The sequence below is a fragment of the Euprymna scolopes genome, chromosome 26, assembly GCF_053919585.1.
Source record: "Euprymna scolopes isolate OS-2025 chromosome 26, ASM5391958v1, whole genome shotgun sequence".
NCBI classification, from domain to species: domain Eukaryota; kingdom Metazoa; phylum Mollusca; class Cephalopoda; order Sepiida; family Sepiolidae; genus Euprymna; species Euprymna scolopes.
In genome coordinates, this window is record NC_136507.1 from 42,402,681 (window position 1) to 42,471,550 (window position 68,870).

The window sequence follows — 68,870 nt, forward strand, 5'->3', positions numbered from 1 at the left end:
GTTTAATGATTAATAATATTATAGATATTTGTATATTAAACATGAAATACGGTTTTACTAAATATGTACGACTGTTCATTTGGTTAATTACCGGTTTCCATACTTTATTTGGTAGAATTGGTAAAAAGAGACAAAGTTTTGCTAGATTTATTAAACACTGGTATGTTTTCACGTTTGGAATGATTACTACATGGAAATAGTATTTTGAAGCGTCAATTTTGTAAATACAATTTTCGTCTCGCAATTTTATTAGTTTCGTACAATGAAAAAATTTTTTTTAATTATTACTGGTTTATTTTGCCCTTCTTCTTTTAAATGATACAAAAATTATAATGTTAATATTAAATTATAATAAAGTTACATTGTGTTACATATACGGGAGGGGGGTAAATCGCTGGCGAATTTTGAAGGTGCCTATTAACCACTGACTGTAACTATACTTTTTATTACTAAATAAACTATTTTTGATTCTACAAAATTTCTTCGTTTCTTATCTTTGTTTGTTCATTACTATGTGTTTGCGTGTTTGAAAAGTTGTAACTCCATACGTCGGCCTCTCTAACAAATGTACCAAACTTGTCTTTATAATGTTTAAATTTGGAAGTTCATATTAGACTTGTGTAACTCCTCGCGTAAATATGGTTTTACAAAGTTCATAAATATCTTATCTAAAATAAAGTATTGATGTCACATCGGGAGGTGGGGAGGGGGGGTCGGAGTATCCACTTTTGCTTCGACGGTGTTCAAAACTGGATTCGAAGCCCAATAAGTGATGTCCCTTTCTCCTCCCTGGAACCTCTTTTTCGTAGAAGAGACATTGCGAGTCTATATCTATATATCGTATTTTTTTATGGCAAGTACCCGACTAAGCCTCAATCTATGGTCCCCCCTGTAAGACTTTCGCAACAGGCACTCGTCTAGCTACAATTACTGCTAACAATTCCCCCCACTCTCTATCTGTGCCTTAATCTAAATATAAATTCCATAAATAAAATAAACACACACACACACACACACACACACACATATATATATATATATATATATATATATATATATATATATATATATATAAACTAATATAATAAAAACACACACACATTTAAGTACAGCTAGGTTAAAATAGGTCAAATCACTAGATATCTACGCTTCCGACTAAAAAAGCACACAAAAAGGAAGGGGTGGACCCAATGTCAACTGAGCCTTTGTCCTGTAAGTGCCTGCCCATTGGCTGATTAGAAAGGGAGCAGTGGAAACTAGGAATCTGATTGGCTAACAAAAAATTCAATCGAATATGCGTATATAAAAACGCGAGACAACCACAACTTTTGCATAAGCCTGACGAATCCGAGCGTGGATGAAACGCGGAATATTCTGTGTAGCTTAATTGCCATATATATTTTTATAACTTGCTACCTAGCTCTATGTATTGAGCACTGTTGAAGTAAATACTTAAAGTTTACGCATAAAATAATACTTTCGTATATTAATTTATGTGATTAAATGATATATATATATATATATATATATATATATATATATATATATATATATATATATATGGAGAGAGAGATAGATAGATAGATAGATAGAGAGAGAGAGAGAGAGAGAGAGAGAGAGAGAGAGAGATTAGACACGATCAATGGACGCCAATGAATAGCGATAAAGATTATTCTCTTGGGCACCAATCGTACTGCAAGCCGGATTTGGAACGCGGGCCATAGTTTGGCAACCCTCTGGAGAGGACGCGAATGTTACGACTGTTTAGGTAAAAGCGTAATAATTACGACTGAACTGGATTTGAACAGAATTCAATCTATCTTTATTATAATTTTCTTAGTCATTTTGTTTGTCTGTCCGTCCGTCTCACTTTTTTCTCAGAAGCTACTGAGCCGATATGGCTGAAATTTTGTTTTGTCCTTTGTTATAATAAGGTTCGGTGAACACATTATTATGGTATCCGTTTGATGCACAATTATGGTTTAATATGGATTAATAGAGATTAATAGAGATTAATAGGGATTTGTATTTAATGCAAAAGTGAACACAAATTTAACCCAATTCAACCATCAATATGGCAAAAAGCAATAGTATTAAATTAATGATTTTTGACCGGCTTAAAAAAATCTATTTTTTACTAGTGAGCAAACAGACATTGAGCAAAAGAGGGGTTCATTGACTGGGGATGTGGAAGGGTTGAGCTGAGATTGATTGAGATGGGGAGAAGATTGGGGTTGGAGAAACGAATCGGCCTAATTATCCGTTTTCTATTTGCTTTACGACCAATGAAAAATACCGGTTTCTCCGACTCTATCTTTATCGCACGCGCATGTGCCCGTGTGCACAAACACGCAGGTGTAAATGCTTTGTTTTTAGTTGTTGCTTTTATTTGTTTTGAATTCTTTCTGTCTTTGCAATCCGCAATGTGTATTTTCGTCCACGGCCTTGTGCGCCTTGGGGTTACTGTCAGAAAACCCGACATAGCCCGATCGGGCTGAACTAGAGACAATAACAGCAGTGTTATAGGTTTCGTTGCTTTCCTGTATTAAGAAATAGCAGATTCAACTTCTTTTTAACGTGTCTTCTCTCTCTCTCTCTCTCTCTCTCTCTCTCTCTCTCTCTCTCTCTCTCTCTCTCTCTCTCTCTCTCTCTCTCTCTGCATTCATTTTGATTTTCTGAAATTGGTTCTTCACATTGTAATTTGACATTTTTCATCTTTTATTTCTCGGTTTTATTTAATTATCCTTATCTTGTAAAGTTCAATTGGCGATTTTGTCAGTTATTCCTGTTTTTCCCCAACAATAACTAAAATGTCGGAAATGTTCTGGAGTTTAAAATGGTTAAATATCGTTGAAAAATATTTATTGCAAAGTGTTTCTTTTATTATTAAAACTTTCCTTGTGCATTTTAGTAATTATATAAAGTTTTATTTTGATAATGATTGGCATAAATTTATTTTTTATAATTCAATATTTCAAACGTCCAGCGTTCTTGGCAAATTTTTGTTTAGCGGTGTAAATTATTTGGCAGACATAAAATAATAAAAAAATATTTTCTATATAATTATAAAACTCATATCAGCTTAGTTTTTTGCTTGGGCGTTTAAAACGTTCATCCGGTTTGTGACTTCAGGTTTCTAAAAATTCGTCTGCCTACATAGTTCATGGCCGCCCTGTCTTAAGTCCGATATCAAAAGCCACTGCTGCTATTCAAAGAATACATAATGTCAACAATATTTTTTATTTTATCTTATTTTGACGTGTTTTCCTTACAAATAAATGTAATTTAACCGCGTTGAGTTTTAAAAAAATGATTTAAACATAAATATACAATACTAGCAATGGGTGCCCGGCGTTGCCCAGGTGTTTTGAGGTGTATGCTGAGCAAAACAAAAAAAACGGTCAATTTTTTAAACTTTGACCCCTATTATGACCTCTTAACATTTATTGTTTAGGGATCAAGTAAAGTTATTAAGTTATATCCATGTCCAAGGAATCTATATCTAAAATATCACGTGTTTAGACCCAAAATTGTAGGAGGAGTTTGGTAGAGTTCTCAAAGGTCAAATCGTTGAATATTGACCACTTAATCGCCAAATTTCTGTCGAAAACCTATCATATGGATTTTCCCAAATCTCAGTACCCTGTATATCAAATTTCGAATCTGTAGGCTTAAAATTGACAGAGTTATAGCGTAGGGAAATGTACACAGACACACACAGACACTTTCACTTATATATCTATAAACATAAACATCATATATATATAAGGATAATAGTACGCAATATATAACAAAAGACCATATATTTAAGGATAATATATAATAAAACACCATATATATATATTTAAGGATAATATTAAAGAACTGTACGTTGCGAAAATTCCATCGCACTGCGTCTATTATTATCATCGAACTATCGCCTAATCGAATCAACACAATAATATTGGTTTGTGGCTGTCAATGAATTTCAATATGAATCCCAAAGATATTTTTATTTAACACTTAAATGGATACTCGCTTATTTACTGAAGTGAAAGGAAAACCCGGGGGAACTTTACCCAAAAATAAATCTATATTTTTTGTGTGTATTGATATTCTTATTAACACCCCTTTTTTCTATTTATTTAAAAAGAAAATACAACTTTGTTATTTATGAGTCGTGGAATTGCATTCATCTACAAAAGATCTAGCTAATGTGCATATTTTTTATCGTTTTTAAGTAATTCCCTATTAGTTTTTTTTTCCGGTTCTCTTATTAGATGATCATCTTTATTTAACTATTACGTGTAATTATATTCATACAGATATTCTATATGATTTATATTTGCGTAATATTTGCGTAGAAAATGAAGAAAATCAGATTTACTGTGTGGGTTTATCGTGTGTAAGTCAGCGGGCTTGGTTGCCGTAACAACGTGACGTAGACAAGGACGGTAGTGAACGTGTGTGTGTGTGCGTGTGTGCGTGTGTGCGCATGTGCTGGAAATAGGACAGCGTTTGTTTTCGTGTTGTGTTTATATTATGCATATTGTTTCGTATCTTAAGGAATAAGAAGGCAGGCAGTATTTAACTATATGATTTATATTGGCGTAATATTTGCGTAGAAAATGAAGAAAATCAGATTTACTGTGTGGGTTTATCGTGTGTAAGTCAGCGGGCTTGGTTGCCATAACAACGTGACGTAGACAAGGACGGTAGTGAACGTGTGTGTGTGCGTGTGTGCGCGTGTGCTGGAAATAGGACAGCGTTTGTTTTCGTGTTGTGTTTATATTATGCATATTGTTTCGTATCTTAAGGAATAAGAAGGCAGGCAATACTTAATAAAGTGTGAATTAATTAATAATAATGAGAATCTTACTAATATAAATAAGGGAAGTAAGTAATTTGAAAAACAAAGGAAGCATGTTAGTAAATGGAAGTGTGTGTCGTAATGTTAGACGATAACGGCAGTGAGGATGGTGTAGGTGTAATGGCGGACGTGGTGTCGGAGGTTGGATTGTGATGGCTGGTGTAAGTTTCTTAATTTTGTAATTTGTAAATGGCAAGTTAGGGAAAAAATAGACACCCCCCAAGATGGAAAATAAATAACGGCATAATATTTTATGGTAAATTTAAGAACGTAGGAACCATAGTTTTTTAGGAGATGTGTTTATTGGATTAGCCAATCAGAACCCGTCTGTGGCACACACATCTCTGTTTTTATAGATATATAGATAGAAGATAGATATAGCAATAATTACCCTTATAACCATATTTACTGCTTTTAGTAGCGGATTCTAATGACTTTTTTTTTTTCAGGCTTTACTTAAAAAATATTTTCTCTTCAAGGAGGTGGGGTAGGAACTTGGTTTTAGTAGTGTTTCCTTAATTTTAATTAGTGCTTGCAATAGTGCTCTGGAGGCTTCCTGTGTTTTATTTTTTTCACTCATCATTTAAAAAAAATGTTTCTGAAGGCAATAAAATACAATATATTCTCAAAATAACTTTTTATTTTTAATATTTTTCATCTTATCCTTTAAGGGTCAACGGGTAAACTAAATAAAAGGAAATAATGATGGAGGGGAGAGCAGACCGAACTTTACTTAAAGTGAAAAATCGCAAAAAAAATGAAAACAAAATAATAATAATAATAATAATAATAATAATAATAATAATAATAATAATAATAATAATAATAATAATAATAATAATAATAATGGCCGGGGGAGGGCTAAAGAAGACGACGTTAATTCGGGGCTGTAAATCGGTACTACCAATGGGGAATTGATTTACTAAAATGGTGCATGTGAAACTGAACCCCCTTCTAAATCTTAAAATATTGATTGATCAATATTGATGTGTGACCTTTTTGCCATAGGAGGCATTGAAGTAGTGCTCAACCACCTAATAAATACTGTTGATCTGAAGATTGTGGACTTAATTGTACAGGGGAAGTAAATTTCAAGTCTGCCAAAGCCGTTTTGTTGTTTGTTTGTTTGTTTGTTTTGTTTTTTTTTTTGTTTTTTGGGGTTTTTTGCGTCTTGCAGTAGTCCAAAATAATTTTAAAAATACGAGTGGGTAACCACAAAGCTCATACTGGAAATGTTCTTGCTGCTGTTGAGTTAAGGGTTCATTGGTAAATAGCACACACAGTCTCTGGAATAGGAGTTGTGGATCTGTCTCAGCTGCTTCATCTTTGTTGAGTGAAACTTTTGATCTAAGTGTAATTGCCTGATCCTTTTTTTTAAAGTGTACTCGTGGGCATTTTCTCCAACCATTGAAACTATGATTGCCTCTCCTATGGAGTTTGCTCTGTTCACATTCACCTTTTTGTCTCCAGTTACTCCACTTGAAATGCTGTGAATGGACGGATCTTCCATGAAAAGGTCATATGTCTGGAGAAACGCAAGGAGCTTCCATGTACCCCTCACATCTCGCTCCTTTCTTGCTGAAGTAGCCTCCTGGTGCTGGTCACTAGTATCATAACTAATACCTGCTAGTTCTTGCATTATAACCTTCATTTCAGCGCACGCTGGCAGTGATAGCATCTAAACCAATTGTTGAATTTCGTCCACTCCTCTGCCATGAGTACGACCTCTAGACGTCTTCATGCTTCTCATTAGCACCTGCTCAATAACCAGATCTGTCAACAAGCCAGTCCAGTAGCAGTTACTCCATCTAATCTTATGGAATCCTTGAGATAATTTCTGGTACACTTCGGGATGGCTTTTTGGCAGCCCCTCCTTTTGCTGCAAGTATAAGTAGATTGACTTTGCATATAGGATGTGAAAAATGCTGCAGCAAATATTGCCTGCATTTTCCTTACAGCGTCAAGGTGCAATTCCCAGTTTCCGGTGATAAACAATTGCAAGATCTTCACCATATCAATATATTGAATCCACAATTTTACTGTTTGCTGGTCAACGATCTCATCCTTCATGGTTAATCCTCTGGGCAATCCTGGTCACAGACTCTGATAACAGAACATTATGCAATGTCTCAGTCTAATCAATAAAACCTTTCAATAGCCTCTGAGCTTCCTTCAGGTCGTCATTTTAGGGAAATGACTCTTCTGCATCAGTGTTGGGTTGATCATTGTCAGTGACATGCGAAACTGACAAATCATACACGTCCGCTAAAAATATAGCATTCAGAGCAGCATCAACTAAGAAGTGAGCACGAATGGCTCTTGCAATTGCTTTGCCACTTAGCATGTGATTGACTGTGTTTTCAGCATACGCAAGTTCAAAAAGTTCTTACAATCCAGAACCTGTCATCAAATTGACCCCAGTAAGCTCATCTGTGTATGGAATCCACCAAGTCGCAAGACAAATGATTTTAAGGGACTGGAACTAGGCTGTGACTCAACTAACATCATTACTGTGTACCAAAGTAGCTGATCGAATGTTAGAATTGGTGTAATGTTGCTTTTCCTGGCTAAATCACGAATGTAACGTTGAGTATCCACAGGTTGCATTATTAGGGTCCATGTTGATCATTGGCAAAAAAATTGTAGTTGATTTCCCAGGATATGCTCCTTTGTGCACTTACTGCATAAGGCTTGACCATGTGGGTCTGGACGGATGTAAAATTAGTGAAACCTCCCAAAGAATGTCAACATTAGCAGTGGAATTGACAACTTTCTTGGCCTGGATATTTGCTTGGCTATCATCAGAGATTGCTCACTGATAATAACCGGGGGATAACAATGCAGATTGATAACCTGAGTATGCTAAATTCAAATCTAGTTTGTTCCACAAAAATCTTTCATCAAACCAATATTTGACCTTGGATCTAACCTCCTGAAGAGAAAGTAAATAAAATAACCGGTGGTGTTCCCGGGAGTCTGGGTGACAACAAGTCTCCTCAGATTTCCAGTGCTCTCCACCTCTTTACAAATGATTTTGTGTTATCACAGTAGCCTCTTACCACTGATTTCTTGCTAACAACAACCATTCGTCTTCATTAAAATTTGAGTGGCAATAAGTCTTCCCAAAGTCCCAGTACTCTTTGCATGAATCCGGTGGAGGATTGGTTAGTATTCTCCCTCCTCAGCCCTTCTATCCTCCTTGACTCTACTTGACTACTTTGTGTGGGATCAGTCAAGGTTAATTTTTTGGGGCTGGGGAAGGACACCGTGTATGAGATTTCTTGCTATTTAATTATTATTATCATTTCATAGTAACTTTTGGGTGTTTTTAGTTGGATTTTTTTTTAACATCAGTTCAATTCGTTTAACTTTAGACATTCAAGTTGCACTGTTGACGTAAATATTGAATTTATGGCAGAGAGGGAAACTGGAACTTTGTTTTCAGTGATAACTACATGAACAAAACAAAACAGAATAACACAATAATTATTAAATAAAATAAATAGAATGCATTCCACAGTGCCGCAAAAGAATACAAAAAACATGTTAGTCTTTTTTGTCTAATGGAATGAATTGCCTGTTCATAAATAATTTTTATGAGACACAAGAATGTAGATAAAAATCCATCTGGAATGTGCGTGTATGCACACCTCCGTTTTTATCAGTGTTGCCCTAGTATAATATCCAACACTAATAGACAAGTCTTTTGTGGAAATGGAAGAGAAATTTTCTCATCAATCTGTTCAATCCATATATGTAACGTTGTTGTTAATCTTTATAAACGGTGTCATTACATTTTAACACTCAGACCCAACACATTGTGTCTGTGACAGTCGCAAGGAAACAAACAAAAATAAATAAATTCGACTCAGCTTTCCTTCCCAGTTTTAACAAAAGGCATTTATTACTGTTACTTTCCAAACAAGCTGTTTTCTAGGTTTGCAGTATTTTGCGCGAACAGTTGGCAGAGATGGCGGAAATTTTCTGTTTCTATGTCTATCCTTGTAGCCATGTCACTAGTAAGGGTGCTGGAGGTAAACGTTTTGTCTGGGCTGACGTTATCCGCCTGATAGTCAGGGACCCGAACCTTGGATTAACCACCAAGGAGGCTGTCCTATCAGCAGGTGCAAAGTACTGGAGCTGCTGTATTGCCATTTGGTGAATGGATTCTGGACCATGCAGTAGCTTCTGGTGGGGCCTCTCGATGCCATACTAGTGGGTAATTGTTACGGCTTTACCTTATTATTAGCTACAAATAAAAAAAAATTTTTTTAAATTCTTTGTTTCTTTTTCTCTCTTAGTTTCCCCTCTCTGTCCTGCTCTAAGTAAATCTGACGACCTAGTCCACAAATTCCAAAAATTCATCATGACAAGTTTCAATAAAAAATACACGATTAAACCCGGTTCTCCAATTTCCAATGTAGACCCCTACTACCATGTCTCCTTCTCCAACATCAGGGGTCTACGTTCTAACCTTCCAGAGGTTGAAACCCAATTACAGGAGACTAAACCAGACCTTTTATTTTTAAGTGAAACTGGCATTGGATAGGCTATTTCCCTAGAAGAGTTCGCAATTAAAGGATACTCTAACTTAACTTCTAAATCTGACCCTCAAAGATCGCCATGGGCATGGAATTTGTGCCTATATTAGGGATAACTTTCCATGTGGTAGGGACATCTCCCGGGAAGATCCTAACTTACCCTATATGTGCTTCCGGGTTGCTTTAGCTCACACTACGGCATTTATATTTACTCTCTATCGCCCCCATAACAGCGGAGTTACTATCTTTCAAAGCATATCTAAGAAAATTGACCAAGTCTTATCTGCTTATCCTTCAGCTAACATTCACGTATGTGGTGACTTCAATGTTCACAACGTCGAATGGTTGACCCACTCTAACAAGACCAGTGATGAGGGAAGGTTCTGTCATGATTTCTCCATTGCCTATGACCTCACTCAGATTGTTCAGGAACCCACCCGTGTGCCCGACAATGATGGCCAGTATGCGAGCCTACTAGACCTTTTTCTCACAACTTGCCCTGAACTATGTTCAGTTTCTGTTCTGTCGCCTCTTGGCTCTTCCAACCACTCTGTTGTATCAATTAAGATAAAAATGAAATGTAATAAGTCCCCAGACGTACCTCTCCATCGTACAGTATATCGATACACTAAGGCTGACTGGGATAGCTTCCGTACATTTATATCTGATCTACCTCTGCATTCCATGTTTAAAAAGGATGTGTCCTCTATAGTATTAGACCTGACGGAATGGTTAATTGTAGGTATTGACCGTTTCATACCCTCGAAAAGGTTTCAGCAAAAACCTAACAGCCAGCCATGGTTCTCTCCAGAATGTGCTGCTGCCATTGCGCACAAAGATCACTTTTTCCACTGTTTCCAACGTAATAGATGTATGAAAACTAAAGCCGCTTTCAGGACTGCCAGCAACCATTGTAAGAAAGTAATAAAGAATGCAAGAGAGTTGTATGCTCAATCTGTTAAGTCCAAAGTAGCTGAGCAGTGGCTTGGTTCCCACCAGTTTTGGCAAATAGCAAACAGAATCATGAACAGAAGCGTGTGCTCCATCCCAACTATTATCAATGGACCTGAGGTAATCTCGTCAGCATCAGACAAAGCCAAATTCTTTGTCAAGAACTTCGCAGCTAATTCTACCCTTTGCGATCAAGGCTGCCAACCCCCAATATTTCCTCCTGTATCAGAAAACACGCTATGTGATATACGTATATCTGTACGTGATGTTGCCAAGCTAATCAAAAACCTTGATTCCAGTAAAGCAACTGGCCCTGACGGTATTCCAATCATAGTACTCAAAAAACTTCAACCTGAACTAGCGCCCATACTTACAAAACTATTTAAACGTTGTCTTAAGGAGAATAGTTTCCCATCTCCCTGGAAAATTTCATCAGTATGCCCTGTATTTAAGAATTCAGGTGATCGCTCATCCCCCTCTCAGTACAGGCCAATAAGTCTCCTGTGCGTCATGAGTAAGTTGCTGGAATCTGTGTTAAATACAGAAGTAATCAACCATCTCAACAAAAATAACCTTCTTAGTGACACTCAATATGGTTTCCGTTCTGCTAGATCTACAGCAGATGTGCTTACAGTTATATCTCATAGGATTAGCAAATCTCTCGATGGAGGCAACCTTTCTAGGGCAATTGCTCTTGACATATCTAAGGCCTTTGATAGGGTATGGCATAAAGGTTTACTTCATAAGATCTCTAGCTATGGTATTGCTGGAAATGTCTTCTCAATTATTAAATCATTTCTTTCTGATAGGTTCATAAGAGTAGTAGTTGAGGGGCAAAAATCAGAAGCTCACAGTATTAATGCCGGTGTCCCTCAGGTGTCCATCCTGGGCCCAACTCTTTTCCTGATCTACATTAATGATCTTCCAAATCACATCCTTACATCATTTGTAGACATCTATGCTGACGACACTACCATTTATGGTAGCACATCTAAGACAGTAAATGACCAAGTTCTCTCCAATTCTCTCTCCTCTGATCTTGAGCACGTAGTACAATGGGGTAAAGAATGGCTGGTTACTTTTAATGCATCTAAAACCAAGCTTCTCTCTTTACATCATCAACATTCTGATCCACATCTGACATCAATTGAAATGAATGGCTCTCGTCTTCAGGAGGCCTCAAGTTTTGACAAACTTCTTGGCTTGACCATTACTCCTGATCTTAAATGGAACACGTACATCAAATCTGTTGCCAAGGCCGCTGGAAAAATGGTGGGATCTTTCTATCGATCCGGTAGATATCTCACTGCTGATGCTATTCTCTATCTATATAAGAGCCAGGTACGTCCAACGATTGAATACTGTTGCCACATCTGGGCAGGTGCTGCTAGAAAGGACTTGGCCTGCCTTGATAGAGTTCAAAATAGACTTCGTAGCCTCGTAGGAGGTGTCCTTTTCTCTTCCTTGCAACCTTTATCTCACAGAAGAGATGTTGCGAGTTTGTCTCTGATGTATCGTTATTTTCATGGAAAGTGTTCGAATGAGCTTCAATCTATGGTCCCCCTCGCCAAACTTTCACAAGAAACACTCGTCTAGCTGTAAACACTATCAATAATTCCCCCCACTCTTTATCTGTGCCTAAACCTAAACGTAGATTCCATGAACAAAGCTTTTTTCTTAGAACTGCACGCCTGTGGAATTGTCTTCCGTTTTCCTACTTTCCGGCTGACTACAATATGGTTGTCTTCAAGTCTAACGTAAATAAGTTCTTGATGAGCCGTTCCATATAAGTTATCAACTTTACCAAATTTTCATTACTAATGATTACTATAATGTCCAATTTCTCCTCAACACTCTTTAACCCTTATCCTTGAGTGGCCTCTTGGCCTTGATAATGTGGTGATGCCTATGTAAAAAAAAAAAAAAAAAAACAATGCTTGCAACTTGTTTTTTTTTACAGTTCCTCTTGCGCCGACGCAAAACTCTGCCATATCAAACACATGCTTTAAAAATCTTTCATCCCATCACCTGGCTAAGTTTCCATCTTATGCTGGCATCGTCACGTGTGTTTGCCATCGCTTACCATCCATGTGTATCCTTTCTTTTTTTCTCTACTTTTCTTTATCTTCTCTTCCTTATATTGATGTGTTAGCATAGCACATTCTAATTACAATACATGCTGAAGTTTATTCCCTTTGATTACACAATCTGCACATCGGTGATTCTGCAGTTTTGTCAATGCATTGTTTGATAGTCCTAGTGTGAGTGGTTTATTCCTGAGTTACCATTATAGCACTTTTAGTAGATATTTTAAAATCAACTTTGGCCAACCAGTTCCCAGCGTAGAGGTTAGAATGATAAAATAGTCGCCCTAAAGAAAAGAACACTACAGATTTATTTTAAAACTTTTATTGAAAAAATCAATTCAGATAACTTGATTATATAGTAGACCTGACATCTATTCAATGTAGCTGCCTTCAGCTTCAATCACCACCTCGATACAGGTTCAGAACTGGGAGCATACCTTTTCCACAAACGCCGGCGAACGCTCAGCAAATACTCTGCAGATGGCGGCAATCAGGCTGGCTTTGGTATTATGGGAAGTCATGTTGGTGATGTTTTCGACATATAACCAAATAAAGTAGTTTAATGGGTTCAGTTTGAGAGATGAGGGGGGGGGCAGTAAGAGAAGGGTACAAAGTCGTAGCATTCCTTCTGAGGCCAAGCTGAGTCCATCTGCCACACCCAGGATTTGCCAGTGGCCACCTGATTGCACCAGCGGATCATTACACTCTTCAGAACATCCAGGTACACTTTGGTGTTGACTTTCAAGCTGACTTTGAAGATGTGATGTAGTATGATTGGCCCTCACTTGAAACCACACCAAAGACCATAACCGTGGGTCATCCTATGCGTTGAGCTGTGTTCTCAAGCATTGAACTGTTCGGATTTGCATTTTTAGGGTGCTGGCAATGGTCCTTATGTCATAACTTGGATCAGTAGGGAGCATAAGTTGTACAGCTGCGCATCTCCGATCTCGCTTGTTGAACATTGTGTTACTTTCAGACATGATAGAAGGCTCCTATCACTCTTGGGATTTGTATACAACTGGTCAACTAGTAAATGGTCTGCAACAAAAGAAAGCCAGTTTACATTAAATGGAAATGGAGTCAAGTCATCTTTTCTAGGGTGACAATTATATTGTTCCACCCTGTAATTATCTCTAAATTCAATATTTTTAAAGAATACACTGTGTAGTTTTCTTTGATGTAATTTTTCCTCTCTATCTTGTAACCTTTGTGTTTTGGGTTGGGGTTTTTTTGTTTGTTTGTTTTTTTTTTTTGCAACAGTTCTTACTATTTATTTCTTTTTCACTCCATGAAGAAGAATCTCATTACTTTTTAAAATATATTTAGATAGACAACCTTATTCAACACTTAAGTTAATCTCGACCACCTTCTTTTTGAGGTAGATACAATCAATCTGCATCTCCTTTCTTTGTAAAAACTCTATAAATTGTAAGCATTTGTAATTTTTTGATGTCTAAACCTTTTAATTCATCTACATTCCAGTCAAGTATACCAGCAGTATATTGAATGATACGAGGTGTCTTCAATAAGTTTCCAGACTTTTCTCATACAGGTACTTTTATTGATAATACACGCATGAAACCCTTCAAAGTAATATCATCCAACTGTACTGTTCAAACAACAATGGAAGGCCACTTGTGTGTGCATGTCAATAACCCTCATCACAGCCTCTTTCATCTCTTCAATTGTCTCATAAACGACAGCCTCTAAGGTTTTCCTTGAGCTTAGGGAACAAGCAAAAGTCACAGGGCGCAAAGTCTGGACTATAGGGAGGGTGTCACCCATGATAACGTCTTTTTTTTATCTTCCCTGAGCACCCTTGGGGCAAATTTCATGCAAATCTTCCACATTTTCAGTTCCTCGCGAATAATTGTGTAAAGTTCCCACACTGATATCAAACTGTGTACTTATTGTCTCTATAGACACACAATGGTCCTTATCCATGAAATTCTTTATTTAGCCAATCAATTTTGGTGTTCTAATTCCCACACCTCATCATTACTCACAGACTTCCTGCCTTCCTTGAATCTCTTATGCCACTCAAAAACTGATGCCCGATTCATGCAAGATAGTTCAAAAACTGTTCATATGCATTCCATATGTTTCTGTGGCATTTTTTCTAAGTTTAAAAGCAAAATTTTATTGCATATCATTCTTCTAAAGTATCCTCACGTCCAGATTGTATTTTTGAAATTCACCAGCTGTGACAATCAGGCTTTTATAGAATGTATAACAATTCTTGCTGTAGCTGTTTATTTGAACCTGAAATCATAAAAATTGTCAGTCATCTCATAAGATGTATAGCAATAACATACTGAATTTTCAAGAAGTTACAACAATTTTAAATGCCTGTACAAAAAGTCTGGAAATTTATTGAAGGCAATTTGTATTCCACGACCGGGCAACACTGGGCAGTATGCTAGCTTAACTATAAAAAGAAAATTTGGACTTTTAGAAAAGTGCAAATCTTCTAACACATTGTACACCAAATTATTACTTTTACTGGGGATATGTGAGGAGACAAGCAAGATTACATTTAAACTTTTGCAGGTTAATCAGTCAGAACCAATAGAGAATTCCAAAGTTTAGCAGTCCAAAGAAAGAAGCTATTAGAGTCAAAGTCTTTCTGGCTTACAACAATGAAGGAGTGGGATTTTGCTGCTAGAAGTGTTTGTCAGGTGCATGTACGTCATAAAATAGACACAGTGATGCAACATTACAGCACTAGGACAGGGTCTGGAACTTGGCTGACATTGCGGGACCTCTCTTGTTACACCACCTCCTGGTAGTGAAAGTTATGTCTGAGGTTTTGTCAGAGCAGAGTTGCAAGTGGCCACTAGAGATGTTGCGATCAGTACATTTGAATGAATAGAACTGTGTTCAACAAGTCTGACTGCTGAGGCTATCCGGACAAGTATATCAGCAATCCTCTAGCAGGGTAACCACCATCAGTGTCAATTAGGAGGTTCCTTCCAAAAATAATATTGAGAAACCAGATCCCAGTAAATGTTTTCATGGTTTTATTCAATAAAACCTTTTATTCAATAAAACCTTGTTTCAAAATAGTTGATTCTGAAATAGTTTTTCGAAATAGTGGTTTGAAATAGTACCGACTGAAAACATTTTGTTTCAGGATATTTTTTAGATGAGTATTGATAATTTGTAATAATTATATTTCACGAGAGTTGAAAGTGGACTTTAGGTTTACTTTCGGCAGCCTAGTAATTCTCACTTCCCTGATTTTGTCATTTAATCCTCACATTCCATGAACGACGTTTCTGACAAAGGGGGAAGAACTGCCGTTTTCTGGATTGGAATCTATGTATCAAACACTTATCATTGACTAGTTTTGACCTTGAAATAATATTAGTTTTCATTTTTTAGCTTTGCTGCTTTGTGTTAAATATATTTTGGCAAGATCATCCCATGAAGCAGCAACTTTATGACAACCTACCTGCCATATCTACACCCATCAGGGAGCAACATCTTTGTTTTGCTGATCACCGCCAGAGGAGCACACAAGAGCTTGTGAGAAATGTACTGCTGTGGATTCCACAGCATAGGTGCACAAGCATAAGATGACCCAGATCGACGTACATCCAGCAAATTGCACATGACGTCAACTGTGATCCTGAAGATCTGAGGCAACTGATGGAAGACAGGGAAATCTGAAGAGAGAGAGTCACATTGGTTCGGGCAAGTTTAGAAATATAGAATTTTTTAGCTCCTAAAATCAAATGATTTCATGCCTTGTCTGGAGCGATTTCCATAAAAAAATAAAATCGGACTCTTCTTCTCATCTTAAATGTTATTCTCACATTTTGGTCAATATAACTTCTGACATTCTCCAAGTGCACTGTGTCAAACTCAAAAATCTTTAAATCAACCTTCTCTGTTGCACTAGAGTGAACAGTAGTCTGAATAATTTAAATTAAAACAATCTGCCTTGTGTTTTCATATATGGCTTAAAACGAGAACCCTAACAAACTCGTAAATCGATACCCATTAACACCTACAATTTCCTAGGCATGCTCCTGATTATAACTCCTAACCCATAACCAAGCTTCTAAGTAAATACTTACTAGCCATAGTCCTATACATTGACTTAAAGTAATCTATAATGAACAGTAACCATTAATATCTCTTTATTAAGAAATAGTATTGCAATAATTATTACACAAACTAAACCGGTACTCATTGAAATAAAAACTTCCGGATATTAAGAGAAAGGTGTAGTCATTCTCCTCCGTTGTAGTCTAAAGGCAACTTACTCAAATTACTCAAATTGTCTAAAATTCCATGCATTCGTATACAATACTACTTATCCATCCATCTATACTTTAACTATACTTACAGAATATGCAATAACCTATATCTATCAGGTATAACTGTACTCCATATCAAATGTTCTCTTGTATCTATACTGAGCATATCTTATCTTTCAGTCTTACTAAATGTCCGGTTTGGGCACCAAATCAGAATTTCTAATAGCAAGTAGATCATACTCTAACACTTTATCCTAATCCTAAACCTACTAAACCATATCTAACCATGCATTCCTAAACCTACTAAACCATGTCTAACCATACATTGCAAAACTTACAAAACTATATCTAACCATACATTAACTCGTCTCTCTCGATCCAATACTGTAGCAAATTTAGCTGCTTCCACTGCATGAATTTTTACCTATACCCTCTCCCAGTAAAAATGAAAATGGAAAGCATAATAATGCCCTTTTTTAACCACGCTTGAGGAGTGAAAATTTTCTGTAGAAGTTAACCTAAATGCCCGATTTTTCCAGGAGATATTAACCTAAATAACCAATAAATATTAACTACCCATGCGGGGTCGCAGAAATACCTGGATTAGGACCCAGGCGCGGGGCGAACCCCCTCGGAGCTGATGGACCCGTAGGTCTTCCCAGGCCATCCGTCTAGGAGCAGGAAAACTCTGAAACTAAACCTAGGGGAGGAAGGCCTCTTCAGTCCTGGACGACAACCTTCCTAGAGCTGGTGACTCAAACAAATCACCGGTTGGCAAACCTAAACTGCTTAAGGAGGAGATAGACTCTGTCTATCGCCCAGCTTTCATACTCCTTCTTTGCCTATTGGCCAGGCGTAGAGGTACTATCACAGGGACTCGGCTGAATCACCTAGTGGTTGACCTTGTTTACTGACTAGGGCAATGAACGCCGCTTTTCCCCACTCCCGCCACATCCCATCCCCCTAAACTGGACACAGTGGGGTGCTTCAGTGCCATATATGTCGGTGCAGTTGGACTGGGCTGGCTTTGCCTAATGGATTGAGGGTACCGGATTGACAGTTCCTGGCTGCTGTTTCCGACTGATAGTACAGGAGCCCTAACTCTTTGGTAGCGCTTAGAGCGGCTGCTCCATCAACAGTTGTAAAATATCAGGATGTTTGTAGTGCCATGTCGCGCATGGAAAGGGACCCTGCACTCATCCCCGGTGGGCTTTCCTGAGGCCACAATCCTGTGGGTGAGGACAGCTGATGGTCTACTTTTATTGCATGTCTGGTATTCTGCACAACTACTTGTCCAGCACCCCCTCACTCATCCTCCCTAACTGAAACTTTTAAATAAAATAAAATGAAATGACAGCTCAAGCAAAAGTTATGTTTAAACCAGGACCAAACTCAAAGAAAACCAACCTGCCTCCTTCCTTGAGGCTTGCATTTACTAATATCCGCAGGCTTGGAACTAACTTAGATGATGTTGAGTCATTTCTCCTTGTAAACACCGCAGATATCTTAGCATTAAGTGAAACTAACCTTCACTCCTCCATTCCCTCTAACCACTTTAACATGCCTGGTTATCTCCCACTCTACCGTAAGGACTCGGACAGACATATGCATGGACTTGGAGTCTATATTCGAAACATCCTCCCCCTAACTAGAGAAATAAAACTAGAATCAGAGGGCCAGGCCTTTATGTGCTTCAGACTAAATATGCAACACAATATTAGTTACTTGTATTTTCTCTATCGCTCTCCCTCAAACCAAGACTGTACCCTAATAAACAAAGTCTCAGACAGCATAGATATAGCACTCTCCCTCGATACTAGCGCACAAATACATGTATTTGGTGACTTCAATGTCCACCACAGTAACTGGCTAGGATTCTCAAATCACACAGACGTAGCTGGTAGCGCAACTCATAGCTTCTCTATATCTTATTCCCTATCTCAGTTGGTTACATTTCCGACACGTTTCCCAGACCAGCAAGATCAACATGCCTCACTTCTAGATCTCTTTCTGACAACGGTTCCCAATGACTGTACAACAAATGCCCACAGCCCACTCGGGAATGCTGATCACGCTGTGATAATGGTAGAAATCAGCCTAAATTCTCGCCCTAAAACTGAAGACCCACTTCTCAAAACAACGAGGTATTACAAAAAGGCTGATTGGGAAGCCATCAGGGAGCTCATCAGAGATGCCCCATGGCAAAATATCTTTACTCTTCCAGCGGAACAGTGTGCAAATGAGACAACTGAATGGTTCAAAACTGCTATTGAAGCACATGTTCCCGCACGGAAATACTATAGCAAGCCCCACTCTCCCCAATGGTTTACTTCTGCTTGTGCAGCTGCCATTTGTCAAAGGCAGCATGCGTTCCGCAGATTCAACCGACATAAGTCCAGCTCAAATAAACAGAAGTTTATAGAAGATAGAAATAATTGTAAGAGAGTGATAGACACAGCTAAGACAGATTACTCTGAAACCACCAGAAAGCGCATCGAAGCACAGAAATTAGGAACCCGGGATTTTTGGAAAATCTACAACAGCATAGTTAATAATGGACAGTCAATTATTCCCCCACTAACAAACAATCATGAGGTTGCTTGCACGGCAACTGACAAGGCTAATCTGCTTGCCAGTCGGTTTGCCTCAAACTCCACACTGAACTCGGTACACCACTCACTCCCTGATTTTCCTCTGCGAACAGACGCCACACTTGACGATTTGAAAATCACCCCTTCTCAGGTACATGCTATTATAAAAAACCTAGACACCTCAAAAGCATGTGGACCAGATCTCATCCCGGCTGTGCTATTAAAAAAATGCTCTGCCGAGGTTGCTCCAGTTCTGTCCAAACTTTACAATAAATGCCTTAACAAATCTTGTTTTCCCGACTGCTGGAAAACCGCCTCTGTGGTACCAGTCTTCAAGAATTCTGGTGAAAGAACTGACCCACTAAATTATCGCCCCATTAGCCTCCTCCCGCTTTTCGCCAAAATATTTGAGTCCTTAGTTAATCAAGCCCTAGTCCAGCACCTAACAGCTGCTAAACTCCTGACTGACAAACAATATGGATTCAGGCAAGCCCGTTCAACAGCAGATATCTTAACTGTAGTTTCTGAACGTATATACCGTTCATTGGATAAAACAGGGGAGGGTAGAGCGGTGGCCCTTGATATATCTAAGGCTTTTGACAGGGTATGGCACGATGGTCTTCTAAGGAAAATTAGATCATATGGAATCACTGGAAGAATTCATAATGTAATTAAATCCTTCTTAAGTAATAGAAAAATCAAAGTTGTCCTCGACGGACATACATCCAAACAATATGACATAAATGCGGGAGTACCTCAGGGGTCTATCCTTGGACCTCTATTATTCCTGATATTCATAAACGACCTCCCTGATAATATTGTTTCGGAGATGGGTATATTTGCCGATGACACCACTCTCTATAACAGATATGAGGGGAAAACAAATGAACACATATCCAAGGACGACCTCCAATCCGTAGTGGAATGGGGACAAAAATGGTTGGTCACATTCAATGCTGCTAAGACTAAGCTTGTTTCCTTCAATAACTACAAGAAACCTTCTCTACCACCAATAGCAATGGCCAAGAACACATTGCCTGAAAGTACTTCTTTTAAACTCCTCGGCCTAACGTTTACAGGGAATATGAACTGGAATAGATACATTGAGAGCATTGCCAAGGCTGCTGCAAGGAAGGTTGGCTCCCTCTACCGTGCTAGAAAACTACTTACGCCTGCCAGTATCCTATACCTCTATAAGGCAACCATTCGCCCATGTATGGAGTACTGTTGTCACATCTGGGCTGGTGCATCTGCTGCTTGTCTCTCGCTCCTGGACAGGGTTCAAAAAAGAGTCGCCAACCTGATAGGTCCTGAACTGTCATCTAGGCTTCAACCTCTGTCCCATCGATGAGATGTTGCATCCCTCTGCCTGTTCTACAAATACTTTAATGGTGAATGCTCTGACGAACTGCAAACACTTGTACCTCCCCGACGTAACTACCCCCGACAAACCCGACAAGCTACTAAGTCTCATCCCTTTACAGTAGAGATCCCTAGATGCAAGAAAGCCTTTTACTCCAATAGTTTCTTCCCCAGAACTGCGGGTCTTTGGAACTCCCTTCCGGGATTCTGCTTTCCCAACTGCAATGATATGCAGAAGTTCAAGTGTAATGTTAACAAACATCTTTCTACTCTTCTCCCCTCATAATGACCCCGCTAATTAATTCCCTAATAGTAGCCCCCTGCTTCAAAGTGGCACTGTGCCTTGTTTGGGGTGAAAATTGAATAAAAAAAATAAATAAATAAATAAATAAATAAATAAATAAATGCAACTGTAACAATGGAGAGAAAAGATGGGTTACCAGTTTTGAAGCATGTGAACTGTTTCGCATGTTGGCCGTTCAATTTTCAGTAGAAACAACTTGTTTGTATGGAAAACATTTGCAAAAAAACATTCATCCAGCTACAACTGTCAATTTCCCTCACTATTTATCTGTGCCTAAAACTAAACGAAAATTCCATGAGCAGAGTTTCTTTCTTAAAACTGCCCTTCTGTGGAACACAACCATGGGGCTGCTTTCTAACTGACTATAGCATGGTCATTTTTAAGTCTAATGTAAATAAGTTCCTGTTAAACTGCCCTTTTATATAATTAAATTTTACCTAAGTTCCACCATTACTGATCATCACGGTATTGTCTCACCATCTACCTAACACTCAATCATTGACCTTTATCCTAGAGTGGCTTCTGGGTCTCGATAAGCAGTGATTCGCAAGTAAAATAAAAAATTTGCATTTTTCATAGGTGACATTCATTTGCACATGCAGAGAATAACTATTTTAAGAAGGGTGAATTGAGGGAGACAGGGAATGGAATTGTTGACAGCAGAGAGAGAACAATTGAAGCTGAGATTTATTGGCGTTCACTGCGATGTTGTAGAAGCGGAGTTCCATTAATTTCCTTACAGTAATATTTTTATACTCTTTTTCACCCCAAACAAGGAATATTGCAATTTGGTTGTAAGTGGCTATTATTTGGGATTGTATCTAACAGGGGATTACAGGGAGTTAAGCAGCAAGATGTCCGATCACATCACACTTAAACTTGTCAATACAATCAGGGAAGCATGAAACAGTAAGGGAATTTCAAAATCTGAAAGTGTGAGAGAAGAAACTATAAAAGTAAGCTTCCCGACAGTTAAAGACCCCAACAGTGAAGGAGTGACATTTTGTAGCTTTATAACGATGACCGATACTCGCACCAACCACACCGGGTGTCCTTAATCTTGTCAAATTCCACCCGATATGACAGGTGTTCTTTTGATCGTACATTGTCCTGTCACAAGTCGGCCTGTTGATCATCTTCACCCACTGTGTTTTCATGGTGGGGCGCTTTGCCTCTCGATTGAATCATCTCCTACCTTGTGCAGGTAGTCTCCAGGTACATCAATCACTCCGCTGGTCCTTGCGGCTTGCTACAAAATGAAGAGTACTCACCACAAACAAACAGAACTCCGGTTTATAACAATAACAAACTATTTATTAATTTCATTACTTCATAACAGCTAAATTGAGGTGACTGACTATAGCAGTGAAACGATGTAAGACCAGACCAGTAAAGTCACAGATTTCCCATTAACACAGGCTAGTTAACATCATAACATCAGGCTCTGAGGGCTCCCAAACCAGGAGCGCTTGACCAGCCCAGCCCAGCCATTCAGTTTGCTGGCTACGACTTCTCTTTTTTGAATTCCTTTTTCTAAATCCAACCCCTTTTCCCCACCTCTCCTTCAGAGAGTGGTTACAAACACCCTTTCTTTCTTCCTCTTAGAGCTTATCTCTACCAAACCTCAACCCCCACCTGCACTGAGGTTTTTACTTATTATCAAATTAGGAGTGATTAGTCACCCCAGGTCAAAAAACGCCTGGCGGCAACCCTCTCTCCTTGATCCCCATTCTAAGCTGTCAGCCTTAATCAGCCAAAAATCTCTGAATCTCTTCATACCTCTCAACAGAGGTCCTAAAAACAACCTTTCCTGTTAACAGATATATAATGACAATGAGATAAAAACAATTATTATTTGTTTTTTCTCTTTCTGACAAAATCCCATAGACATTTCTGTTTTGTCCCAATCAGACATCAACACCCCCTCTTCTGCCCTCTCTTCCTCTATCCCGTCCGATCAAACACCCCCCCCCCTCACTGCAATATGCACCTCGCTGCATAGATTCATGACACCAAGTGTCATAGCTTGTCAGGATAGCCAGGAGTAAGGGAGGAGAATTGGTGTTAGTTCATCAGAGCACATTTCATTAAAGTACTTGTAAAACAGGCATTGAGATGCAACATTGTGGCGATATGACAGGGGTTGGAGCTGAGTAGGCAGTGTGAAACCTATTGAGACTCTTTTTTTGGACCCTGTCTAAGAGGAAGAGATTAGTGATAGAAGCACCAGCCCAGATGTAACAACAATATTCCATGCATGGGCAAATTGTGGTTTTATAGAAATATAGGATACTCTCAGCTATAATTTTCTAGCACGGTAGAGAGAATACACTCCTTTTTACAGCAGTCTTGGCAATGTCCTCAGTGTATGTGTTCCAACTCATGTTGCCTACAAATGTCAAGCCAAGGTGTTTGAACAATAAGCTCTCAAGCAGGGTTCTATTTATCATGCCAATCAGCGATTGGGAAGATTTTTTGTAATTGTTAAAGAAAAGAAGCATTAAATGCTTTCATCCATTTACTGCCCCATTCCACTAATTTTCTAAGGTTTCTGTCATTGCTTTGGATATATATACATTTGTTTTCCTCTCATATCTGTTATAGGATATGGTGCCATCCACATAAGAAGGTCACAAAGACTTAGGATTCTTTACTTCAAGTGTGGTGTTGATGATGACTTTCTGGTATTGTCAACATTATCATGGCCGACACAACAGGATCGTTTCTGGTGAGGGTCAGCTTGTGACTTGCAAGGAACATGGTCCAGAAACGATCTGTTTGGTTGATGTATTTGCTTTGCATCAGCCATAAAAGTGTTGCAAAACTATTCATTTTGTGGAATTAACTTTAACTGCCCTGGGACATCTGGCGTGGTTGTGATGTTAAAACCAAGTAAAAAGATGTAATTTACTTTTTCAAAAAATTTAATGTTTAAGTTTAAATACTTTGCACAAATCATAAATCACCATTTTTTTTTTTTTTTTTTTTTCAAAATAAAAATAAACAATGATAATTGGAAAACTGCAAGTTTTGGTCTGAAAGAATTGTCTTTAGGGTGAGTTGGGGTTTACTTATAATTTTTTCTTTTAAGTCTAGCAGATGATCGCTTTTTATCCTCAGTACATGGCTGCATCATAGACACAAAATGGCTAATGGTAATTATAAAAACTTTGAAATTTTATAAAAATAAAATTATTTATTCACTTTTATTTTTATCAGAATGAAATTTTACTTTTTTACCATTTGATAATGTACCTTGGAAAAAATGGCCACAAAAAAAAAAAAGCTTTAAAAAAAGTAAAAAATAAAAAATTAGATATCACAAACTGCCTATTTAGCATAGGTAAATACAGTGAAATTATCTTCAATTTGTTAAAACCCATTTATTTTGAAGGTTATTTTAATAAAATTTGGATGTAAATAAATTCTTTTCACTTCATAATTTTTTCTCTTGTATCATTTATAATTTTTTTTTTATGATACTTCAACTTACTATTTTTAGTGACAGGCAATTTATTTCTTAATTGTAGTTTTAATAATTACTTTTTACCATTATAATAATAGCAATAATAATAGTCATTATAATAAGTCATTATAATAAGTCATTATAATAATAGCAATAATAATAGTCATTATAATAAGTCATTATAATAATAACAACAGTAATAATACTCATCATAACAAAAAAGGTTCTGTATTCTTAAAAGGAAAGAAAACACTAAATATCTGTCTTTTATTTTTAATACTTTTATAGGTTTTAACAAATAAAATGATCAACTGTTTGCATAATGGCCACATTATTAGCCATTCTTGCCAACAGAGCGTTTATCGTACCGGATTCGAGTTGACTCCATAATTTGTACAGATAAACGTAAACATCTTGATCTTTGGTGAATTTTGATTCTTCTGGAACTTCTAATATGAATATAATTGCGATGTCTTTGTACTTTGCTTCCAAATTGTCACAAATACCATGAAAGAAACGAACCGACTCTGGATGAAGTTTCTCCAGATTGTTGATAATAACAGTTCTTTGATTTTTTTCATAGATTTTTTGAATCGCTTTGTCAAGCCTTACTTTTTGTGTATCAGGATCAAGGGGGGATAACTCTGTGCCATCCACATAAGAAGGTCGCAAAGACTTGAGATTCTTAATCCCAAGCAAGTTGTTAAGGATTTCAGCGTGGTGTTGTGCAAAACAGAGCGCCATATGATGATGACTTTCTGGTATGGTCAACATTATCACGGCCGGTACATCGGGATCGTTTGTGGTAAGGATCGGCTCATGACTTGCAAGGAACGTGGTCCAGAAACGATCCGTTTGGTTGACATACTTGCTTTGCATCTTTTTCAGCTCAGCCTCATATGAAATTAGTTGTGGTGTGGGTTCAGATGTTGCAGGTCGCTGGCGATTACACACATATATTGCAAGCAGTCCAACAATACCAGCGATTATCAAAATTAAAAAATTTGATTTATTAGATTTATAAACTTTTGGAGCTGTAAGATCGCTTGATATTTTCAAATTTTTCTTAATTGGTATGATTTTTCGTCTTTCAGTTATTTTCAGAAATTCCTTTTTCTCTTCTATCACCAATGTTTCTGGTTCGTCATCCTTGTCCAAATTTGGTGGCACATCTCCCGACTCGGGTTGTTGTGGTGGGAGGGAAAATTTAGATGGTTTCTCAAGCAAGGGAGACAATTTACATTCGGGTGGAGTTTCGTCATTATCATTCATCTGCAGATTAAAAAAGAAAATTTTTAAATATTGATAATCAAAAATTAAAAGAACAGCCAAATATATGCATCTTTCCATGCAAAGGATTAATCATTGAAAGAAAATGAAAAAATTATACATAAAATTGAATAAAGTTAATTAAAATCTTTGACATTTTTGCATACACCCTAAATGGAGTACTGGGGAGGAGCTGCTCAAAACACACTATCCTGCCTTAGAGTTAAGAACCGGCTTTGAAACCTGGTGGATGATGTCCTTTTCCTCCCTGCAACCTCTTTCACACAGAAGAGACGTCGTAAGCCTGTCTCTTTATCATTATTTTCATGGAAAGTGCTCATCTGAGCTTCACTCTATGGTTCCTCTGCTAAATTTTCACAAAAGGCACTCATTTAGATACAATCACTATTAACAATTTCCCCTACTCTCTATCTGTACCTAAATCTAAACACAGATTTCATGAATAAAGTTTCTTTCCTAGAACTGCCTGCCTGTGGAACTCAGTTCTGCTGGCATGCTTTCCAGCTGACTACAACCTGGTCGTCTTCAAGTCCAATGTAAAGTTTTTCATGCCTCTTTCCCTCCTTATATAATAAATTCTACTCAACTTTCACCAGCATCATCTGAATGAAAACTGAATATCACCAAAGATGTCTAGACTTTTCAAAAAATGAACAAGTTTGCCATTGTTCAACCTTTCAAAAACTTTGCTAACAACAGAAAGGAGACTAACAAGATACTCAGTTGAGTCAGAATGATCAGTATTTTTAAAGATACGGACCACAGAGGACTCTTTCCCCAAAAAAACGAATTTTACGAGTTAAATTTTTTCAATTTTTAAACTTTAAAAATCTATCAAAATTTTTCTAATGGTTTAATTTTTACGATATTTTCAGGTTCAATGTGAAATTTTATGCTCTTTCCAGTAAACTGAATATAATATTCTAGACAAGCGTTTTTTTAAATTCACCCTCCATTTTGAAATGTCTACTCAAATGAAAATAATTTGCTCACCTCAAATTTATATATCACAAATTGAAGATATTTCTTTGAGAGAGAGAAAAAAAAAAAAAATCAAAATTTTGTTGAGTGTTTTTTATTAAGGCAAAAACTGATAAGTAAAATGTGATTATTTCTCATCTACGGTGACACATATTTCTTCACGCACAAGGCTTGACGGCTTACGTGTATGTGTTGTTTTAGGTCCTTTTATCCATCCATATTTAAAAACAGGAAGAAACACCGCTTCGCTAACACCGGTTAATGCTTACGTAATGGTGGTCTTTTCAAATAGTTGTTTAAAAAATTCTTTTATTTAAAAAATATATGGAATATAAAATATAAATATGGACAAATTCTCATAAATGAAGAATGGAAGCATCCATTGATTAGTATCTTATATAGGTAAGTGATTTTTTTTGAATTTATATATATTTATCATATTTAGGTTAAGTTAAAATTTGTTGAATTTCATGAAATCTTTTTTAAAGAAAACCGATTAAAAAAAAAATATTGTATATTTTTCGATAAAACCTTCTATTATTTTAAAGTTTGGTCTTTGCTCCTTTTATTGAAAAAAAATTAGGGTTTAAATTACATTATTCATATTGTTATAAGCTTCGAAAGATAGTGAGTCTACATAATCACTCCTTTTTTAATGCCGAATTCTGACACTCCTAGTGATGATCTGACTTTTTTTAATTTTTTCTTTTTATTACATTTTCACCCCAAACAAGGCACATTGCCACTTTGGTGTAGGGGGCTACTATCAGGGGCAACAACTACTGGGGTACTATGTAGGGATTTGGGCAGCAAGATGTCGGTTCACGTTGCACTTGAACTTCTGCACGTCAGTACAGTTGGGGAAGCAGGGACCTGGAATGGAATTCCAAAGTCTAGCGGTTCTGGGGAAGAAACTACTGGAGTAGAAAGATCTTTTACATCTAGGGATCTCTACAGTGTGGGGGTGGGATTTTGCAGCCTGTTAGGTTTGTCAAGGATGTTCACGTCTAGGGGACACAAGTGCTTGCAGTTCGTCAGAACATTCACCATTATAATACTTGTAGAAGAGGCAGAGGGATGCAACATTTCGTCGATGGGACAGAGGCTGAAGCTTAGATGCCAATTCAGGGCTATCAGATTTGTGACTCTCCTTTGAACCTTGTCAAGGAGCAAGAGACTAGTAGCAGATGCACCAACCCAAATATGACAGCAATACTCCATACATGGGCGAATGGTGGCCTTATAGAGGTACAGGATACTTTCGAGTGTTAGTAGTTTTCTAGCACGATAGAGAGAGCCCACCTTCCTTGCAGCAGCCCTGGCAATGCCTTCAATGTAATTGTTCCAACTCATGTTTCCAAGTGAAGTAATAAATGCAACGATGTGACAACTTAAGATAAATTTAGACAGGTGCTAAACTAGTGTGTCCTATTTTGTGTAAATTTTTACCACCCTTTCCTATATGGCATTGAAGCACAACGGTGTTATTTTTTGCCAATTGATGAAAGAGTTAAAACAAAATAGATGACGTTACAAAATAAACTTTATTTTTTCCAGAAATTTCCAAAAGCTACCATTCATCCTTTATGACATCATCGATTATAACAAAAAATCTAAAACATGCTCAAAGCTCTGGGAATAAAAATTGTCTAGTTTGTTTCACTTTTCTTTTTAAAACAGAAAAAAAAAAAAAAAAAAAAAGAATGGTTTACAAACGCAGAGAAACGATCTCCTGTAGCAGATTTTTTTTTTTTTTTTTTACAAAGGGGTCACCACTTATCAAGGCCCGGAGGCTACTTGAGGATAAGGGTTATGCAGCATACAGTAGTCAATGGGATAATTTCTTAGTAATCGTTAGTACTGGAAATTTGGTAAATTGGATTATTTAATGGGACGGTTCATCAAGAATTTGTTTAAGTTGAACTTGAAGACAACCAAATTGTAGTCAGCTGGAAAACAAGATGTCTCCCTAGTTTTTACTTTCACTTTTCTGGTATTATTATACAAACACCGTGACAGCGTTAGGGTTAGGGTTAGCATTAGGGTTAGGGGTTAGGGTTAGGTTTAGGGTTAGGGTTAGGGGTTAGGGTTAGGGGTAGGGTTAATTCGCTGTCACGGTGTTTGTATAGTTTTACCACTTTTCTCACTCACGTGTCCCTATTCCGAAGTTGTAGCATTTTTTTTTTTCTACGAAAACAATCATTACGAATGTTATTTTTTTATATATATGTTTAACATATTTCAAACTCGTACTATGCAGAGAGTGATACTGATCCGTGCTAAAATAATAACATTATTTAAAAAGCCATTCTTAACATGGGGAGGCGAGGGTGTTTTGTACCTATTCTGTACTTTAACCTTACAAGTGAATAAAAAAAACATATCATAAAACTTTAATTAAACGTGGAAATACGATTTAAAAAATAGCGCGGATCACCCTCTGCATTAGCACCTTCAAACTGACATAAATTATTGTACAATAAAAATAATTAAATTAAAACAAAAATTATTTCTTATTTCGAATTATTTAATCAAGTAAAAATTCTATTTTTTACTTTATTACTAAATTTAAAAAGTTATTTCCAGCAAATTGCCTAACAATTTAAAAAATTAAAAAACAAAAATATAGTAAAAATTGAATTTAACTTGAAATTACTATAAAAAAAAACTTTTAAACTCTATATATCTATAAAAGTGAAAGTGTCTGTCTGTCTGTGTGCCTGTCCGTGTACATTTCCCTATGCAATAACTCTGTCAATTTTCAGTCTACAGACTCGAAATTTGATATACAGGGTACCGAGATTTCGGAAAATCTTTGTAATCGGTTTTAGGCCAGAAATTTGGCTGTTCAGGGGTCAAAGTTCAACGATTTGACCTTTGAGAACTCTACCGAGTTTGTATTACTATACACATAGATTCGAAAAAGTTGTCAAAAAACAAATATATAACAAATAAATGTTATCAAAGGCAAGATAAGTTACTTTTCAACCAAACTGGATATATTTTTCGTGTTTTTATTCAATGTAACATGTTTATTCAGCTCGAAAACCATACAGTGTTTACCGATGTATTGGAACATTCAAGATGGCGTCTGATTCTCTCTTTAACACGGTAAGTTTGGGAAAAGATGTTATAAATAAAAAACCGGATAAAATACTGTTAAAAACTCGCTCAATATATGTTACCGTGACATAGGTTGACATATATTCGGCGGGTTTTTAATAGTATTTTGTATATTTTTTTTTATTTATAACACCTTTTTCCAAACTTACGGTGTTAAAGTGGGTGTGAGACGCCATCTTGAATTTTCGAATACATCTGTAAACACTATGTTTTTCGAGCTGAATAAATATGTTACATTGAATAAAAACACAAAAAATATATCCAGTTTGGCAGAAAAGTAACTTATGCTGCCTTTGATAACATTTATTTGTTATATATTTGTTTTTTGACAACTTTTTCGAATCTATGTGTACAGTAATACAAACCCGAAATGGATAATGACTGTTTTGCTAGAAAAAGACAAGTTGCTACGAATTCGGAATAGGGGCACGTGAGCGAGCAAAGCGAAAGTAAAAACCGGGGAGACTTCTACAGTAGAAATTGGGAGTTCTTCTACAGGAGAACCTTAAATTCAATTGTTACGATGTTTTTTGTTTATTAGAGTGTTAGGTGAAAGTACAGAATGATTAAAAAAAAAAAAACTCCCCATGTTAAGAATGGGTTTCTAAATAATAGCATTATTATGTCAGCTCGACAAGTACAATAATAATTTCATCGTGCAGAAAAAGGCTGAAAAGAAAAGTCGGCCGGAAAATACAGTCGCCATCTTTAAATAATTTACGTGACTGAAATAGGAATTAACCCATTTTTTGAAAAAAAAAAGCTTTTTATTTCCTTATAAAGTAATAATTTTAAATAAGAAAAAAGGTGCTCCTCTCCTTCAATTTACGGGCTGTTATTTTTTTAGATAGGATTTGTCAAGATAAATTCGATTTTTACGATATCCTAGTTTATGAAATTGTCAAGTGTAAAAAAAGTACAGAAATAACTACTCTCATCATGATAAGAAGAGGTTTCTAAATAACAACGCTATTATTTCAGCATGGTCCGTAAAATGTAGAAGTCTAAAAAAAATAAAGAAAGATTCCTCTTTTTTTATTTATTCTTTTTGCAGGAAAACAAAAACTTTTTTTTAACTTACTGAAACTTGTCACTGGAAGAACTTTAGAATTTGTTAAAACGTACCTTGTGTAATTTTTATGTGTATCAGAACGACTATTAAATTTTCATTTGCTGCTTTTGGAAAATGAAAATAGAAAAAAAGAAATTTCAGCCGAGTTCGTCTTAATTGCGTTTCCGTTTCACTCTGTTATTTTTTTTACCGGTTGTTTCACTTCGCCATTTTTAATAAAATGATTATAATTTTGTTTGTTGTTTCTGTTTAATCGTTTTCATTCAGTTAAATTTATATTTTTGTTGTTGAAACGAAGTTAACAAGGAAATTCGTTGTAAAAGTCAACTCTTAAAAATAAAAACGTCTCCGCGGAAAGAGCGAGGCGAGGTTTTGAATTTGATGTTTTAAAAAGTGATGTTAGAGTTATTTCCCTTGTTTTGATTTTTTGGGGGGTTTTTTTAACCCTCGGATTACGTTTTGTAAGATTATTGGGTGCTTGTTAAGATAAAGTCTACATATCGATTTTTTAATTATGTAGTTTTACGCAAAAACAACAGTCTTACTTAATTGTCATGTCGAAAATAGCAATACATCCAAAAATTACTAAAATTCATCGAGTAGAACAACTGCCATTGTGCTTTGATTACAAAAAAAAAAAACGTCCATCCATCCATCGCTAGGATCTTTAAAAAAAAAAGTCCGTCATTAAAGTGTTGAAGGTGTTTAATGAAGTTGAAGTCCAATGTAAACCAATTCAAAGTCCAATGTGCAAGTCCAATGTAAACCAATTCAAAGTCTAATGTGCAAGTCCAATGTAAACCAATTCAAAGTCCAAAGTGCAAGTCCAATGTAAACCAATTCAAAGTCCAATGTGCAAGGGACAAGAAAGCAGTTCGATCAGTACACACACAGACACGGTGACACGCCACCAAAACGATCCAGCGTACACAATTACCAACCGGCCGTTCTTTCCTCGCCCTTGCCTTCCAAAACGACCTGAATTTATAGTTGTTGAAGACCAACTGATTTGCATACATGCACGAGATTTTGCAAGAGTTTCCGAGATCATACTATTACAAAACGCCGTCGGCGCCATCTTGGAATTCTTTTCTTATCCTAGCTTCGCAGCGATGACAAAGCACACACGCACACCTAGGTCGTTTGAACGGTAAGCCCTCATTTTCACAGCTTTTGCCACACTCCCCCCTGATATCATTATCACAGAGGGGGTAGGGAGGTGGCGACCTCTTCCTTCGGGTGCTTCTACGAAGGGGCAGACAGGGAGCCTCGTCTTCAATTGAGCTCCCGTCCGCGGTCTGGGGATCAGTGAACCGGAGGCTGCTAATTTCAGTGCTGTCGTCGTCCGATGAAGCCGGCGTATACCAGAATGATGGTTCACTGGTCGTGGAACTCGTTTTACTTTCGTCACCGAGTGGTGGCTGTGCCTCTGATGCTGATCACAGGTCCCTGACGTGTCGGGGCACCCCATCAATCCGTATGGCTTGTGGGCTGATCATCTCGGTAACATGCCCGGTTCCATAGCGCATGGTGCATTTGCCGCGGGGGTTCTTAACCCAGACGACGTCTCCCACTTTGATACTATCTCGTGTCACCTCTGGCTCAGGTAGAGGGCTGGCCTCTAACCCTTTCACCCTGAGATGGTACTGGTGCAGCGCCTCAGCCGGCGCAGTAGAGGGCAAGACATCGTCCTTAGGGGTGACATTGTACCAGTATAGCACTTCAGGCACTGTGCACCCCTTCCTAGCTGCAATGGTCTTGATGGCCCGGTGGTTCCGTTCCACGATCCCGTTCCCGCTAGGCACATGGGTGCAAATGGGTGCACCGAAATCGTAGTCGTACACCCCAGCCGTCTGTGAACTGCTTGAACTGCCCGCTAGCAAAAGCGCTGCCGTTGTCGGTCAGTATTTCGGAAGGAGGGCCACGCTCAAGGAAGACTCTTTCCAGTTCCCAAACAACGGCGGCCACGTCCTGTCGGCGAAGTGGCCGCCACAATGCAAACCTAGACGGTCCACAGTCAATCATCGTCAAAAAATCCCCGTCGTTGTGGTGGGTCACGTCCACCACGAGCCTGTCCCAATTGTTCTTTACGCTACGCTCAGTTTTCCCTTCTTCCACCGGGCAGGCGCCGGATCGATCGACTTGCAGGTTTCACAACTCCTCACCACTGATTCTACCTCCTTCACCTGAACACACAGGGATCGACCAGTCTAGCGAAGTAGAAAGTTTGGTTTACACTGGGATGCCCACTCTGGCAATGGACGTCAGCAACATGGTCTGGTTTGAATCGACGCCCCACCGTGGCGCAGTTCACAGGTGCCGGTTCTTCCATTTCTTTCGGCAGGTCCAGCCAATGGTGTGGCACTCTGGTCAGCCAATCCGCGCGATTCTGACAGGACTGTACTAGCGTCACATCCACGACCAGGTTGTATTCCTCGATGGTTTCGGTTAGGGTAGCAAGCCGCCTCCGTATGAGCATTTCACCTGATGCCTTCGTCGCCAATCGTGCCTTTCCACTCAAGGCATCGGTCGTCCACCGATACACACATGTGGAGTCTGTAACGATGTGCACGATAGACCTGTTGACTGCCAGAGCAACACCAAGGGCGAGCGAGCTGGCGTCCACCCAAACCTTAAACTCGCTCCCGTCAACACACCATTTCCCCCGCACCGGATCGTCCTCGGAGATTCTGGCCAAAGTCTCCTCTAGCATTTTCCGCAGGGCGGGGTCACACAGCTCATCGTCCGACCCGGTTGACATGGAAGGCGCTCGTCGCTTTATGGCCGCCACCGCCACCCAGAGCCACCCACACACAGGGAAGTGGCCCACCAGTTTTCCACAGATGGGGAAGACGCACCGACACGTGACGCTAGTTGGGACTTCCGGGACATCACCACCTCTTCCCCAGTGGAGTCCGTCTGCGCTGCCGCTCACGCGCAGGCCAAGCACCTTCGTTCCATCTCGCAGTCGCTCTGACTCCTTGCACGTTAGCCCGAAGCTTTCGAAGTGTTCTTTAACCTTCTGTGCAGGCATGAGGCTCTCGTTCACATAGATGTCATCGATATATGACGATGTCGCTTGTTGCACGGCTTCATTCTGATGGCGAATCGCCTGCATGATTGCCGTCATGATGTTTGGGGCCACGTTCAAGCCGAACACTAGCCTCGTCAAGCAATAACGTGTCTCTTTAATCTTGACCGTCTGGTACGGCCACAGCGATTTTTCGATGCGTATCTGCAAGTAAGCTCTTCGCAAATCCAATTTTGCTGTGTCTGCCCCTTGTTGCCGTTACTCTCTCAGTTTGTGTGCACAGACATCTGCACCCGCCATATGCGGGTCAATGTGCTCATTGAGTTCCCGGTAGTCCATGATGGGTCGGACTTTTTGTTTGTTCTCCTGCCTGATAGCCGTCAGGGGAATCAACCCCTTTGGGTGCCCAAGTTCGTCTTCTGGGTATGGGACCAGTCAGTCATTGTCCTTCCAAACCTGGAGCTCTGCCTCGTACTGCCCCCTAAGATGTGCAGGAAGGGGATACTCCACCAGCCGATTCCATAGGGACACTGGTGGCTGGTCACCCGACCACTTCCAGGACACGGTCCAGGCATTCGCGCCCCTGTCGTATTTTGCGTGGAAGTCGGGTTCATCAAGAGTGATGGCTGCGCAGACCGGTGTCTCAAGTTGGGAGAACCTTTCATCACCGGCGCCGTTTATGGTGATTCCGCCCAGCCGTGTAATAAAATCTATTCCAAGAAGAAGGTCGTATCCCAGTAGTTCCCCGTTGACCACCAACGCCTTCACAGCCACTCACCCCACTACACATCAGCGAACCTCTGCCAATGGTTAGTACCGGGACCTTCCGCTCCTTCCACGCGGTGCAACATCCCTTGCATATCAGGGTTTGGGTGCACCCGGTATCAACCAGCGCTGAGCGTTTGCGCCCGTCAACATTCACGATTACTTCAGGGAGCGCCTTGTTCACAGCCGCTTTGGGGAGTGTGCTGGTGCCACGGCTTCCTCCCCCTGCTCGTTTCCCGGACACGCCCGAGCTAAATGGCCTGGCTTGCCGCAACAGTAACAACGCACCCGCTTCCATGCTCCATAATCCGGGACACGCTTTGCATCACTTCTACAATCCCTGGCGAAGTGGTTGGGGCCGCCACATTTATAGCATCGTCAGCCCTCTACAGGTGATTCCAATGCCTCAACTGCCGCCGAGACTGGCTCCTCGTCGTCCTTCATGATGTTTCGGGCTCTAGCCAATAGCTCCTCTAATCCAAGCTCATTGAACCTCAATGACGCCTGCAGCAGTCGACTGGCGCTTCCTGGGAGCCCAGACACGAAGGCACACGCCAGTATACGGTCGCTTGGACCCCCAAAGGGGGTAGCAAGCTTCTGCAGGTTGGCCAGATAAACATCCACCGTCTCCCCTGGCCCAAGCCGTCATCCAGAAAATTGCCGCCAGGCAACAAAAGGGTCCGCTCCAAATGCTCCGTACAACGCCTTTTTAATTTGTTCCATAGTCGCATCATCCCCGAGCTGCTGATACACGGCATAGGCCCCCTTGGTGAGCCTAAGCGGTATGACTATAGCTGGGTCCTTTATCTTGCATAACCGGCAATCCGGGATCAATTTCAGGTCGAACTTGTCCATACCGGAGATATTTGCCGAAATAGCTTGAAGTCCAATGTAAACCAATTCAAAGTCCAATGTGCAAGGGACAGGAAAGTGGTTCGATCAGTACACACACAGACACGGTGACACGCCACCAACACGCTCCAGTGTACACAATTACCAACCGGCCGTTCTTTCCTCGCCCTTACTTTCCAAAACGACCTGAATTTATAGTTGTCGAAGACCAACTGATTTGCATATATGCACGAGATTTTGTGAGAGTTTCTGAGATCATACCATTACAAAACACCGTCGGCGCCATCTTGGAATTCTTTTCTTATCCTAGCTTCGCAGCGATGACAAAGGACACACGCACACCTAGGTCGTTTGAACAGTTTACAGCTTTTGCCACATTTAATTTTCTACTCGATGAATTTTTGTAATTTTTTTATATATTACTATTTTCGACATGACAATTAACTAAGTACTGCTGTTTTTGCTTAAAAGGACATATTAAAAAAATCGATTTGTCGACTCTATCTTAACAAGCACTGACTGTTGCAGCTTTTCCTCGGCTTCCAACTAAGATCATTGTATTGACTGAGATATTTCTAGTTAAGGATAGGATAGACAAATTTAAGTATTTGAGACCAAGGATGACCAACGACACACATTATTGCCACACTTTTGAATGGACTTGTTCCTAATTTGTTCATTATATATTTTATGTGCAAATAAATATTTCAAAGTGTAGTACCTATTCTGTATTCAGAGGAGAAATCCGTCTTGACTTGGGAAATTTTAATTTTTGTCCCATCCAGTGGCCTTTTTTGGAGAGCTGAATACACCTCACATAAATAATATGACATAATGCCTAATTTTTCCCTTGTGGGAAGGTATGCAAATAGGTATTGTTACAGGGAGGTAAGCTGTAGTGATTGACCCCTGTAACGTTGCAGTTACAAACAAAGGAAATAATTAAATAAAAATCTGGGTCGGCATTTTCTCTTTTTTAACAAAAGTTTTTATTACAGATTACTCTTCTGTCTTGACACTACTTAAAAATGTCTCTAGCTGCCACATATCCATCTAGCCTGGCTCACATTTCTCTTTCCTCTGACCGCATGCTAGCAACAGACAGCCCATTCTCGTTCCCGACTTTACACGTCCATTTTCTTTGATGTCAACTTTTTTCTCCCGAGCACAAGGTTTTTTTTTTCTTTCTTATCATGCCAACTCGTGCACACTTCCTAATTTGCATATGTGCTAATCTCTTCGCAAGCCAGCCATCTTTTGCTGCTGCTGCTGCTGCTGCTGCTATTTTCCTATATACTTATATGCATTATATTACATCCCCTCCCAGTTTTTTCTAATGTGTTATCACTCATCAAGGGCAAAAGCCACTAAAGAATAAGGGTAAAGGGATGAATTGATTATTGATTGAATGATGAAGAATATTATGAAAGGATTGAGAATGATGAATGGAATGGACAGCATTTCATTACTGAAGGGGACACTTATGGCAAGGATTTGTTGATAATCTGAGCGACACAAAGGGAATACAGCAATGGGTCAAATTATGGAATAGTATGGTTAAGTGCCGGATCAGTTTGTCCCATTTTAGGGTTCCAGTTCTCAGGAAGATTTAGTGGGGAGGGGGGGTCGCTGATTTTAGGAAGACATTTTTAAGAAAAACATTTTCGGTAATATTCAAATGGAGAGAGCAAGAAAAATATTAGATGATAAACACAAACAAAATAATGAGTTTTTGATAGGTTTCATGCGTGAGTGCACAAAACCCCTAATAAAAGAATTATTTGCGACACAGAAGCACAGAATAATTACCCAACATCACTTTTTAGAACAAAACAATGAAAGGGTTTATTTTGAAAGAAGTAGGACTGTGTTCGAGGTGAAAGAAAGAAAAGGAATAGAAAGTTCTAGGATGTTCTCATGTCAGGAGGCAGAAACTTGAAGTGTCCCCAGGTTGTCCAGTGGATATCTTCAGTGAAGTAGTTGCAGCCTAGGGGAATTCAGTAGACAGAGAGTAAGAGGAGAGAGGTATGTCTTCTTTGGTGGTCTGAGCTCCTCTGCTAGTTTCTGGCTAGTTCTTGATAGGAGTAATTAGTTCTTTAAGGGATATATAGGATTAATGCGCCCTACTAGCTGACTAGTCAGTGCATGACTGCATCATTCAGCAAGGGGATATTAATCCACAAGAAAAAATAGTTTGTTATGGTGACTGCTACAGAGTTCAAACGTATAAATTCGCAAAAGAGATATTTTATATCTGTTCAAAATAAACATTTACATGGGAAAACATAGAATGTTCGTTCATATTTTGAGACTCTTTGAAGAACAAGAAGGACTCATTAGCTGAGATGTTGAGGAAGTCTGCGTTGATAATTTAAGGGTTGTGAATTACCTATGAGTCTGAACTCCCCTACCCCATTACACAAATTACATTTGATTAAAAGTTATTAATAAAAGTTGATGTCTGTTTTCATTGTAGAAAGTGCAGTTAAGAATATTAAAATCAATAAGTTCATACATTTGTTTTCAATCAGCAAATGATAGTGTGAAAATGTTGATGTGTTGTGTGTATGTTTGTCCATTAGTGTTGAAGTGTGTATGCTTATAACTCTGTGTGTGCGTGTGCGTGTGCGTGTGAATTGAGAAATTTACCTTCACTCAACATCCAACAAAGGTGCAAGGAAAGCTGGAGTAAATAAGATGTTAGCTCTGTAATGGACTTTGGCTCAAATTTTTTATTGAAGGAAAAATCTGTGGACTCGAGAATCTGCATGGAATTTCAAATGGAAACTTTTATTTAATCTATGGGGATGGATGGCATCCTCTTATTCTTTCATCCATGTACTTTATCCACTATGTTATAGCATAGTGGATAAAGTACTTGGTAAAATTCAGTTGTAACTCACTCTTCTGGAGGTTGAATGTTGCAATATTTTTTAGATATAATGGGGGTAAATATTTATTTTATTGAATAAAATTAATAATAATTAACAATAATTAACAATAAACAATAAAAATGTGGCACAAGGCCAAAAAGGGGTGGGGGGGTTAATGTTGACCTAACTAACATAACGTTAACTTAACTAGACTCTTTCAACAAAATACCAGAATCACTTTGTGGACGTCCTAACGAAAACCCCGAAATTACAAATATATACATGATGTGGGGGGTTGGGGATAAAAATCTTATTTACAATAACGAACGATAAAAATTTACAATGAAAAAATGTTGGTTAGTAAAAAGAACCCCCTCACTAATAATAGAAAGTTTTGTCAGTCGAAAAGATGTAGGTCCCTCGAAAACTGATTTTATTAAATAAACACCACAAGATAGGCCTACATCACTGACAAAACAGCCTATCCGTCACCTAATGGGCCGGGAGTGGGGATTATCAAACCAAAAGAGGAGGAAAAAGAAAAAACCCGGGGGCGAAGGGACGAGCAAACTAAAAAGGGATTGGGACGATGACAACATGCATACTCTAGCTAAGTTAAAAATCGAACAAAAATGCCTAACTAGCCTATTCTAGGTGGTCCGATGCATGTCTATGTTTGTTCAGGTCACCCAATATTCTGAAATCCTAAGTCAACTCAAAAAAGGAACTTAAGATTAGTTCCGTCCAATCTACACAGTCACAAAACTTTCACCCACATGTCGTTGAAATTTGCTGGAGTGAGTTTCACCTTCTCCAGCTTAATTCACATTTTCAATCGATATTTGAAAATGAGAACAAGTTGGGGAGCAGTGAAGGTCTCATCTCCGTAAACCTCCTTCTGTTGCATCGTCCAAATCATGCCTCTCATAACTGCTAGCAAACACAGAAAAACGTAGCATTCTTCTTTCTTTATGGTTGGTACCCAGTTGCAGCACGGTGAAACCGAATCCAGTACAAAAAACTACCCGTTCAGCATGCGAACCGTGAAGCCTTCAACTAACTCACACAATGGTCGAACGATAGCGCAGTGGAAGAAAGCATAATCCCTTAAGGTCTTCCTCCCAATCTCCGTATCGGACACAATTAGGTGTCTCAGTAAAACCCGCTGCGTAGTCTTTTGCCGACCCAGAGGGCATTCCGAATTACCAGCCAGGTGAGTGATGCCTCGTAATTATCGAAGCAGCTCGACCCAGGCGCCAAAGGCCATATCAAGCGGCACTCCTCCTTTGTAAAACCGAACTCCTCAATCTTTTCATCTTGAATGGATCCCCTCACTAAAGCCCAATATAGTGCCTTGCGAGACAAGAGCTGGGTGTCAGAGAGACATTCTTTCACCTGTAGAAGGAATCTCAAGGCCTGCTGACACTTGCAATAGAAAGGGCACTCGTTTCGGGGCAACTTGTGTGCCTCCCCCTCAGCCGAATGCACACTCTCCAAAGCCTGAAAGGCTTTCTTAGTGTCTTCCATCCAGAAGACACCGTTTCCCTCACTAGGTGTACACATTCGATCCAGGTATATCAGCCTAAGAGTGTCTACGAATTTCCACACTAGGCATACCCAGACTGCCTTCAGATGGATGCAGGTAACAGACTTCCCGGCTTACCATGGCTTGCTTTCGGCACCATAAGAATGCGAAAAGAGCATGCACCAGATCAACTAGTGAGGCCTCCGGGAGTGGGAGTACTGATAGATGGTATAGGATTAGGGGGTGGATTTGAGAATTGCATACCTCCGCCCGACCCTTCAATGACAGGTTTCTCAAGGCCCACAAATGAGATGTGACCTTGACCGCTTCCAATACTTCCGACCAATTTTTCTCCAGTTGGAGGTCGGGGCCAAACCAGACACTGAGTAGCTTGCAGAGCCCATCAGTCCAGCCAAAGTGTCCCTGAAGGGGCATACCCCTCCAGGCACCAATACATAAGCCAATAGACTTAACGTAGTTGATTATGGCCCCTGTGACCTAAGCATACCCACTTGTTTCTATGTCGACGACTCTAATCTCGGCACTGCTCATTACAAGAACAGTCACATCGTCAGCATAGGCAGTATACTTTACCAGAGTAAAGCCACCAAGCAAAGTAATCCCACAAAGGACCGGATTCACCCGAAGCTGGCACAAATATGGCTCAAGCACCAGCACATATAACATTGGTGATAACGGACAACCTTGACGGATCGATCTTGTTAGCATGAAGGGCTTCGACCTCACCCCATTCACTTCCACCATAGCACTGGGGTTAGCATACAAGAGGCAAATCCAAGAGCAAAACTGGGGACCAAACCCAACCGAGCGAAGAACAGCCTCTAGGTATCGATGGTTTACTCTGTCGAATGCTTTGGACTGATCTAAATTGAACAGCACGGTTTCTGTGTCAACTTTTTCTACGATCAAGCGTAGCAAATCTTGAATCATCCGGCCCTTAATGGAACAAGTCTGTTCAGGACTTATTAGCCGGTGTAAGACAATCTGCAGACGATTTGCCAAGATTTTGGCCAAAATCTTTAACTCTGTGTTTAACATCGTTAAGGGCCGGAAATTACCTATCCCATCCCCTCCATTTTTATCTTTGCGCAACAATTTAATGACCCCCTGGTAAAATACTGAGATATGCACCCGTTCCTAAACCAGGAGTTCAAAAGTACGGCCAGCAAAGGAATAAAAATGGGCGACAGCCTCAAATACACCTCGTAGGGCAGACCATCAATCCCAGGGGTCCTGTCTAGCCTGACCTGTTTCAAAGCCTCAAGGACTTCTTCCTCTTTTATGCTACTTTCACACCTAGCTGCTTTGGTGACCTCAAGGCGAGAAAAATCGGCTAAATAGGTGTCAAACTGTTCAATAGACAGACCAGGCTCCTTGGTGAAAAGTTCCTGAAAATGAATCCGAAAACCCTCCAATATTCCGTCATTAGATGTTACGGTTCGTCTGTCCAGCAATGTGACACTGGCGATGTGTCGATCCGCAGAATATCAAAACTCCTCCGCACGCAGTGACGCAGCCATATTTGTTGTCTCGTTCGGCGCTCTTTTTAATCTAGCCCTAACTAGTAATCCCTGGTCCTCCCTGTTATCCAAGGAGTCCAGTTCAGCCTTAACTATAGTATAACTAGCACTATCCCCCTCCTCCACCGCCCTTTCTAATCTATCTTCTAGTGTCGCTTTCGCTACTCTAGAACTAAGGTTGAGCCGGCGACTAAAATCAGCAGCGAAGGACCTAACTTTTTTAAGGTTACCCCACCACTTATTCCCGATAATAACCCCCATCAATTCCTTCTGTATGGTTAGTAGAAGCTGTTTCCGGAAGTCCTTCATGTCGAACAACGATGTGTTGAACTTCCAGTAACTGGCTATCCTAGGCTTAACACTATCTAAGTTTACTCGAACCCAGACAAGCCTATGGTCCGAATAAACTATATTATGAAAACTTGGACAGTCTAAAAGCCCTAATAATAGGAGTATAATCCTGCACAATCAGAAGATTCTATTTATAAATGATGCTGCTAGGAACTGACGACTCAAATTGATTCATTTTCTGCTACCAACCAATCAGAAACCAGAATTGCTCCATAAAAATTAAACCTTTTCTGTAGCAACTTCACATGTTTTCTTTGTGTCAACATAAGAAGAATCTTTTGCTCTGTGGCTTCCAACTCAAGAACTGTCTACTGAGAACCCCTCACCTCCAGGACTTGTACAGAACATCTAACCATCAGAACTGTTCTGAAATTCTCTCTCCTCTGATCTTGAGCACGTAGTACAATGGGGAAAGGAGTGGCTGGTTACTTTTAATGCATCTAAAACCAAGCTTCTCTCTTTACATCATCAACATTCTAATCCACATTTGTCATCAATTGAAATGAATGGCTCTCGTCTTCAGGAGGCCTCAAGTTTTGACAAGCTTCTGGGCTTGACCATTACTCCTGATCTTAAATGGAACACGTATATCAAATCTGTTGCCAAGGCCGCTGGAAAAATGGTGGGATCTTTCTATCGATCCAGTAGATATCTCACTGCTGATGCTATTCTCTATCTATATAAGAGCCAGGTACGTCCAAGGATGGAATACTGTTGCCACATCTGGGCAGGAGCTGCTAGAAAGAACTTGTCCTGCCTTGATAGAGTTCAAAATAGACTTCGTAGCCTCGTAGGAGATGTCCTTTTCTCCTCCTTGCAACCTCTATCTCACAGAAGAGATGTTGCGAGTTTGTCTCTGATGTATCGTTATTTTCATGGAAAGTGTTCAACTGAGCTTCAATCTATGGTCCCCCCTCGCCAAACTTTCACAAGAAACACTCGTCTAGCTGTAAACACTATCAATAATTTCCCCCACTCTTTATCTGTGCCTAAACCTAAACGTAGATTCCATGAACAAAGCTTCTTTCTTAGAACTGCACGCCTGTGGAATTGTCTTCCGTTTTCCTGCTTTCCGGCTGACTACAATATGGTTTTGTTCAAGTCTAAAGTAAATAAGTTCTTGATGAGCCGTTCCATATAAGTTATTAAATTTACCAAATTTTCATTACTAATGATTACTATATTGACCAATTTCTACTGTACACTCTTTAACCCTTATCCTTGAGTGGCCTCTGGGCCTTGATAATGTGGTGATGCCTTTGTAAAAAAAAAAAAAAAAAAAAAAAAAAAAAAAACTAAACATGGCTTACAACTCTTAGGTTCAATCCTCAGTGCAGATAGCACTCAAAACACAATTACGAATTACTAAGAACTTCTACCTAATCATAGCTGATGGAACGAGCGCATGCTACTCCTATGGATGAAATAAAAGTTCCATTTGAAATTCTGTGCAGATTTCTGAGTCTGGCAGAAAAATTCCCAAAGTTGGACAAGATACACCTGGAGAAAGTCAGAAGTTACATCAGCAGAAAAAGTGTGAAAATAAAACTCAAGATGAGAACAGTAGTTCGAAGAATCCAAATAATATGAAATTTAGTTTTTACTATGACTTTTCTGTGGATAATTCACAGTCCTTAAAGTATAAACTCAGGCTTTCTTATAATCTCAGCTAATAAATTCTATTTTCTGAAAGGACTCTCAAACTATGAACACATTATTGTTTTATTTTAATGGAAATTACTCCAGACAAGACATGTGAGGAGCTAAAAACATAAAAACATTTCAAGCTTAAAAACTAGCCGATATTATATGGACTGATTCCAACCCACAAAACAGCAATTCTTTTTCCTTTGTCAGAAACATTGCTCGTGGAATGAGAATGTGAGAACTCAAGAACAGAATAAGAGAAGTGAGAGGTACAAGACTGCTGAAACTAAACCCAGCATCCACTTTCTACTCTCCATTCTATATTTTGCTATTTATCGAAACTTCCATTTTTAAATATAGATTTAGTTCTCTCTCACTGCAAGAACTTTCCGACATCAGGGTCGAAAAGTAGCATTGAGAAATCTGTAGAAATGAAGTCGAGAAGTCAGATTCTAACATTTAATAAACAGCTTTATTGATTATTTTTGTTAGTCAGAATAAGGAAATGGGTTAGTTGTGGAAAGTGTTCCGGTGTGTAGATGTAGATTACAGATTAGACAGGCCTGTTAAAAGAGAAAGAGTCCATGTGTGTGTATTGAACTCTGTGTGTGGAGTCAGCCATGTCGGCTTGTTTGTATTCACATCTTAGTCGAATCTTAAGCCTGAAGACTGGGTGAGTTCTGTTGAGTCCCAAGAGAGAAGTTGGGGGTGATAGGTCCATTCCATCTGAAGTTGTTGTCAGTCCAAGATCTAGGAAGAAAGAGAGAGTGCCTGTTGATAGTTTAACTTTTTCAACGCGGTCACGTGACTAAGAACTGGCTTCTGATTGAAAAGCCAGGAAAGAAATGTATTCAAAATCTTCAGCCGTGAGAATTCACTCCTGCTTGTATGCATTGCAATTTTATCTGCTACAAATCAGCGCTTTCGGAGAGGGGCACTCTAACCTGCAAAAAGTACCTGGACAGCCTCGTCAACACTCCTCGGCGAGATAACCTCAGGTGATTAGCAATAAACTAATCTCTTCTGTCCTCGATCAGTGAAGGAGAGTCTTCCGAGACTAAAATAATATAGAAGACTAGGATATAAATACCCTACCTCGCTACAAGAAAAAACAATGAAATGAATTGAATGAAGGAAACAAAGAACTTAAATGCTGGAATAAAATAAACATGTTGTTTATTTTCTGTTGAGAAATGAAAGCCTTGGGTGTACATATGTTCATTCCGCCATTGACGACTACGCAGAAGGAAAGGGGAATGGAATAGAGAAATGCAAAGTGGCAAGCCGGCCTGTAGAAAGAAAGGGTTAAGCTCAGTATAGCATCGTACACATGTCTATTTTGATGGACCAAAACGAAGGGAGATAGAGTGAGAAAGTCAATCCAGGTTATGGAGATAGAAAGCATATAAAGCGTACGTACTGTTTGTTAGCTCGTGCCCCATACATAGTTGCAGGGGGCGCGACGCACGCGGGCGCCCCAAAAGGGGGACAAATGGTCCGAAGAACGCTCAGCTCGAGAGCTAAGTCGAAAAAGGAAGAAGCCGCTTATTGCTCTTTTTCTTATAGGTGCTTCCGGTGGTCTTTGCGCATGTGTGTTTCCTTTGAAAGGGGAAGTGACGTTGTCCTTGTGTGCGTACGTGTGTGAGTACATGTGTGTATGTTAGCGTGTGTGTATATACACGTGAATTTTTTTTTTTTTATTGCAGGGATGTATTCAATTATAGAACTTGTACGACATTTAAGAGGTGCTTCTGCAGTTTAATTTACCGTTTTTCCGCCTTCATCCCCCCCCAACGTTTTACCATAAGTAACGCCCCGACATACACTGAGCAGAAGAACTGTTAAATTTTTCACAAAAATTCTGTTTATATTGGGGGGGGGGGGCAGGGGGACGTGCGTGCGATACCACCCGTCCCCCCCTACCTCTCACCGCGACACCACCCGTCCCCCCTGCCCCTGTCCCTCACCGCCCTACACCCCAATATAAACAGAATTTTTGTGAAAAATTAAACAGTTCTTCTGTTCGGTGTATGTCGGCGCGTTACTTACGGTAAAACAGTAAATTAAACTGCAGAAGCACCTCTTAAATGTCGTACAAGTTCTATAATTGAATACACCCCCCGCAAAAAAAAATTAAAAAACGAAAAATAAAAATGTTTTTGTAAATCGCTTGTGAAAACTTAATTTTTTTTTTTAGATCAATTAAAAAACATCAAAAACTACGTAACACAGAAAAATGAACTACATTGTGTTTTTGAAAGCTTTCTTGTTATTTCAAATGTCTGCTTAAAAATTCTTCTGCGATGTGAGAAGTCACCTTACTACGCGCGTCCATGCGCGAACGCAAACGATGGCAGTGAGTTGGTACAAAATAGTGCGAGGGTTCTAGGGTTAATACCATGTAAACGGTAAATTTGCGACGATTTGAATATCAGGTTCGTTGTCAGCGACCCCAAAAATCTATTAAAAAAAAATTTTATTAGTCGGTGTTCTGTTGTAGTTAAAGTAAACATTTACAAAAATAAAAAAAAAAGGAAATGTGTAACGACAACATTTGATACAGTGACACATGATAGAATTCATGTGGCAGAAAGGGAAAAGCGCTTTCCCCTTATAATAAAATGCATCCGTGAACAATGTGTTTTTGTAAAAAAAAAAAAATAATAATTTTTAGGTGAAAGTACAGAATAGTTGCAAAACACCCCCCTAAAAAGTACCAAAACAATTCTGTTCGTATTGTTTAAATTATCAAAAGTTCTATTTCTATATGTTTACAATGTAAATAAAAATTGTTTCGTTTTTTATTTAAAAAAATCTGTTTATATTTGTGGAATAATCGGAATTATCTCCCTTGGACTGTTAACCCTCTTTCCTCTTAATTGAACTCTTTTGAAATGGGAGACAAAGAAATGTAATGTAATCAAGGCCCACGCGGGGGGGGGGGCGTTAAGAGGAGTCAATAAATCCTGTCGTATTTCATATTTCTCTTTTTGTTCTGTTCTTATATTAAACCCTTCAAAACATTACAATATTGTTTTTTATTTCCAGCGGGGTTTTTTGCGTGATGTCAACGGAGTAAACTAATATCACTAAAATTGAATTAAAATTAATGCCTTTTAGCGATAAAGAAAAAGACTAATATTAAAATAGGTCAATATTAAAAGAAATTTACAATATTGTTTTACAATAAAAGAAAAAAATTGTGTTTATATTGCTTAATTTTGAAAAATAAGTTCAGCTTATTTGTAAACTGAACGATATGATCACTGTTGGCATAGATAAAAACCGGCGAATCGATATTTGTGTCCCTTTCGTTTTTGGTTTGGGTTGTTTTGGGTTCGAGGTTAATCGCCACCTAAACTCCAATCCTGCCCTAATTTCGACATGACACGTAAGTACGTATTAATGTTTTCATCTGGAATGCGTTAGTTTAAAGGATCATTAACCTGCATAATCACCAAATTTTTATATAAAATAATTATTGGGATATTAAATCCTTTATTCAGACTAAAAATTAACACGGACAAAAAAACGGGGTTGTATTACTATACACAGTGTACAGTAATACAACCCCGAAATTGAATACGAAACTAAAACTAGCAAAAGAAGGGGGGGGAGCAAAAGCGAAAGTTCGTGAGAATCTGTGCGATAATAAATGAGCGATGAGCTAAGTAAGCGTATTTTATTTATATTTCGAAATCTTTTGGATGATTATTGATAATTTGAATTATTCGGAATACGATTCTAATCTTGACTGTAATATTCACCCACGTCTCGGCTGATGTAACCGCCAACCTTCTTCAGGTTCCGAAGTTCGACATCTCCAACTTTGAAAAATTGCATCTGAAGGAGATTAAAGATTACATCGGCCGAAACATTGCGGATGTAACAACTAATATTAGAATAGTAATTCGAATAATACAAATTATTTGGCGATATTGAAATTTCTTGCTTACACGTCTCTATTCAGAATTCGTTGCCGTGGGTTGCCATCAGTGCTTTCTCTTATACGAAACGGGCATAAACAACGTTTCAAGTTTCAATTCTATAGACAAAACGGGAAAAGTGGTGAGTCAAAAAAAAACAAAAAAACAACCGAGGTAAACCTGACAAGGAAAATGAAACAACTAAAGTCGACAGATTGATTTTTATAAATATGTCGTTTTTAGCAAAAACAATATTACGCACTTCCACTTGATTGCCATGCAGAAAATAGTAATATATCCAAAAATTACGAAAAAAATCATTTAGTAGAAAGTTATTTATAGTTAAAAGTAATTTTTACGGAAAATTGGGTAAAATCGTATTTTTCTTAGACGTTATAAACTAGACAGTAGGAGTCTACACGCAGGGGACATAACTCCGAAAAGCATATTTTAGACTACTTGTATCATGGCTGCAATATTTGTTGTCTAAAGCGATAGACTTTTTTTCTTTTTCTTTTTTTTTTTTAACTAAAAACACAATAGCAGTTCTGCTCGATGAATTTTCGGAATTTTTCGATGCATTACTATTTTCTACATGACAATTAAAGACGCTGTTTTACAATAGTTCACTGTGCAGAGAGAGACAACTTTCTTTTACTAAGAGATTCGTTCATTTCTTCATCTCATAATTTAGGACGCTCGATGCGACAATATTTTTTATTAAATCAAAGAAAACCTCAATGATTTTTTTTTTTTAATGTAACAAAGTTGATAACATTAATAATACAAAATGTAGTCTGTACGCGACCTTTGAGAGAAAACCAACCATATTTTCATTAGATGAAAACATTTAAAAAAGAAGCTGCGGCAACTTTTTTTCTTAATTAAAAGTAAATGTTATGTTAAGGTTTTTAAAAACTTAGTCTTTAACCTTAAAAAATACAAAGAATGAAACTTTTTAATTAAACAAGAATGAAGCATTTAAAGCTGCTGCAGCGACTATTTTTTTTATTTACTGCAAAAAAGTTTTTTATTTGCTTCTCCACTGAGCAAATTAGGCACAAGGCCGTTTTTAGTGTGGGGAGGAAAAACCAACTCTCCCAAGGGGGCACTCTGGCAGGGTCTAAAATTAGCAATTGTTTGATAAAAAGGGTTTCCCCCACATGGACCAAACTAATTGACTTAAAAAGTAATTGTCCAATATGAAGGGTTGCCCCCACATTGACCAGAACTGATTACTTCCTTTTCCGCTCCTGGCCCGAAGGCCAAGAACAGCTCTAAAGCTTATAATATGAATAACACCAACATCTAGTTTTTAACATAACAAAAATGAAAATGCGACAATAGTTGTAGAGGAATTGTAAACACAGCTGTAAAAGTTTCATCCTTGTTTTATTAACCAAAGAAGCTCAAAAACTTAACCTAGTTATAGCAAATTTTAATGATCACTTCAAAGGTGACACAAACATAGTATATGAACAGGCCAGGTCAAAAAGAAGGTGAGTCCATTGATTCCTTTATTACAGATTCCATGCACTGGCTAAAAACTGCAATTTTAGGGACTTGCACAAAGAACTAATTCGCAACAGGGTTGTAGTTTGGTGTACAGATCCTAAGCTGTCATTGAGTCTGTAAATGATTTCAGAAGTCATTAGACAGTGCCATCAGACGTGCACTACAGTGTGAGACAATCAAATCTCAGCAATGTCTCCTGTGATCACCAGAATACATCAGTGGTGAACAACTGGCTGATAGTAATATTGCTGTCCATTCCATTAGTCACAACGACAGAGTAAATACAAGATCAAACCCAGATGAGCATCTTACTTCGACAACCAACAGGAGGAAGGACATACACGGCAGCATGGACCAGAAGCTGAATGTTACCACTGTGCTAACAAAACCCACCATTAGAGATGTGTACACCCTGCCATTTCAGTCACCTGTCACAGTTGTGGTATGATTGGTTACTATGCTCAACGTTGCCACATAAGAAGGCTACTTGAAGTTAAACATGACTCAGACAACAGTGAAAGCGACCAAAGTGCATATCTTCGTGTCCTGACGATATCAGAAATCAGCCTGAAAAAACCTTGGGTAATAGACATCACCATTAATGGAGTACTACCACAATTCGAGTTGAACTCTGAGGCAGATGTGACCACAATCTCTGAGCACATTGACGAACTAAGGAGAGACTTACCGGCTGCACGCATTTTTGTATGCCCGGCAAAGGCTTTTTTCGCAGGGGTTCTCGAGGGAGGGAGGGAGGGTACTATGTTTTAGAACTTTTTATATGCTCCCTAGATCATAATATCTATGATTTGTGAACGCACGTTGTATCTACATTTATTTACATTGACTATTCCTTCTTCTCACATGTTTGTTCAGCTTTTTCGTATAAAAGTGAAACTTATCAAAAGCAAAGTAGTCAGCGGACTTTCGTGCCAGGACATCTTGAAAGCAATTAGCTTTGATCAATGTGGGGAAAACTCTTCATATCAGACAATTGCTATTCATTTGAGAGTTCCCCCTTTTTCAGGAGAGCTTGGTTTTCCCAACATCGTAGGGGAAATCTGAACTGGCTTTCAGCCAATGTTCGTTTCTGCACCTGCTAGCAAGTCAACTTTTTGATTAACGTTGCTAAATTCCAAATTCCAACACTTTTCACTCCCTATGGCCTCGTAGCATAGCTGTAAAATGTCACCTTTTCTTTCACTTTCTTTTCCGCCTTCGGGTTCATCACAGGTTCAAGTCCTACTAACACTTTTTTCTTTTACACCTCCAAACACCCGGGCAACACCGGGTACCCCTGCTAGTCTATTATATAAAGGAGAGAGGTGAATGACTTGCATTATTATTTTCAAAACACTAAAATGAGAGAGTGAAATCAGCTGGGTGGAAGTGGAAGAGGGATGAGAGGGATATGTAGAAAAGCCAGGAAGAAAAATGAGGTAGAGAGAGATAGAAAGAAGTTTCAATATAAAAATGTTGTACACACTTTATGACCTCTTCTATTACTTTTTTATGGCCTCAAACAACAGCTGAATAGCCTTGCTAGTAGTAATATACAGGTAAACTATCCAAACGTTCCCACCACTAATAAAATAATTATTTAAAAATAAATCATCTATATAAATAATTAAATGGCAATAATTTTAACTGACACAATTATGAATATAATTAAAGTGTATGTGCTGTGCTTTTGCCATTTTTAGTTTGTGGCCCTCTCTTCTCTCTCTATTTTCTCATGTTTGACGGACCCACTTTTGCATTCTTTTTGAGAAAAGGAGGTTCGCTACCAAAAATATTAAAGATGCTACACGCTCTCATATATTACTTTTACTAGCAGGCCGCCCAACATTCATAAAATATGAATATTATATTTTAATTCATATAGAAACTGAGACATGTGCATGTGAGTAGTTTGTTTTTTCTAAATAGTTCGCTCCTTGTAAGTAAAAAAAATAATACTCAAGCTGAGATTGAAACCAAAACCTGGAGACAGTGGATGAGTAGAGTATGATAACCATTAGGCCAGATTGACACAATCTTTAAAAAATGTTTTTAAACCTACTTATTCTTAACATAAAGAATCTGTCATGTGAACAATTCACACATATGCATTTGTGAAAGTTGACACGGATAAAAATCCGACAACCCCACGTACCAATTTTTCAATTTTTACTCTTTAGCAGCCCTTTTTTCCAGAGGAAAACCAGTTAAAAAGTTTTCCACGTGTCTGAATACCTTATATATCAAATTTCAAGTCTGTAGATTAAAATATTTTGAATATATAGGTTAAGAATTTTCCTCACACATACACACATATTCTCACTTTTATAGATATGCTAGCAGGCCATCCGGTATTGCTTGGTCATAATATATGCATAAATATTATATTTTAATTAATGCAGAATTTTTATTTATTATGAACAAAAATACCATAGGTATTAAACGTAACATTAAATTTCTTTAAAAAAAATGAAGTAAATAAATCAGAATGAAACTGAGACATGTGCATGCAAGTATTATGTTTTTCTAAATAATTCACTTCTTGTAAGTATGTAAGTAAAAAAAAATACTCAAGTTGAGATCCAAACCAAAACCTACAAACAGTGAGTGAGTCAAGAATGATAACCATAGACCAACTTGACATGACCAGTAAAATGTGTTTTCAAATCTACTTATACTTAACATAAAGAAGCTGTCATGTTCCATGACCGCGCATGCGCACTCGTGAAACAGTTGAAAATTTGATCACTCCCGCATACCAATTTTTTACTTTTGACTCCTTAGTAGCCATTTTTTCCAGATGAAAACCGATTAAAAAATTTTCCAAATGTCTGAATACCTTATATACCAAATTTCAAATCTGTAGAGTATATAGGTTGAGAATTGTCCACATGCACATTCTCATTTTTATAGATATATACAGATTAATATTTAGCAGTAAGTCCTATATTTACTGATTTTATATATGAAAGATCTTTTGAAAAATCAATAGATTTTCTGAAGATTTGTAACCCAAAAATTGTCTTTGATTATTTTTGTTCATACCTTCTTTCACCATTCTGCTTTTTCTGCATTATTATCAGTCTTCATAAATACCCATATATCTGTTTATTAGCAATGCTGCAAGCAAACTACATTTCTCTTTTATTAAATTCTTTTGTTTTGTATTTTACAGGCACTCAGATTCCCAAAGATACCGAAGATAATAGGCATAAAATAACATAAGATTTTATAAAATGGATTCGAAGCCTTCAGATATGAAAATGTCATCAACGAACATTTACCCATCTATATCTAAAGAAATGAACGATGCTGCTAAGGAAGACCAAACTGAATCCTTACTCACTTTTACTGATTGTAGTTTTGGATCTTATACTGATTCAGCTTTTAGAACTCATTTCAGAGGACGTCCTGGAATACATGATGCTTCCAACACAGGTGGCATGCACTCTAATCCTAGTTTCCAAACATCCAGTTTTACCATGCACACATCTGGAAATTCTCTTCCTGAAGAACGCAGTGCTGAAATAATGTCGGATCAACCACTAAGCGAACCCGTATTAGAGACTAATAAAGTAATTAACAATGACTCTTTGAAACTAGACAGATATTTCATAAGCATTGTAGCATTTTGTATCTGTGTATTACTTCCAATATTTATGTGCACTTTCTTCAAATTCCAACCTCAACCATTATTGCCTCAATACCTCAAAGAGATTGAAAGTCTCAAATCCAACTCTGACCAACAAACTGACAATTTTTGGAATATTATCAAATCTTTTCCTTATGACCTTTTGTCAGAAAAAAATCCCAACAGTCCAGCCGTGCTTTTAATGGTCGCTCCTGCTGATGGTATTAGCCGAGCATTTCAACTCACTCAGCAAATTGCTGATACTCTTAATAGAATCCTTAATTCTGATTCAAATTATGTGCCTATCATTAACGGAAGCGATCTGGTTGCCCAAGGTCCTGATGAACAGAAACTGATGATCGACGAACAGATTCGTAACTTTGTGGAGAATCAAAAACAAAGAGCTGTAGTTGTCACCAACCTTGAAAAAATCGATCCGATGGCCATCATGATTTTCCATGCCTACTGTGACAATAGTGAAGCCGTTTATAAAGACATAGCAATAATTCTGTTACTTGAATTACCTGCAGGAGTATCTTCAGAAAATGAGAAAAACATTTTTTCTCACTTGACACAAATTTGGAGTCAACTGGGAAAGAGTACGATCAATGCTCTGTTTACTCGACTTGCAAATAACATAGCTATCCTCAACACAGAATGAACTCTGGATTTTCTCAGACTTCTTTAGTTGTGTTTTCTGTATCTTTAAAAATTCCAATGAGTAAATTTATCATAAAAGGAAACATTAGACGCATGGTGGGGGAAGACGTAACTTCAGTAGCGCTCTGGAGGCTTCCTTAGGCATCTTCATCTTCAATTTTATCATTTTATTTCTCTTTCTCAGGGGTCTGATATTTTCTGACAGCCTGAAATCTTAGTCTCTAAGCCTGACAGGTTTGAGGATTGATTCCATTCAAATTCCACAAAAATCTTTGTTGCTTGTTTGCATCCAACTTGGAGCATCCAACCTTCCACCGCATGGTTTTTGCATTGTTTCAGCCAAGAGTCGCTTTTCTCAACATAGCCAAACCAACATCACTAACTAATCATCAGAAGTTCATCACGCTTTGATATATTCAACTTAATAATGTGTTTTCACCATTTTTGAAAATTAATTTTTAAAACAAGAAAATCAAACTAGTTTATATAATTGGAAATTTTTTTTTTTATTGCAAATAACAAAATAAATCTTGTATTGAAAGGAGGTGCTTTTACTTTTTTTAGGCGATTACATATAGTTTTACAACTTAGGCATTTGAAGAATAGGGTTAGCGATAAAAGAAATTTGGTTAACTCCCTTTACAAAATATTTACTAATTTTTTTTTTTTTTTATTTATTATATTTTCACCCCAAACAAGGCACATTGCCACTTTGGTGTAGGGGGCTACTATCAGGGGAAACATCTACTGGGGCACTATGTAGGGATTAGGGCAGCGAGATGTTGGTTCACGTTGCACTTGAACTTATGCATGTCAGTACAGTTGGGGAAGCAGTGACCTGGAATGGAATTCCAAAGTCTAGCAGTTCTGGGGAAGAAACTACTGGAGTAGAACGATCTTTTACATCTAGGGATCTCTACAGTGTGGGGGTGGGATTTTGCAGCTTGTCGGGTCTGTCGAGGGTGTTCACGTCGTGGGGGCACAAGTGCTTGCAGTTCTTCAGAGCATTCACCATTATAATACTTGTAGAACAGGCAGAGGGATGCAACGTTTCGACGATGGGACAGAGGCTGAAGTTTTGATGCCAGTTTAGGGCCTATCAGATTTGCGACTCTCTTTTGAACCCTGTCAAGGAGAGAGAGACTAGTAGCCGATGCACCGGCCCAAATATGACAGCAATACTCCATACATGGGCGAATAGTGGCCTTATAGAGGTACAGGATACTTTCGGGTGTTAGAAGTTTTCTAGCACGGTAGAGAGAGCCCACCTTCCTCGCAGCGGCCCTGGCAATGCCCTCGATGTAATTGTTCCAGCTCATGTTTCCTGTGAACGTTAGGCCAAGGAGCTTGAAAGACGTACTCTCAGCTAAAGAGTTGTTGGCCATTGCTATAGGTGGTAGAGAAGGTTTCCTGTAATTATTGAATGAAACCAGTTTTGTCTTGGTGGCATTGAACGTTACCATCCATTTTTGTCCCCATTCCACTACTGATTTGAGGTCATCCTCTAGTGTTTCTGCCATTACTTTAGATATATGTTCATTTGTTTTCCTGTCGTGCCTGCTATAGAGTGTGGTGTCATCAGCATATATACCCATCTCAGAGGCAATTTTATCGGGGAGGTCATTTATGAATATCAGGAACAGCAGAGGACCAAGGATAGATCCCTGGGGCACTCCGGCATTTATATTATATTGTTTAGACGTACGACCGTCGAGGACAACCTGGATTTTTCTCTTATCTAAGAAGGATTTAATTATGTTAAGTATTCTACCAGTGATACCGTAAGATCTAATCTTCCTGAGGAGACCCTCATGCCATACCCTGTCAAAAGCCTTAGATATATCTAGAGCTACCGCTCTGCCCTCTCCCGCTTTGTCCAGTGAATGGTATATGCGTTCAGAGATTACAGTGAGGATGTCTGCCGTGGAACGGGCTTGTCTAAATCCATATTGATGGTCGGTCAGAAGTTTAGCATCTGTAAGGTGCTGGACTAGAGCATGGTTAATTAAGGTCTCAAATATTTTGGCACAAAGTGGGAGGAGGCTAATAGGGCGATAATTTAATGGGTCAGTTCTTTCGCCAGAATTCTTGAATACTGGTACCACAGAAGCAGTTTTCCAGCAGCTCGGAAAGCAAGATTCATTAAGGCATTTGTTGTAGAGTTTGGAGAGAACTGGAGCTACTTCGGCTGAGCACTTTTTTAATAGCACAGCTGGGATGAGGTCGGGTCCACATGCTTTGGAAGTGTCAAGGTTTTTTATGATAGCATGCACCTGAGCAGGGGTGATTTCCAGATCGTCTAGCTTGGCGTCTGTCCGCATAGGAAAGTCAGGTAGGGGGTGGTTTAAAGGGTCCAGTGTAGAGTTGGAGGCAAACCGACTGGCAAGCATGTTAGCCTTCTCGGTTGCTGAGCAAAGAACCTCGTGATTGTTGGTTAGTGGGGGAATCGTTGATTGCCCATTATTTACTACACTGTTGTAGATTTTCCAGAAGTCACGAGTTCCTAATTTTTGTGCTTCGATGCGTTTTTTAGTGGTTTCCGTAAATTCCCTCTTAGCTGTCGCTATTTCTTTCTTAACGTTACTTCTAGCTTCTATGTACTTTTGTCTGTTTGAACTGGACTTATGTCGGTTAAACCTTCGGAATGCATGCTGCCTTTGAGCAATGGCAGTTGCGCAAGTCGAAGTAAACCATTGGGGAGAGTGGGGGCTACTGAAATTAAAAATTCTGCAAATATCTAAGCAGTATAAAATCATGAGGAACTGTTTTTCTTTTTTTTTTTCTTTTTTTCATACAAAACAAGGCATATTGCCACTTGAAACATTAGGGGTTACTGTTTGGGATCATGTCTAACAGGAGACTGTGGGGAGTTGAGCAGTGAGATGTCTGTTCATATTAATTTTACAGTTTAGTGTAGTCAGAGAAGCAGGAAACGGAGGGAATTACAAAATCTAGCAGTCTGGGGGAAGAAACTATTAGAGCAGAAGAATTTCCAGCATCTAGGGACTTCAACAGTGAATGGGGTGGGATTTTGTTGATTGTTGGATTAGTCAGAGGTATATAAGTTGAGGGGGGCACAAATACTTTGAATTCATCAGAGCACTTTCCATTAAAGTACTTCTAAAACACGCACAGGGATGTGACATTGTGGCAATGGAACAGAAGTTGGAGTTTGGCAGGACCTATTTGATTTTAGACAGAGGTTGGAGTGCAGGATCTATTAGATTTTAGACTATTTTTGAATTTGTCTAAGAGAGAAAAATTAGTGCTGGATGAAACAGCCCAGATGTGGTAGCAATACACGATGCATGGTCAAATTGTGCCTTTGTAAAGATATAAGATGCTCTCTGGTGTGAGTAATTTTCTAGCACGTTCGAGGGAGCCCACCTTCTATGGCTGTGAAACATAGTCAACGATGAAACATCAGAAAGATATGATCATAACTACAGCTCATCTGATTGAGAAAATTGTCAGTCTTAGTCTATCGGATTCCACGAGAAATTATATCACAGAACTTCTTAACTGATTCCCTGATTATAAGTTTAAATATAATGTAAACTTACATATATCACTCATCTACTTACATAGTCCTTTGGAAATATGGTCCCAAATATGAGCTCCTTATGTCGAAGTGTTTGGGGTGTGCAGAGTAACACACATATATATTATAAGAAAAGATAGGGAGATAATAATTAAAATCAGATTAGAAACTTTATTACATTATCATGTCAATAAGGATGAGGCTGATTACCATGTGTGAAAGGGAAATGAGGGAGGCACACCTCTTTAGGCCATGGCATTTCAAAGCTAAATGCTTCTCATCAGAAGAGGAGAATAAAATCAGTATTGTACAAGGGTATGTTAGTTTTGAAATGCCATGGCCTTTAGAGGTTTCCCTTTTCATTCTAATCACCTCCATCCTTATTGACATGATAATGTAATAAAGTTCTAATCTAATTTTAATTATTATCTCCCTATCTTTTCTTATAATTGCTCCTCCTAATCAGGTAGCGCTTCATCTATCTAGACAGGCTAGCCCTTTCTTTCCAAAAAAATCTATTTTTTCAAGTTAACTTACACAGGCACACACACACACACACACACACACACACACACACATATTATTATTATTAGTATTATTATTATTATTATTTACTATAATAATTATTAAATAACGAGTACAGGTTGGATATGTGTGTTGCATGCTGCCAGTCTCATAGATGATGAGATCCCTGCATTTTGTAAAATTGTTGACAACTGTTTGAAAACTCTCCATGTGGCAGGTACACATTGTCTCATGTCAGTTTTATGTTACTTAGCTTGGTGAATTTATTGAATTTCAACACTTACAACAATTGCTCTTTCAATGGTAGGCAGATTTCAACAGGTGCTGCAAATGGAATTAGGTGTATTTTCTACATACAGTATCAGAAGGTTGGTGCACCTTTGTGACATCACTTATTGCATGTTCTGCATTTAATGGAGTTCAAGCTAATACTAAACTTACAGATATCGCATGAGTATTTGTCTTGTGGCACAGATATTATCTCTTTAGCATCAGATATCATATGCTTCATCTTTATCAAATCAAGCTTGAAGCTGACCTCGTTCAAACACTGATTTCTATCTGTTAAATGCATCATTGTTTATGTTTGCAAAACAAACAACAATAAAAAATTTATATTTAACATTTATGTGACCACATTAAATGTTTTGAAAAAGGCACTAACGCTATGCAAGTTTAACTGGCTTCCTCCAAAGAAGGATGTTCCATGGGAGTATGAAAATCACAAGCGGTTCCCAGTTGCATTTATAACTTAAACTAATGATAACCAGGTGTCAACATGATTATGCTGTACACATTAAATGCTTTTAGATATAATGAAAATAAAATTTTGGTTTGTGATACCTAATATCACAAGAGGTGGGTGAATGTTAGTTCTATTTTTTTATTTTCTATTTTTATTTTCCTTTTGGTACCATCTTCTATAAATATAAAAGCGAAAATGTGTGGATGTATGTTCGCTTTTTGTGTATGTCCAAGAAAGGCTTTTTTCCGAGAAGCAATCGGTTGACTCACTTCTTCTTAAAACTATTTATATCACGCCTAAATGATATCTATGAGTTAACAACGGGGGTCGCCTGTCTATTTAATCTGCCCGACTTTCAGAAGATAAATATTCAAGATTTTTCGATCGCTGCATGTGCATTAAGCTTTTTCGTATAAAAAAAGGAGCGAACAAACTCGCGGTAAATAAAACACTGTCCCGCACTCAAAGTTGACGTCATTAAGTCATCAAAAACGGGCACCTGCCGTGAAACGTCGCATGTTTTTTTTTCACACTTTATTATTTTCCAACTGCACATCAAGGCTTCAGGGGGTTTTTAAAACAAACACCCGGGCAACGATTTTTGTTTTCATTTACCCAAAAACACACACACCTCCAAACACCTGAGCAGCGACAGGTACCCCGCACTAGTAATTAATAAATGGTATTGATTTTATCTCTATATTGGATAATAACACACAGATAGACCATTTTATCTTTTATATATAGAGATTAGCAAATATATGCATCTGGTATGTGCATATATTTGCTACTATTAAATTCTTTTCAGTGCTCAGAAAATAAAAACGTGAGAACGGAAGGTATATCTTTGAAAATTGCGACATAGATTGATTCAACGCTCTGATCCCCATCTGGCATCAATTATGATGGATGGCTCTCGTCTGGGTGAGGCCCCGTGTTTTGACAAGCTTCTGGGTTTGACCTTTACTCCTGATCTGAAATGGAACATGTACATCAAGTCTGTTGCCAAGGTCGCTGGAAAGATGGTGGGATCCTTCTACCGCTCCAGAAGATATCTCACTACGGATGCAATTCTCTATCTATATAAAAGCCAAGTACGTCCAAGGATGGAATACTGTTGCCATATCTGGGCAGGAGCTGCTAAAAACAGCCTATCCTGCCTTGACAGAGTACAAAATAGATTTCGTGGCTTAGTGGGGGATGCCCTTTTCTCTACCCTGCAACCTCTCTCCCACAGAAGAGACGTTGCGAGCCTGTCCTTGTTTTATCGTTATTTCCATGGCAGATGCTCGTCTGAACTCCAATCTCTGGTCCCCCCTCGCCAATCTTTCACGAAAAACACCCGTCTAGCTGAATCCACTGTGAAAAATTTTCCCCACTCTATATCTGTGCCTAAATCAAAACGCAGATTCCATGAACAAAGCTTCTTTCTTAGAACTGCACGCCTGTGGAACTCTGTTCCGTCTGCCTGCTTCCCTCCGGACTACAACTTGGATGTCTTCAAGTCCAATGTTAACAAATTCCTAATGAACCGCCCCCTTAAGTAAACATTTCAGCAAATCTCCTCACTAACGTAATGTACTTGCAATAACCCTTATCCCTGAGTGGCTTCCGGGCCTTGATAAGTGGTGATCACTGTGTAAAAAAAAAAAAAAAAAAAAAAAAATTAGACATACAGACCCAAAATCTTTTCTTAATTCGCTTTAATATTTATTTTATTATATACAAATTTGTGGAGTTACAAGATTTGTAAATCTTCAGTAGGTTTCTAAAAGGGAAGGTAAAAGAAAAAAACAAAAAATTATGGATTTTGTAAATTTTATCCGTTGCTTAATCTAACAGAAAAAATGTTATGTTCAATCAAAAGTACTTTGTTTACTCTGTGAACTGGCAATGAATATTAAAAAATTAAATCTTTTTTAATATTACTATAATCGAAATAAAACGTTTAAATGTATTTTATTCTTGATTGCTTTATCATGTCTTATTTTCTACTTGAACTTCTCTCATTATTTTATAAGCCAATCAGAATGAACAATTTATTTGGCCCTAGTTGTGTGATGCAATTTCCGCCTGTACTTGGATTAAGGTCATTAATATACAGGGTGTTTCAAAAGTCTTGGGAACATTACAAATGCGTATATCTCATGAACTATTCCAGGTAGAAAAATGAAACTGGTGTCATTTTAAAGCTTGCTTAATCAAGTTTTTGGTCATACTAATGATTTTCGTCTTATCTTTCCATGTGCAGTAATGGCGTTCTCTAAATAAGACAAGGCGTTTTGCGTCCTCCAATTTGCAAAGACTGAATCGTGGACATGTGTTCAGCGTGCATTTCGCAGGAAATTTAAAAAAAGAAGTCCCTGAAAGGAAACCCATTGTCAGATGGCATGCTAAATTTGTGAAAGATGGGTGTTTGTGCCCAAGTAAGCGAACAGGTCGCCCTTCAACTTCAGAAGATGCAGTTGAGCAAGTCCGGAAGCCTTTCAGCAGAGCCCCCGTAAATCAGTGAGAAGAGCCAGCAGGGAACTTCAGCTTGCTCCAGCAACTGTCTGGCGTGTCTTAAGGAAACGACTGCAAATGGTACCTTACAAGCTCAAGTTGGTCCAAAAGTTGAAGGACACTGATAAGCCACTTCGCCGTGACTTTTGCATTGCAATGCAAGAGAAGTTGGAAGATAACGGCTTTGATGACCGGCTTGTTTTTAGCGATGAGGCGACCTTCTATCTGAATGGCAAAGTTAACAAGCATAGCACTCGCATATGGGGTACTGAGTGTGACTTTTTCCTTTGGGGCTTTGTCAAGCAACAAGTCTATGTGCCGCCCCTTCCAAGAGATATTAACGAACTAAAGGCTCGAATAACGGCAGTTGTGGGAACCATTGACGTCAAGATGCTGGAACGCGTTTGACAGGAAATGGACTATCGACTAGATGTCTGCCGTGTGACGAATGGTGCTCATATTGAGCAAGTTTGAAGATTCCCCACAAAACTTGAAACTTTAACCTTTCCAACGGTACCAATTTCATTTTTTAACTCCTAATAGTTTTTGAGTTATTAAAAATCTTTATGTTCCCAAGACTTTTGAAACACCCTGTATAAGCACAGTTTGGAGCAGTCAAATGTGGTACAAGAATTAGTTTAAATTATTCAGACTACTGTTCTCATTTTGGTTGTTATCCTCATAATGCTTCTGCTGATGTAACCTCTGACATTCTTCAGGTGCATTTTGTCAAACTTAGGAATCTATATGGAATTTTGAATCAAACCTTTTATTTTATTCACAGGGTTAGCTTGTTTTGGCTCCAGGAGGCCATCAAAAGTGTGAAGAAAAGGGTGTCATTGGTCATCTTTGGTCTATAGTGATAGCAATTTTTCTCCTACTTTTAATTAAAATCATCTCGGTCATCACAATACTACATTTACCCTAGGAGCCGTTCTACCGAAGGTATCCCCAAATTAATTTAAAATTTCATTGTTCATATGTATATATATATATACAAATATTTCATTGGAATAAAACATATATATATATATATATATATATATTGTTCATATATATATATATATATGTATATATTATTTTTTAAAATATAATTATCTACTGACACATGTTTCGTCATCTACGACTCATCAGAGTGGCTGAATCTAGCAAGATGTGAAATCGGGACCCCACGGTAATGAGCCTATTTCATTGGAATAAAACAGATATATATATATATATATATATATATATATATATATATATATCATTGTTTATATCAGAAGAAAAAGTCCCTTGGTGACTGCCACATTGACCACCTCCAGTGGTCTGCTCTCGCTGCTGACTGTACTACCTGGCGACGTACTGTGCACCAGGCTGTTGTCTCCTTTGAGATCTCCCGCACAGAGAATCAGCGGGAGAAGTGCTGCAGGAGAAAGATTCAGAAAGCCTCAGCAGCCACACTTGATGTGACTTTTGATTTTGATTGCAGCCGCTATGGCCAAACCTGCTTGTCCTGCATCGGGCTCGTCAGCCACAAGCATGCCTGCAGTCAACGTGGAAAACCCCCTTCATAGAATCTTCGTTTGCTAAGTACTGCCAAGAAGATTGTTTATATATATATATATATATATATATATATATATGGCTCATTCCATGTCAAATCAACAAATTTGGGGGGTGCACAAACCATGTCCGACACAGATTTTTTCAAATTTGCTGTGCTCTTAGATCTTCATGAAAGGAATTGAATGGCACTTGTAAAACATCTCAAGGTCAAGGGTTCCTGAGATATGACCTGGACCTTTTATAAATATGTGAATTTTTATGACCAACTTTATAAGACGATATCGCTGTTGTTTATGGGCCTACAAAGTTCATTCATATATCATTTTAAAGTACTTGGGTAGATCTATAATTTTATCTGGGAATATTTTTTTTTCAAGGTCAAATTAAAAAAGTTGATCTTGACCTTAACTTTTAACCTGAATTATCTCAAAAACCGTTCTTTCAATTTCTTTTAAATTTTAACAAAAGATTTGTCTATCTTATGACGGTATATATTCCAAATTTCATGATAGGCCTTTTACTAGAACTATCATTACAAGCGTTTTAAAGAAGTGGGCAAATTCAAAATGGCGGAACGTAGTACCTGCGATTTCATATAAAATATTTTGATATTTCCCAATATAGTCAAGTTTGATATATTTGTAAAGCTATTTTGATGCTGATTAATATTTACATAAAGACTATGGTCAAAAAGTGAAAAAAAAAAAAATTTTGTTGATGAAACTGAATTTTCTTCATTTGTTTTTTGGTACTTGTGCACTTTTTGGACCATGCTGAAATAATGTTATTTCGGAAGCCATTCTTAACATGTGGAGAGGAGGGTGTTTTGTAACTAATGTGTACTTTCACCTAACAATTTTATAATAAAAAAGAACATATCGTAAAACTTTAAATTAAACTGAAAATACAATTTGAAAAATAGTGTGGTTCAAAAAGTGCATAAGCACCATTTTTTTTTTTTTTTTAATGCACCACGGATTTAGTTATGGAAAAAGTGATATATAATAACAAACGAATTTTTAAAGGTGTTAAGGGTTTATTAAATTATACGATAAAGCATATGTGGTCTCGATGGTGAACAAATCTTTCTCGATGATTAATATTCTAAATCTACTAAAAGGCAATTTCTGTTGTTTATTGGTAATTTTTTTTCAATGAAAAATTTTTTAAATGCATGTTCTTAAAACTTCTTGACATGTTGAATTTTATGCAAATTCTGGTTGTGAAGTCAAACTGTTTTATGACTTTCATACTTATACAACACAGATTTTGATACAGAAAGTGAGTTAATAAAAATTTCTAAAAAGTGTGTTCAGATTTAATTAGGTTATAGTATCAAAAGAATAAACAACATTTGATGGCAATGGTAAACAGTTTCTTTGACATTTTTAGAAGTCTTAAGTATATACTGTATACACAAGAAATCAATCTGTGTTCATTAAGATACATTTCAAAATGAAAAGTCTGTTTTACTGAAACATTTTTATAATAATGAACATTAAAGTATTTATTTAGATTTTTCTTTCATAATCTTTCTTTCTAAAATATATGATGCATTTTTCATCTCATTTTTTGAAAGTTTATAAAATATTCCTGTTTCAGTTATTGGATCAACTGAGCTAAGAATATCAGAATATTTCAAAATTGATATATTTGGATGTGATGGATAATAGAAAGATGGAGAGGGTTCATTTGGTTGTAAAAATGTCACTTTCACCTCACCATTATCTGGATTTTTGTCAAGTACACATCCTAACCACCAATTCCTCTCATAAAGTACTGTCACAAATCCGTTAATGTCTTCGAACTCCATATTGTTCTGTTTTGTGATTCGAACTACTCTTCCTTTCTTTTGTGTTGACACTGTTTTTATTTCCACTTCTCTTTGAGAGACAGGAATTAAAATATGTCATTTTTGTGTTCCTATAATCGTGGAGGAATTGTTAAATGTTTGCTTCCTTTGTCCATTCTGTAGTTGGGGGATATAAGAAATGTATTCCAGAAATATTTTTATTGCATAAAAATACAGCTGCCTTGGCGTCATTATTTGTTCATTATAGGGTTGCTGCAGGCTAGCTTTTGCTGCTAAACTTTTTATAGTGCCACCTAACCCATCACATGGTCCTTTCCCATGAAAAGTAGCAAAAAAGTGCAACTCTGCATCAATACCAAAATCAGATTTATGGTTGCACAGATTTATAAAGTTTTTAAAATTTTTATAATGTGTAACAGCCCCATCAGAGAAATATATCATTTTTTGTACATTAAAATTTATAATTTCTTTTAATTTTTCTATAACCTTTCTTTGAAACAAATGGATAACTACTGCATCATGCTTAAGACAATCAGATATTATAACAAAATTAATAAGCTCAAGGTCAATTCTATTTCTATAGTAGCAGATGAATGGGTGCAATGTAGCTTGATCATTATTCCAGTGGAATCCTTGAGCTGAATCTTGCAAAATAAATGAATAATTGTCAGGAAAATCTGCTATTGCTAAGACTTCACCAAACTTTAAAGAACCTTTTCTATCAGAACAAAATTTTGATTGTACATTTTAAATACACAAATTGGACAAAAACTTACCTTGAATTTGGAATTAAAAAATTAATCCTTTTTTAAAATAACGGTTTTTCTCCCGTTGAATTGCGAAAAAAAAAAACTTCCTAAAAGTTAATTAATTTTTAAAAGATTAAAACTCCATTATTTCAAAATATTCAATTACAACATAGATTAAAAAAAAACTGTTTAAATTTTATTTTAATATTATGTTATAATATAAACATGACTCTTGCCATCTATTTCATCGCCAGATTAAAGACGATTGAAAAATATTATTGTGCGAAAAATTAATTATTTCAAAGATCTCTACAGTTTCTAGTTTGTACCTTTCTACAAAATAAAGTATGGAAATCCATAATCAACCAAAGGAACAGTCATAAATATTTAGTAAAACCATAGTTTATAATTAATATATAAATGTTTATAATATTACTAATCATTAAACTGTGTAAAACTTAAAACCTAACAAAATTATAACAAAGATTATTTATTAGTTGCCATTTGAAGAAGATAAACAAAGGTTTTTAAAAAAGCATTAAGTCGCTTCTGGCGTTCCATATTTCGTAAAGTAAACAAGTCTGACGCCACAGGATTACATACAAAATTCTTCACAAACGTTTGGAGGTCCCTACAAAACACCCTTCCCACTCCGTGTTAAGAATGGCTTTCGAAATAATAACGTTATTCAGCACAGTACCTAAAATACATAAGTACAAAAAATAAGCAAAAGAACCAAATTCATTTCCGTGTTTACAAAATAGGGTATCGATTTACTATAACGTCGTAACTAAAAAGTGAGCACCCCTTGCAAATGTCGAAATATTAACTTCTAATTTTTTTCTTTAATAATCTTGCATATAAGTGTCCATTCAATAATAATCCACTGAAAAATAGCAAGAAACCGAACAGAAACATATTTTTAGTAGGAGTGACGCTCCTACAGGTTCACCATTTTAATAAAAATATCTACTAAAATTCTACATAAAATTAATGAAAATAGAACTTACATTTTTATGGTGACTGGCAAAATATCAATCTTGTAGCATGAATTTTTGTGTCTTATCTGTTCCAAGTCAAACTCAACTGGCAAAACGATTTCAATAATATTTTTTTTTTAATTTTTATTGCTTTTTATCTTCACCAATCCCTCTACTGTATTTTTATAACAGGCAGTAAAGGGACAGAGACTTCAAAAATTAAAAGATATCTAACATATATGATAAAAGTTTCATTTACTGAAAAAAACGAAGTATTTTAATATCTTTTAGCACTTTCTTGTCCGATTTGTTAATAAGAACTGGGCAGGAAAAAGGTCATGTTTTATGAGCTAAAATAAATCCACATCATATTTTTATGTTTTTGGCTTTTATTTTCACTAGTAGCTTAAAAATAAATGTTCTACATATTATCTTCTAATACAAACAAAAGAAATGATTAACATTTTTTGGAATCGTTTTGTCACATAAGTTTGAAGTACTACTTTTCATTGGTTTGTCACAAGTTTTCTGATTCCAATACCTAAAAAAAAGTTCTAGATGTTCTAGATTCTGATTAACTGCCTCAGCACTAGTTATATCACTATTTTTCATAACAAAATCTGTGTTGCATTAAAAAAACAAAAACAAAAAATAAAACAAATGAAGAAAATTCAGTTTCATCAACAATTTTTTTTTTTTTTCACTTTTTGACCATGGTCTTTATGTAAATATTAATCAGCTTCAAAATAGCTTTGCAAAGATATCAAACTTGATCATAATATTGACAAAATATTTTATATGAAGTCGCAGGTACTACGTTCTGCCATTTTGAATTTTCCCACTTCTTTAAAACGCTTGTAATGATAGTTCTAGTAAAAGGCCTATCATGAAATTTGGAATATATACTGTCATAAGATAGACAAATCTTCTGTTAAAATTTAAAAGAAATTGAAAGAACGGTTTTTGAGATAATTCAGGTTAAAAGTTAAGGTCAATATCAACTTTTTTAATTTGACCTTGAAAAAAAATATTCCCAGATAAAATTATAGATCTATCCAAGTACTTTAAAATGATATATGAATGAACTTTGTAGGCCTATAAACAACAGCGATATTGTCTTTTAAAGTTGGTCACTTCTTCATAAAAATTCACATTTTTATAAAAGGTCCAGGTCATATCTCAGGAACCCTTGACCTTGAGATGTTTAACAAGTGCCATTCAATTCCTTTCATGGAGATCTAGCAAATTTGAAAAAAATTTGTGTCGGACATGGTTTTACCCCCTGTCGATTTGACATGTAATGAGGCATATATATATATATATATATATATATATATATATATATATATATATATATATATATATATATATATATACACAAATATTTCATTGGAATAAAACGGATAGTGGGAAAAGAACAAAAAAACAAAAGGTTTGGTTAGTAAGATCCTCCCAACTCTAAATAAGACCACCCACTGTTTTAGAAACCGGAAACCAGCTGGTCAATCTCTAAATGGAAGTTAGATTTAAGTGAGAGAAAAACGAAAATGAGATGGAGTTTGAAGAGTAGATGATGTCATTCCAAAATAAATACAATTTGGGAAAGGCCAAGGACAAAAAATAAGTGGGGAGTATGAATCTTAGAGGATTTCTATTACCCGGTGGGATGGGGGTAAGTCATTCACTCTACTAGCTAAGAGGCTAAACTTACATAAAGAGCTGGTGTGAGACAAAAACTAGTAGTCCTTTTTTCCAGATGAAAACCGATTAAAAAGCTTTCTACATACCTAAATACCCTATATACCAAATTTCAAGTCTATAGATCAAAGAATTTTCCTCACACACACACACACACACACTCACACATTCACACTTTTATAGATATATTAGCAAGCCGCCCGATGTTGCCCAGTCATAAAATTTGCATAAATATTATATTTTAATTCATACAGAAAATGAAACATGTACAGCAAGTATAATGTTTTTCTAGACAGTTCACTTCTTGCAAGTAAAAAAAAATACTCAAGCTGAAATCAAAACCAAGACCTAAAGACAGTGAGTCAAGTACGATAACCATTAGGCCAGCTTGATACGACCTTTACAAAATGTTTTCAAACCTTCTTATTCTTAACATAAAGAAGCTATCATGTTTCACGGCAGCACATACACATTTGTGAAACAGTTGAAAACAGGAAAACTCAGACAACCACCCCCACATGCCAATTTTTCACCACTTAGCAGCCGTTTTTTCCAGATGAAAACCAATTAAAAAGTTTTCTACATATCTGATTATCCTATATACCAAATACCAAGTCTATTGATCAAAAATTTGTTGAGTATATAGGTTAAGAAATGTCTTCACACACACATATTCTCACTGTTATAGATATATAGATAGATAATTTCCCATCTCTCTTCTCTTTTGAAAGATTCTTCCCACCTAATAAAACCTTTAAATCGTCAAAAGTCTCTGTTTTCATGCATAGAGTTTATTCGGCTTGAGAAACAGAAGGACAACCTACTGGACAATCCAATGAGCAGATCAGTGGCCATACACACATAGGAAGCGATGCTCGAATAATGAAGACTAAATTCTATGTACAAAAGACTTTATCGATTTGTGTTCTTAGTTAATTATTGGCGACAATGAACGTGTGTAACATAGTCTTTACATGTCAAAACTCAGGATCCAGACAGTCGCAAGAAAACAAAAAGAAGGAAAAAACTGACTCACTTTTTTTCAGTTGAAACAACAGACATTTATTTAGAGGTACTTCTATGCCTTGTCTCTTGTTCAAAAGTTTTTTCATACTCCAATGTGCTTAACAAGACTTTTTTTCTTGGCTTTTGGGTCAAGATCACAGTGTAGTATCTGTTCTGATGCTACACTTCACCTTTTCTGTCCTCAGTCAGTGTAGGAAAAATCCTTCATGCCTGAGACAATTTTAAATTTTTGTTCCTATCTAGAGTGCCCTTTCTTGGGGAGCTGGATTTTCCCCACATTAAAAACCAACCTTGCATCTAACTCTGCCATCGTGGGAAGGCAAGTAAATAAGAACAAAACTCTGCTGTGTCAAACGACCATGTTTAGGACCAGCCTTTCTCTGTCGCTCTCAGGCCATGTGTGTAATACATCTATTTCTGTCCTTCTCGGGCCACGTTTTTCTTTTTTTATAATCTTCTTCCTTACTGTAACGTCCATTTGCATATCTTGGCTGTCATACAGCTGCTGCTACCATAAGCGCATCTGCACCATGTTATATAT

At 37.7% G+C, this 68,870-nt stretch overlaps 2 protein-coding genes across 6 annotated transcripts; one reads left to right on the forward strand and one right to left on the reverse strand.

The window, feature by feature from the left end:
* Positions 1-24,678: 24,678 nt before the first annotated feature.
* On the reverse strand, positions 24,679-45,187 carry LOC145247992 (torsin-1A-interacting protein 1-like). 3 transcript variants are annotated; one of them, XM_080109663.1, is made up of 2 exons: positions 44,891-45,187; positions 24,679-25,691 (listed from the first exon to the last, which is right to left on the reverse strand). In XM_080109663.1, exon 2 carries the CDS (start codon positions 25,689-25,691, stop codon positions 24,711-24,713), a length of 981 nt encoding a protein of 326 aa, XP_079965789.1. In that variant the 5' UTR covers positions 44,891-45,187; the 3' UTR covers positions 24,679-24,710. The 3 variants fall into 3 exon arrangements, with proteins under 3 accessions (XP_079965789.1, XP_079965788.1, XP_079965787.1); XM_080109662.1 differs by lacking the exon at positions 44,891-45,187 and adding an exon at positions 30,895-31,288; XM_080109661.1 differs by lacking the exon at positions 44,891-45,187 and adding an exon at positions 30,939-31,287.
* Positions 45,188-46,731: 1,544 nt separating this feature from the next.
* LOC145247993 (torsin-1A-interacting protein 2-like) lies at positions 46,732-53,746 on the forward strand. 3 transcript variants are annotated; one of them, XM_080109666.1, is made up of 2 exons: positions 46,732-46,861; positions 52,087-53,746. In XM_080109666.1, the coding sequence occupies exon 2, from the start codon at positions 52,148-52,150 to the stop codon at positions 53,201-53,203; it is 1,056 nt and encodes a 351-aa protein (XP_079965792.1). In that variant the 5' UTR covers positions 46,732-46,861; positions 52,087-52,147; the 3' UTR covers positions 53,204-53,746. The 3 variants fall into 3 exon arrangements, with proteins under 3 accessions (XP_079965792.1, XP_079965790.1, XP_079965791.1); XM_080109664.1 differs by lacking the exon at positions 46,732-46,861 and adding an exon at positions 47,069-47,141; XM_080109665.1 differs by lacking the exon at positions 46,732-46,861 and adding an exon at positions 47,221-47,538.
* The last annotated feature ends 15,124 nt before the right edge of the window (positions 53,747-68,870 follow it).

Bases quoted from the DNA above. Each gene is read 5' to 3' on its own strand.
- LOC145247992 (XM_080109663.1), bottom strand. From the start codon at position 25,691: ATGAATGATAATGACGAAACTCCACCCGAATGTAAATTGTCTCCCTTG.
- LOC145247993 (XM_080109666.1), top strand. From the start codon at position 52,148: ATGGATTCGAAGCCTTCAGATATGAAAATGTCATCAACGAACATTTAC.